Here is a 65,824-nt window from a genome sequence, read left to right as displayed (position 1 = left end):
TGAGTAGAACATATCACACCTTGTAGGACATATCACATTGTAGAACATATCACACTGTTAGAACATATGACGTTGGTAGAACATATCACACTGGTAGGACATATATCATTGGTAGAACATATCACACTAGTAGCTCATTTCACATTGCTAGAAGATATAACATTGGGAGAAGACATCACACTGGTAGAAGATATCACCCTGGTAGAACATATCACATTGGTAAGACATGTGTCATTTGTAGAAGATATCAGATGGGTGGAAGATATCACATTGGTGAAAGATATCACACAGATAGGACATTTTACATTGGTAGAACAATACCACACTTGTGGGATTTGTCACATTGGTAGAACATATTACACTGTAGAACATATTACATAGTAACACATATCATATTGTTAGAACATATCACACTGGTAGGACATATCACATTGGTAGAACATATCACGCTGGTAGGACATATTATATTGGTTGAACATATCACATTAGTCGGAGCATATAGTGGTAGGATATATCACACTGGTAGAACATGTCACATTGGTAGAACATGTCTCGCTGGTAGAACATATCACAGTGGTAAGACAGATCACATTGGTCGGAGGTATCACACTGGTAGAACATATCACATTGGTAGAACATATCACACTTTTGGGATTTATCACATTGGGTACAACATATCATACTTGGTAGTATATATTCACTTTTATAACATATCACATTGGTAGAACATATCACATTAGTCGAACATGTACTGGTAGGACATAATACACTTGTAGGTCATATAACATTGGTAGAACATGTCACGCAGGTAGAAACATATCACATTGGTATGACATATCACACTGGTAGAACATATCGCATTGGTAGAACATATCACACTTGTAGGAATATCACATTTGTAGGACATATCACATATCACATTGGTGGAACATATCACATTGATAGGACATATCACATTGGACAGGACATATGACAATGGTAGAACATAATACAGTGATAGGACATGTCCACATTGGTAGAACATATCACACTTGTAGGACATATCATATTGGTAGGGACATATCACATTGGTTGAACATATCACATTGATAGAACAATTCAGATTGGTAGAATATATTACACTGGTAGGAGATATCACATTTATAAAACATATCAGATTGGTAGAACATATCACATTGGTAGGACATATCACATTGGTTGAATATATTACCTTGCTAGAACATATCAGATTGGTAGAACATATCATATTGGTAGGACATATCACATAGGTTGAACATATCACATGGATAGAACATATCAGATTGGTAGAACATATCATATTGGTAGGACATACCACATTGGTAGAACATAGGTTGAACATATAACGTTTATAGAACATATCAGATTGGTAGAACATATATATTGGTAGGACATATCACATTGGTAGAACATATCACATTGGTAGGACATATCACATTGTAGAACATATCATATTGGTAGGACATATCACGTAGGCGTAATATATATTAGATTGGTAGAACACATCACATTGGTAGGACATATCACATTGGTTGAACATATCACATTGGTAGAACATATCACACTTGTAGGACATATCACATTGGTAGGACATATCACACATCACATTGGTAGAACATATTACATTGATAGAACATATTACACTGGTAGGAGATATCACATTGGTAGAACATTGGTAGAACATATCACATTGGCAGGACATATATTACATTGGTAGAACATATATTGGTAGGACATATCCCATTGGTAGAACATATCACATTGGTTAAACATATCACATTAATAGAGCATATCAGATTGGTTAAACATATTTTATTGGTAGGACATATAACATTGGTAGAACATATATTGGTAGGACATATCACATTGGTTAAACATATCACATTGATAGAACATATCAGATTGGTAGAACATATTACACTGGTAGGACTTATCACATTGGTAGAACCTATCACACTGGTAGAACATATCATATTGGTAGAACATATCACACTGTTAGGACATATCACATTGGTAGGACATATCACATATCACATTGGTAGAACATATCAGATTGATAAAACATATCAGATTGGTAGAACATATTACATTGGTAGAAAGTATTACCCTGGTAGCACATATCACATTTGTAGAACATTGGTAGAACATATTACATTGGCAGGACATATCACATTGGTAGAACATTGGTAGAACACACTGGTGAGACATATCGCATTGGTAGGACATGTCACATTGGTAGAACATATCACATTGGTAATACATATCACATTAGTATAACATATTACATTGGCATGACATATCACATTGGTAGAACAATGGTAGAACATATCATATTGGTAGGACATATCACATTGGCAGGACATATCACATTGGTAGGACATATCACATTGGTAGAGCAAATCACATTGGTAGGACATATCACATTGGTAGAGTATATTACATTGGTAGAGCATATCACAGTGTTAGGACATATCACATTGGTAGAACATATCACACTTGTAAAAGATATCACACTGGTAGAACATATCACATTTCTGGGATTGAGCGTCCCCATTCCCAGCTTAGCTTCCACATTAACCGCTCTGAATAGTTACATTCACAAACTTGGTTCTCGGCCCTGTTGGCCCTTGCTCTCAAAGTGTGAAAGCTGTACAGAAAGAAAACTGTGATTTTAAATTTCTGAATTGATATCACTTTTTTAAGTGGTAACAATAACGACCATAACGTCGTAATTACCAGAAATATAACTGTTGCACCCACTCCGACATCTACCGAAATTTGAAAAAGCCATTTTCAAATGACTCCGTCGCTAGCAAGGGTATAGGGTAGACTCGATAGGTTCCTCCGATCATTGAGATCATCTTCTTCTTTATCATAGTGGGTTATTGCTCCTTTTGATCACTATTTAACAAAAATTTAACAAAAAAAGTCACCAAAACAAGTTGTCAGTCGCCTTTTTAATGCTGTAATGCTTTTTGTTTTATTTGAAATATTCCTCGAGTTTATGTTTTCTCTGACGATGCCGACTGTGGCCTTTTCGTTGTAAAAAATGGCGGTTAGCAATGTTTGACTTGCTTTCGAAGCGACAGTTCATGTGTGTTTACTGTATTCTGTATTTTTTGAAAGCTAAGCATCGATCAGCTCAAATCCGACTGAAATTTTTGCTATTATGGTAGGATCAACCAAATAATTACTTATCACAAAATATCGATCTCGGTTGTGCACGTGTTAGCTGTTTTATTTGATTAGCCAGTATGGCTTTTTTGTCCCAGATCCACAGCATAGCCTGTTTAAAGTTACTTGATTGCTTAAATTTAATTAATCTATTAAACCCCAACCCAGTACAAGTGGTTTACGAAATTTTCCATTCTCCTTTGCGGTGACGAAATGTAAAGCATATGTTGTATAATGGTATGTTCAAACACCGATCTGGTTGGTATTAAAATATTATCTCTGCTGTATAAATTTAAACTCTCTTTATATAGCACAGATTCCACTACTAAACTTGGCTGATATAAAATCGGGTTTTGGAATCAGCCAGCACAGATTCAGACACCTAATGGCTAGCAATACATGCCAACCGTCTAGACCATTCAACCAACAGGCCCCCTCCAAAAAATCCGACTCTTTGACGTCATTTCAATAGCTCCACAACGAAACGGCTCACAGAACAGGTCGATTTTCAACATCGGAATCTGTGCTTAGTCCAGAAAGTACAATTTTAATTATGATTATAATACTATTTCTTGAAAATCACTTTCTAAATGACACCAGCCAATGTAATGTGAAAACTGTAGTTTGACACATGTGCAATGCCTCAAGCCACACAGTGCTGTGAAATTACTATACTTGATATGCTGTAGCCTAGAACGGCTATTCTTGTCCAAAGATGGATCAGCTCCTAACAAACACAACCGAATTTTTGCTGCTATTTTAGAATAGCCCCAATAATTGTCTTTCACAAAATATCTGTCTTGTCTGTCAACTAGTCCAGTGAATATAAGAAGAAAATTGGTTTAGCAAAACAAATTGCAACACAATTCATTTTGTAAGATGAATTTTCCAGAATGACTTGCTCAAAGTCTGCCAAAATCTAAGAAGTGTAGCTGAGCCTAATTTTCATAAATGCGACATTTGCCGCCTAGAAATCCCTAATATTTCAATTTCTAGCTGTATTGCAGTGTTATTATTAAATTATGGTCATTTTGCACGAACGTACTGATGTATAAAAATGTGAATTCGCACAAATGTATACCCCAAAAATATCAATGGAGGACACGCCAATTGAAACAAAAACCATTGCTTTCAAATCAAACAAACATTTCTTATTTTTAATAATGGTTATTCTGTTGACACATTTGCACATCTTGCGATAGAACAAAATGGGTATATCCTGTTGTAAAACAAAGTTCGCCTGCACTAATCAGTGATCTGCCTCAAGGTTTCTGTAATTTCGACGATTGTATGTATTTGTCTTTTTCTGGGTCTATACTCATGCATCGGCTTTCTCAGAAAACTAAGGTAATATGTCTCTACGTAAACATAAGAAGTCAAATTACTCCTATAATTCATAAGATTTTCCGAGATTAAAGCTAACTATCAGGATTATAAATGTATATATACTAGTGGGTGGAAAGAAGGAGTTTGTGTCTTCAGCTGTTTTTTGCGCAGTAAGTCCGTTGTCTTCATCTTCCATACCCATCTTTACTTTTCTGCCGAGGCTAAGGCTCTTCTCAATTTATCAAACAAAGGATAAAATTCTATATTTCAAAAGTTAAAATTCATTATACAGACTTTTAATCAAAGAGTATTCGGCGTTTTTTGTGAGGGTGATTGGGACCTTTAAGTGTTCAATGTGTGGGGTACAAGAAACAAAACGACCAAACAGATTCAGCAAATGGTATTTGACATCCTCATTTAACAGACGATTTTATTTTCGGTTTGCTATTGCTCCCGGTGTGTGTTACATGACATCAGACATAACCTGGTTGACTGTATTGTCTGTGCTATGGCTGACTCTGTATATTAGTTATCTGACAACTCTGTAATTATGTAAACCCTGCCAATTCTGTAATTATGTTTGAAAAGTCATTGGCCCATTTCATTAGGAATAGATACTTGATCCCCCTATGTTAAAATGTTGGTTGTTTATTTTGAATTTTAAAACCGTGCGAATATTTGGATATGAATGTTTTCATATTTACGTCGAAAGTCGGTCATAACTGTTTCATGGCCTTATTTTATATTCTCGTCACGATATGGCAAAAATATTGCCAGGGTGTCATCAGTTCTCATTCATTCATCATTTTATTCAAATTGAACCACGTATGGCGTTTAGGGCACAACAACTTTGTGCTTCAAAACTGTGTCTCATGAAGAACACTCACTACCTAACGACCACCTGTCGGGTACACACTCTCCGTGGGTGAGTTATCTACCGCTGTAGTGATGACTGTTCTGATGGAGTCATTAGGTGTGTGTACATATACTGTGTCTTTTTGTGGAGTCCAAGCGGCCAAATGAGTCCCTCCAATGGACACCCCAACCATTATACTGTTGAAGGTGCGGAGCTTTAAATAGCTAAGAAAGGTGGGATTACAGTTTAGTGTATTAGCTTACTTGCAAAAGCAAAAAAACTCACACAGTAGTTATTTCTACCGGGACACGAGGTAAATGATGTTAAGGAATCGACACTTTAGCAATGCTGTATACGTCAGGGTGGTTATCGTGGGCAACAAGGTGAACCATAAATCTGGATCTGCTTCACCAGCACGGTCGTTCATCTAATACGTGACATTCTCGTCGCTGACAAACAGTGGTATACGGCTGTTTGGAAGGCCACGAATGCACAGGTGTTACCCTGAGTATGACGTCGAGTGTCGCCTTAATAGACCGGGCTGCAGGTCGCCTCTGTTGGTAATACAAATGCCTCCATCACGATATTTTAACTTCTTAGGGTTAGGACATGGAAGTAATATAACATTTTCGTATTGTAAGTAACAAATATATGTCGATTTTTTCTTTAGATGTAGACGAATGTAATGGTGATAACCTCTGTTCTGCTAATGCTGACTGTGACAATACTGTTGGGAGTTACATCTGTACCTGTAAAGACGGTTACCATGGGAACGGAAGCCAATGTGAAGGTAAATGTAAAACTTAGCCTGATATTATCGGGGTTTCATGTTTGCTTTACATATAGATGTAGGTATGTGGGCATTGCCATAACAGAATCATCTGCACAAAGATGGGATTGATTTCTATCCAAACGAAATAACCACACCCTGCATTGAAATAGAGTTAATGTCTTTACGACGTAATGCTCTTTACTTTATTAAGTGGAGTGCTTCTGTTAGATGATTATGATGCGGTATTACAAGGCAAAAGATGAATACACTCACAGCTGCAAACTACAGCGATGATCACTGAAAGATTTATATTGCCCCGGGAGACCTTGGTGTGGCCACCGACAACATAAAGGGGGATTCGCACAATGACAAATGCCACATGCTGCTGTACAACGACCTGCTGCCCATGTTGTGAAGAAGTGCTGATATCGAAACGACCCGTCTATCACAATCTGATACTGCACAGTTGATTGAATGGATGGATGAATGAATGAATGAATGAATGAATGAGTTCTTGGTGTGGGTGCCGACAACATCAATGTGATTCCCACAATGTCAAAGTGCTGATATCAAAACGATCTGTCTACCACAATCTGATACTGCCCAGTTGATTGGATGCATGGATGGATGGATGGATGGATGGATGGATTGGATGGATGGATGGATGGATGGATGATGTGGGTTCCGACAACACAAATGTGATTCGGACAATGGCAAAGTGCTGATATTAAAACGACACGCCTACCACAATCTGATACTGCCCAGTTGATTGAATGGATGGATGAATGAATGATTGATTTGCGAACAACACTAGAAATTTTCAACACGAAACAGTTTAGGTATTAGAGGCGGTCTTTGAATGTAACGTGTGAAACATTTTCTACCATATAATATCTTGTCTGTATATTTTGTGATATCTCAGACTGATCATAACATTTTCGTGAGTCTGTGTGTAGGCCTATCGCCTATTTTTGTAACTAAAAGTAAATGTACTCATGACGGAGATTATGTCTTATTTACAAAGCCACTATGGATACAAGCATTCCCTTTCACAATATCTTTGTGCAAATTTATCACAAAATTGTAAATTGTCTGCATGTGGTATTGTTACGGTCAGAGATCTGATTTACCCATAGAATAATGGGCTAGATATAGAGAATGCTACAGTGACTTTGTAAGTTGTATGATATAGTACAATGAATGTATTGTATGTTTCATCGCTTCAGATATAAACGAGTGCGATGAGGCTCCGTGTGGGTTAAGGGTGTGTCAGAATTCCGTGGGATTATACACATGTCTGAACCAGTGTGTCAATGGATACCGATTGAACTTTCCTTTCGGAGGGTGTTTGGGTGAGTTGGCTAAATTTCTGCACTTATGTAGATGTAGTTGACTCCGACATGAAAATGGTTCTCCTGCACAGAAATGGTTGACTACGACACAGAAATGGTTGACTCCGACACAGAAATGGTTGACTCTGACATGAAAATGGTTGACTCCGACATAGAAATGGTTGACTTCAACATTTTCCTTACACTGTTACATGGACGCACGCGCAAGAAAGTTCCCACCAGTGTAATTATTCAGTAGCAGGAATTTATAACTAGGTGTTATTTCGTGAAAAAACATGAAAATGTACTCCTAAAATAACACTTTGAAGGCTACCAATTCATACCACTTAAAAAGCAGAAAAAACGAAGAATGTACCCCAAGGGAGCAAAAGAAAATATATCTATATATACCAGGCTTCCTGACTGGGAAGCATTAATTGTGGACTGTAGCCAGCTCTGCTCGGGAAGTTGTTATGTTTGGTCGCTAGCAGCTTACTGGACTACCCGCTGGGAGGCCTAAACGGTATAACTTTAACGTTAGAATGCTAGGGAGTTTCCGAGACTTCTCCTCAAGCTGAACATATCACATTGGTAGAAGATATCACAAAGGTAAAACACACCACACTGGTAGAACATATCACATTGGCTGAACATATCACATCGGTAGAACATATCACACTGGTAGAACATATCACATTGGCTGAACATATCACATTGGTAGCACATATCACATTGGTAAAACATATTACATTTGTAGAATATATCACATTGGTAGAACATATCACATTGGTAGAACATATCACATTGGTAGGACATATTACATTGGTATAACATATCACACTTGTAAAAGATATCACACTGGTAGAACATATCACGCCAGTAAAAGATATCACACTGGTAGAACATATCACATTTCTGGGATTGGACGTCCACATTTTCAGCTTAGCCTCCACATTAACCGTTCTGAATAGTTACATTCACAAATTTGGTACTCGGCCCTGTTGGCCCTTGCTTTCAAAGTGTGAAAGCTGTACAGAACGCAAACTGTGATTTTAAAGCACTTCTGATTTGATATCACCTTTTTATGCGGTAACAATAAAGACCATAAGGTCGTAAATGACAGAAATATAACTGTCGCACCAACTCGGACAGCAACCGAACTTCGAAACACACCATTTTTAAATGACTCCGTCGCTAGCAAGGGTATAGGGTAGACTCGATAGGTTCTTCCGATAATTCAGATCATCTTCTTCTTTATCATAGTGGATTATTGTTCCTTTTGATCACTATTTAACAAAAATTATTATTAAGTCACCCAAACAAGTTGTCAGTCGCCTTTTTAATGCTGTATTGCTCTTTGTTTTATTCGAAATATTCCTCGAGTTTATCTTTTCCTTGACAATGCCGATTGTGGCCGGTTCGCAGAAAAAAATGGCGGTTAGCAATGTTTGACTTGCTTTCGATGCGACAGTGCATGTGTGTTTACTGTAACATTATGGTTTCATTATCCACTAATAACTAGGTGATATTCAGTCAGGACTGTAGGATTAAAGGAAACACGTTTTTGTAGCGTGCATCTTTGACATGTTGAGAACAACAAACTCGCAAAGATCGAGTTCCAGGTTAGTGAATGGTAGGGTACGGGTCTGTATTTTTGAAAGCTAAGCATCGATCAGCTCAAATCCGACTGAAATTTTTGCTATTATTGTAGGATCAACCAAATAATTACTTATCACAAAATATCAATCTCGGTTGTGCACGTGTTAGCTGTTTTATCTGATCAGCCAGTATGGTTTTTTTGTCCCAGATCCACAGCATAGCCTGTTTAAAGTTACTTGATTGCTTAAATTTAATTAATCTATTAAACCCCAACCCAGTACAAGTGGTTTACGAAATTTTCCAATCTCCTTTGCGATGACGAAATGCAAAGCATATGTTGTATAATGGTATGTTCAAACACCAATCTGGTTGGTATTAAAATATTATCTCTGCTATATAAATTTAAACTCTCTTTATATAGCACAGATTCCACTACTAAACTTGGCTGATACAAAATCGGGTTTTGGAATTAGCCAGCACAGAATCAGACACCTAATGGCTAGCAATACATGCCAACCGTGTAGACCATTCAACCAACAGGCCCCCTCCAAAAGAACTGACTGTTTGACGTCCGCTCAATAGCTCCACAACAAAACAGCTCTCAGAACAGGTCGATTTTCAACATCGGAATCTGTGCTTAGTCCAGAAAGCACATTTTTAATTATGATTATAATACTATTTCTTGAAAATCACTTTCTAAATGACAACAGCCAATGTAATGTGAAAACTGTACGTTGACACACGTGCAATACCTCAAGCCACACAGTGCTGTGAAATACTATACTTGATATGCTGTAGCCTAGAACGGCTATTCTTGTCCAAAGATCGATCAGCTCCTAACAAACACAACCGAATTTTTGCTGCTATTTTAGAATAGCCCAAATAATTGTCTTTCACAAAATATCTGTCTTGTTTCTCAACTAGTCCAGTGAATATAAGAAGAAAATTGGTTTAGCAAAACAAATTGCAAAACGATTTATTTTGGTGGTATATCTGTCAGATGAATTTTCCAGAATGACTTGCTCAAAGTCTGCCAAAATCTAAGAAGTGTAGCTGAGCCTAATTTTCATAAATGCGACATTTGCCGCCTAGAAATCCCTAATATTTCAATTTCTAGCTGTATTGCAGTGTTATTATTAAATTATGGTCATTTTGCACGAACGTACTGATGTATAAAAATGTGAATTCGCACAAATGTATACCCCAAAAGTATCAATGGAGGACACGCCAATTGAAACATAAACCATTGCTTTCAAATCAAACAAACATTTCTTATTTTTAACAATGGTTATTCTGTTGACACATTTGCACATCTTGCGATAGAACAAAATGGGTATATCCTGTTGTAAAACAAAGTTCGCCTGCACTAATCAGTGATCTGCCTCAAGGTTTCTGTAATTTCGACGATTGTATGTATTTGTCTTTTTCTGGGTCTATACTCATGCATCGGCTTTCTCAGAAAACTAAGGTAATATGTCTCTACGTAAACATAAGAAGTCAAATTACTCCTATAATTCATAAGATTTTCCGAGATTAAAGCTAACTATCAGGATTATAAATGTATATATACTAGTGGGTGGAAAGAAGGAGTTTGTGTCTTCAGCTGTTTTTTGCGCAGTAAGTCCGTTGTCTTCATCTTCCATACCCATCTTTACTTTTCTGCCGAGGCTAAGGCTCTTCTCAATTTATCAAACAAAGGATAAAATTCTATATTTCAAAAGTTAAAATTCATTATACAGACTTTTAATCAAAGAGTATTCGGCGTTTTTTGTGAGGGTGATTGGGACCTTCAAGTGTTCAGTGTGTGGGGTACAAGAAACAAAACGACCAAACAAATTCAGCAAATGGTATTTGACATCCTCATTTAACAGACGATTTTATTTTCGGTTTGCTATTGCTCCCGGTGTGTGTTACATGACATCAGACATAACCTGGTTGACTGTATTGTCTGTGCTATGGCTGACTCTGTATATTAGTTATCTGCCAATTCTGTAATTATGTAAACCCTGCCAATTCTGTAATTATGTTTGAAAAGTCATTGGCCCATTTCATTAGGAATAGATACTTGATCCCCCTATGTTAAAATGTTGGTTGTTTATTTTGAATTTTAAAACCGTGCGAATATTTGGATATGAATGTTTTCATATTTACGTCGAAAGTCGGTCATAACTGTTTCATGGTCTTATTTTTTTCTCGTCATGATATGGCAAAAATATTGCCAGGGTGTCATCAGTTCTCATTCATTCATCATTTTATTCAAATTGAACCACGTATGGCGTTTAGGGCACAACAACTTTGTGCTTCAAAACTGTGTCTCATAAAGAACACTCACTACCTAACGACCACCTGTCGGGTACACACTCTCCGTGGGTGAGTTATCTACCGCTGTAGTGATGACTGTTCTGATGGAGTCATTAGGTGTGTGTACATATACTGTGTCTTTTTGTGGAGTCCAAGCGGCCAAATGAGTCCCTCCAATGGACACCCCAACCATTATACTGTTGAAGGTGTGGAGCTTTAAATAGCTAAGAAAGGTGGGATTACAGTTTAGTGTATTAGCTTAGTTGCAAAAGCAAAAAAACTCACACAGTAGTTATTTCTACCCGGGACACGAGGTAAATGATGTTAAGGAATCGACACTGTAGCAATGCTGTATACGTCAGGGTGGTTATCGTGGACAACAAGGTGAACCATAAATCTGGATCTGCTTCACCAGCACAGTCGTTCATCTAATACGTGACATTCTCGTCGCTGACAAACAGTGGTATACGGCTATTTGGAAGGCCACGAATGCACAGGTGTTACCCTGAGTATGACGTTGAGTGTCGCCTTAATAGACCGGGCTGCAGGTCGCCTCTGTTGGTAAAACAAATGCCTCCATCACGATATTTTAACTTCTTCGGGTTAGGACATGGAAGTAATATACCATTTTCGTATTGTAAGTAACAAATATATGTCGATTTTTTCTTTAGATGTAGACGAATGTAATGGTGATAACCTCTGTTCTGCTAATGCTGACTGTGACAATATTGTTGGGAGTTACACCTGTACGTGTAAGGACGGTTACCATGGGAACGGAAGCCAATGTGAAGGTAACTGTAAAACTTAGCCTGATATTATCGGGGTTTCATGTTTGCTTTACATATAGATGTAGGTATGTGGGCATGGCCATGACAGAATCATCTGCACAAAGATGGGATTGATTTCTATCCAAACGAAATAACCACACCCTGCATTGAAATAGAGTTAATGTCTTTACGACGTAATGCTCTTTACTTTATCAAGTGGAGTGCTTCTGTTAGATGAGTATGATGCGGTATTACAAGGCGAAAGATGAATACACTGACAGCTGCAAACTACAGCGATGATCACTGAAAGATTTATATTGCCCCGGGAGACCTTGGTGTGGCCACCGACAACATAAAGGTGATTCGCACAATGACAAATGCCACATGCTGCTGTACAACAACCAGCTGTCCATGTTGTGAAGAAGTGCTGATATCGAAACGACCCGTCTATCACAATCTGATACTGCACAGTTGATTGAATGGATGAATGAATAAATGAATGAATAAATGAATGAGATCTTGGTGTAAGTGCCGACAACATCAATGTGATTCCCACAATGTCAAAGTGCTGATATCAAAACGATCTGTCTACCACAATCTGATACTGCACAGTTGATTGAATGGATAAATAAATGAATGAATGAATGAATGAATGAATGAATGAATGAATGAATGAATGAATGAATGAAGGAGATCTTGGTGTTGGTTTCGACAACACAAAAGTGATTCGAACAGTGGCAAAGTGCTGATATCAAAACGATCTGTCTACCACAATCTGATACTGCACAGTTGATTAAATGAATAAATAAATGAATGAATGAATGAATGAATGAGATCTTGGTGTGGGTGCCGACAACACAAAGGTGATTCGGACAATGGCAAAGTAAGTGCTGGTATCAAGACGATCTGTCTAACACAATCTGATAATGCACAGTTGATTGAATGGATGAATAAATGAATGAATGAATAAATTTTTTTTTTTTTTTGATTGGTGTTTTACGCCGTACTCAAGAATATTACACTTATACGACGGCGGCCAGCATTATGGTGGGTGGAAACCGGGCAGAGCCCGGGGGAAACCCACGACCATACGCAGGTTGCTGGCAGACCTTCTCACGTTCGGCCGCCACCATGAGCTGGACTTGAACTCACAGCGACCGCATTGGTGAGAGACTCCTGGGTCATTACGCTGCGCTAGCGCTTTAACCGACTGAGCCACGGAGGCCCCGAATGAATAAATGAATGAATGAATGAATGAATGAGATCTTGGTGTGGGTGCCAACAACACAAAAGTGATTCGGACAATGGCAAAGTGCTGATATCAAAACGATCAGTCTACCACAATATGATACTGCACTGTTGATTGAATGGATGAATGAATGAATGAATGAATGAATGAATGAATGAATGAATGAATGAATGAATGAATGAATGAATGAATGAATGAATGAATGAATGAAAGAATGAATGAGATCTTGGTGTGCGTGCCGACAACACAAAGGTGATTCGGACAATGGCAAAGTGCTGATATCAAAACGATCTGTCTACCACAATCTGATACTGCACAGGTGATTGAATGGATGAATAAATGAATGAATAAATGAATAAATGAATGAGATCTTGGTGTGGGTGCCGACAACACTAAAGTGATTCGGACAATGGCAAAGTGCTGATATCAAAACGATCTGTCTAATACAATCTGATACTGCACTGTTGATTGAATGGATGAATAAATGAATGAATAAATGAATAAATGAATGAGATCTTGGTGTGGGTGCCGACAACACAAAAGTGATTCCCACAATGGCAAAGTGCTGATATCAAAACGATCTGTCTAATACAATCTGATACTGCACTATTGATTGAATGGATGGATGAATGAATGAATGAATGAATGAATGAGATTATGGTGTGGGTGCCGACAACACAAATGTGATTCGGACAATGGCAAAGTGCTGATATCAAAACGATCTGTCTAATACAATCTGATACTGCACTATTGATTGAATGGATGAATAAATGAATAAATGAATGAATGAATGAGATTATGGTGTGGGTGCCGACAACATAAAAGTGATTCGGACAATGGCAAAGTGCTGATATCAAAACGATCTGTCTAATACAATCTGATACTGCACTATTGATTGAATGGATGAATAAATGAATAAATGAATGAATGAATGAGATCTTGGTGTGGGTGCCGACAACATAAAAGTGATTCGGACAATGGCAAAGTGCTGATATCAAAACGATCTGTCTAATACAATCTGATACTGCACAGTTGATTGAATGGATGAATAAATGAATGAATAAATAAATAAATGAATGAGATCTTGGTGTGGGTGCCGACAACACAAAAGTGATTCGGACAATGGCAAAGTGCTGATATCAAAACGATCTGTCTAAAACTATCTGATACTGCACAGTTGATTGAATGGATGAATAAATGAATGAATAAATAAATAAATGAATGAGATCTTGGTGTGGGTGCCGACAACACAAAAGTGATTCGGACAATGGCAAAGTGCTGATATCAAAACGATCAGCCTACCACAATCTGATACTGCACTGTTGATTGAATGGATGGATGAATGAATGAATGAATGAATGAATGAATGAATGAATGAATGAATGAATGAGATCTTGGTGTGCGTGCCGACAACACAAAGGTGACCCGGACAATGGCAAAGTGCTGATATCAAAACGATGTGTCTACCACAATCTGATACTGCACAGTTGATTGAATGGATGAATAAATGAATGAATGAATGAAGGAAGGAGATCTTGGTGTGGGTGCCGACAACACAAAAGTGATTCGGACAATGGCAAAGTGCTGATATCAAAACGATGTGTCTACCACAATCTGATACTGCACAGTTGATTGAATGGATGAATAAATGAATGAATGAATGAATGAATGAGATCTTGGTGTGGGTGCCGACAACACAAAGGTGATTCGGACAATGGCAAAGTGCTGATATCAAAACGATGTGTCTACCACAATCTGATACTGCACAGTTGATTGAATGGATGAATAAATGAATGAATAAATGAATAAATGAATGAGATCTTGGTGTGGGTGCCGACAACACAAAAGTGATTCGGACAATGGCAAAGTGCTGATATCAAAACGATCTGTCTAATACAATCTGATACTGCACTATTGATTGAATGGATGAATAAATGAATGAATAAATGAATAAATGAATGAGATCTTGGTGTGGGTGCCGACAACACAAATGTGATTCGGACAATGGCAAAGTGCTGATATCAAAACGATCTGTCTAATACAATCTGATACTGCACTATTGATTGAATGGATGAATAAATGAATAAATGAATGAATGAATGAGATCTTGGTGTGGGTGCCGACAACACAAAAGTGATTCGGACAATGGCAAAGTGCTGATATCAAAACGATCAGCCTACCACAATCTGATACTGCACTGTTGATTGAATGGATGGATGAATGAATGAATGAATGAATGAATGAATGAATGAATGAATGAATGAATGAATGAATGAATGAGATCTTGGTGTGCGTGCCGACAACACAAAGGTGACTGGGACAATGGCAAAGTGCTGATATCAAAACGATGTGTCTACCACAATCTGATACTGCACAGTTGATTGAATGGATGAATAAATGAATGAATGAATGAAGGAAGGAGATCTTGGTGTGGGTGCCGACAACACAAAAGTGATTCGGACAATGGCAAAGTGCTGATATCAAAACGATGTGTCTACCACAATCTGATACTGCACAGTTGTTTGAATGGATGAATAAATGAATGAATGAATGAATGAGATCTTGGTGTGGGTGCCGACAACACAAAGGTGATTCGGACAATGGCAAAGTGCTGATATCAAAACGATGTGTCTACCACAATCTGATACTGCACAGTTGATTGAATGGATGAATAAATGAATGAATAAATAAATAAATGAATGAGATCTTGGTGTGGGTGCCGACAACACAAAAGTGATTCGGACAATGGCAAAGTGCTGATATCAAAACGATCTGTCTAATACAATCTGATACTGCACTATTGATTGAATGGATGAATAAATGAATGAATAAATGAATAAATGAATGAGATCTTGGTGTGGGTGCCGACAACACAAAAGTGATTCGGACAATGGCAAAGTGCTGATATCAAAACGATCTGTCTAATACAATCTGATACTGCATTATTGATTGAATGGATGAATAAATGAATAAATGAATGAATGAATGAGATTATGGTGTGGGTGCCGACAACATAAAAGTGATTCGGACAATGGCAAAGTGCTGATATCAAAACGATCTGTCTAATACAATCTGATACTGCACAGTTGATTGAATGGATGAATAAATGAATGAATAAATAAATAAATGAATGAGATCTTGGTGTGGGTGCCGACAACACAAAAGTGATTCGGACAATGGCAAAGTGCTGATATCAAAACGATCAGCCTACCACAATCTGATACTGCACAGTTGATTGAATGGATGGATGAATGAATGAATGAATGAATGAATGAATGAATGAATGAATGAATGAATGAATGAGATCTTGGTGTGGGTGCCGACAACACAAAGGTGACTCGGACAATGGCAAAGTGCTGATATCAAAACGATGTGTCTACCACAATCTGATACTGCACAGTTGATTGAATGGATGAATAAATGAATGAATGAAGGAAGGAAGGAGATCATGGTGTGGGTGCCGACAACACAAAAGTGTTTCGGACAATGGCAAAGTGCTGATATCAAAACGATGTGTCTACCACAATCTGATACTGCACAGTTGTTTGAATGGATGAATAAATGAATGAATGAATGAATGAGATCTTGGTGTGGGTGCCGACAACACAAAGGTGATTCGGACAATGGCAAAGTGCTGATATCAAAACGATGTGTCTACCACACTCTGATACTGCACAATTGATTGAATGGATGAATAAATGAATGAATAAATGAATAAATGAATGAGATCTTGGTGTGGGTGCCGACAACACAAAAGTGATTCCCACAATGGCAAAGTGCTGATACCAAAACGATCCGTCCATCACAACCTGATACTGCACAGTTGATTGAATGGATGATCGAATGAATGAGACCTTGGTGTGGGTGCCGACAACACAAAGGTGATTCACAAAATGGCAAAGTGCTGATATTAAAACGACACGCCTACCACAATCTGATACCGCACAGCTGATTGAATGTATGAATGAATGAATGATTGATTTGTGAACAACACTAGAAATTTTCAACCAGTTTTTTCGAAACAGTTTAGGTATTAGAGAGGGTCTTTGAATGTAACGTGTGAAACATTTTCTGAAATATAATATCTTGTCTTTATATTTCGTGATATCTCAGACTGATCATAACATTTTCGTGAGTCTGTGTGTAGGCCTATCGCCTATTTTTGTAAGTAAAAGTAAATGTACTCATGACGGAGATTATGTCTTATTTACAAAGCCACTGTGGATACAAACATTCAAGTTCACAATATCTTTGTGCAAATTTATCACAAAATTGTGAATTGTTCTGCAAGTGGTATTGTTACGGTCAGAGATCTGATTTACCCATAGAATAATGGGCTAGATATAGAGAATGCTACAGTGACTTGTATGATATAGTACAATGAATGTATTGTATGTTTCATCGCTTCAGATATAAACGAGTGCGATGAGGATCCGTGTGGGTTAAGGGTGTGTCAGAATTCCGTGGGATCATACACATGTCTGAACCAGTGTGTCAGTGGATTCCGATTGAAAGATCTTTTCGTAGGGTGTTTGGGTGAGTTGGCTAAATTTCTGCACTTATGTAGATATAGCTGACTCCGACATGAAAATGGTTCTCCTGCATAGAAATGGTTGACTACGACACAGAAATGGTTGACTCCGACACAGAAATGGTTGACTCTGGCATGAAAATGGTTGACTCCGACATAGAAATGATTGACTTCAACATTTTCCTTACACTGTTACATGGACGCACGCGCAAGAAAGTTTCCACCAGTGTAATTATTCAGTAGCAGGAATTTATAACTAGGTGTTATTTCGTGAAAAAAACATGAAAATGTACTCCTAGAATAACACTTTGAAGGCTGCCCTACCAATTCATACCACTTAAAAAGCAGAAAAAACGAAGAATGTACCCCAAAGGAGCAAAAGAAAATATATCTATATCTATATCTATCTACCAGGCTTCCTGACTGGGAAGCATTTATTGTGGACTGTAGCCAGCTCTGCTCGGGAAGTTGTTATGTTTCGTCGCTAGCAGTTTACTGGACTACCCGTTGGGAGGCCTAAACGGTATAACTTTAACGTTAGATTGCTAGGGAGTTTCCGAGACTCCTCCTCAAGCTGAACATATCACATTGGTAGAAGATATCACAAAGGTAAAACATATCACACTGGCTGAACATATCACATTGGTAGAAGATATCACATTGGTAGAACATATCACATTGGTAGAACATTGGTAGAACATTGGTAGAAGATATCACATCGGTAGGACATATCACCTTGGTAGAACATATCACACTGGTAGGACATATCACATTGGTAGAACATATCACATTGGTAGGACATATCACATTGGTAGAACATATCACATTGGTAGAACATATCACATTGGTAGGACATATCACATTGGTAGGACATAATATATTGGTAGGACATATCACATTTGTGGAACATATCACATTGGTAGGACATATCACATTGGTAGAACATATCACATTGGTAGAACATATCACATTGGTAGAACATAATATATTGGTAGGACATATCACATTTGTGGAACATATCACATTGGTAGGACATATTACATTGGTAGAACATATCACATTGGTAGGACATATCACATTGGTAGAACATATCACATTGGTAGAACATATCACATTGGTAGGACATATCACATTGGTAGAACATATCACATTGGTAGGACATATCACATTTGTGGAACATATCACATTGGTAGAACATATCACATTGGTAGAACATATCACATTGGTAGAACATATCACCTTGGTAGAACATATCACATTGGTAGGACATATCACATCGGTAGGACATATCACATCGGTAGAACATATCACACTGGTAAAACATATCACATTTGTAGAACATATCACATTTGTAGAACATATCACATTGGCAGGCGATATCACACTGGTAGGACATATCACATTGGTAGGACATATCACATATCACATTGGTAGAACATATCACATTGGAAAAACATATCACATTGGTAGGACATATTACATTGATATAACATATTACACTTGTAAAAGATATCACACTGGTAGAACATATCACGCTGGTAAAAGATATCACACTGGTAGAACATATCATATTTCTGGGACTGGACGTCCGCATTTCCAGATTAGCCTCCACATTAACCGCTCTGAATATTTACATTCACAAATTTTGTACTCGGCCCTGTTGGCCCTTGTTCTCAAAGTGTGAAAGCTGTACAGAACGCAAACTGTGATTTTAAAGCATTTCTGATTTGATATCACCTTTTTATGCGGTAACAATAAAGACCATAAGGTCGTAAATGACAGAAATATAACTGTCGCACCAACTCGGACAGCATCCGAACTTCGAAAAACGCCATTTTCAAATGACAAGGTTGCTAGTAAGGGTATAGGGTAGACTCGATAGGTTCTTCCGATAATTCAGATCATCTTCTTCTTTATCTTAGTGGCTTATTGTTCCTTTTGATCACTATTTAACAAAAATTATTATTAAGTCACCCAAACAAGTTGTCAGTCGCCTTTTTAATGCTGTATTGCTCTTTGTTTTATTCGAAATATTCCTCGAGTTTATCTTTTCCTTGACAATGCCGACTGTGGCCGATTCGCAGAAAAAAATGGCGGTTAGCAATGTTTGACTTGCTTTCGAAGCGACAGTGCATGTGTGTTTACTGTAACATTATGGTTTCATTATCCACTAATAACTAGGTGATATTCAGTCAGGACTGTAGGATTAAAGGAAACACGTTTTTGTAGCGTGCATCTTTGACACGTTCAGAACAACAAACTCGCAAAGATCAAGTTCCAGGTTAGTGAATGGAAGAGTACGGGTCTGTATTTTTGAAAGCTAAGCATCGATCAGCTCAAATCCGACTGAAATTTTTGCTATTATTGTAGGATCAACCAAATAATTACTTATCACAAAATATCGATCTTGGTTGTGCACGTGTTAGCTGTTTTATTTGATTAGCCAGTATGGCTTTTTTGTCCCAGATCCACAGCATAGCCTGTTTAAAGTTACTTGATTGCTTAAATTTAATTAATCTATTAAACCTCAACCCAGTACAAATGGTTTACGAAATTTTCCATTCTCCTTTGCGGTGACGAAATGTAAAGCATATGTTGTAGAATGGTATGTTCAAACACCGATCTGGTTGGTATTAAAATATTATCTCTGCTGTATAAATTTAAACTCTCTTTATATAGCACAGATTCCACTACTAAACCTGGCTGATACAAAATCGGGTTTTGGAATCAGCCAGCACAGATTCAGACACCTAATGGCTAGCAATACATGCCAACCGTCTAGACCATTCAACCAACAGGCCCCCTCCAATAGAACTGACTCTTTGACGTCCGTTCAATAGCTCCACAACGAAACGGCTCCCAGAACAGGTCGATTTTCAACATCGGAATCTGTGCTTACTCCAGAAAGTACATTTTTAATTATGATTATAATACTATTTCTTGAAAATCACTTTCTAAATGGCACCAGCCAAAGTAATGTGAAAACTGTAGCTTGACACATGTGCAATGCCTCAAGCCACACAGTGCTGTGAAATACTATACTTGATATGCTGTAGCCTATAGCGGCTATTCTCGTCCAAAGATCGATCAGCTCCTAACAAACACAACCAAATTTTTGCTGCTATTTTAGAATAGCCCAAATAATTATCTTTCACAAAATATCTGTTTTGTTTCTCAGCTAGTCCAGTGAATATAAGAAGAAAATTGGTTCAGCAAAACAAATTGCAACACAATTCATTTTGTCAGATGAATTTTCCAGAATGACTTGCTGAAAGTCCACCAAAATCTAAGAAGTGTAGCTGAGCCTAATTTTCATAAATGCCACATTTGCCGCCTAGAAATCCCTAATATTTCAATTTCTAGCTGTATTGCAGTGTTATTATTAAATTATGGTCATTTTGCACGAACGTACTGATGTATAAGAATGTGAATTTGCACAAATGTATACCCCAAAAGTATCAATGGAGGACACGCCAATTGAAACATAAACCATTGCTTTCAAATCAAACAAACATTTCTTATTTTTAATAATGGTTATTCTGTTGACACATTTGCACATCTTGAGATAGAACAAAATGGGTATATCCTGTTGTAAAACAAAGTTCGCCTGCACTAATCAGTGATCTGCCTCAAGGTTTCTGTAATTTCGACGATTGTATGTATTTGTCTTTTTCTGGGTCTATACTCATGCATCGGTTTTCTCAGAAAACTAAGGTAATATGTCTCTACGTAAACATAAGAAGTCAAATTACTCCTATAATTCATAAGATTTTCCGAGTTTAAAGCTAACTATCAGGATTATAAATGTATATATACTAGTGGGTGGAAAGAAGGAGTTTGTGTCTTCAGCTGTTTTTGCGCAGTAAGTCTGTTGTCTTCATCTTCCATACCCATCTTTACTTTTCTGCCGAGGCTAAGGCTCTTCTCAATTTATCAAACAAAGGATAAAATTCTATATTTCAAAAGTTAAAATTCATTATACAGACTTTTAATCAAAGAGTATTCGGCGTTTTTTGTGAGGGTGATTGGGACCTTCAAGTGTTCAGTGTGTGGGGTACAAGAAACAAAACGACCAAACAGATTCAGCAAATGGTATTTGACATCCTCATTTAACAGACGATTTTATTTTCGGTTTGCTATTGCTCCCGGTGTGTGTTACATGGCACCAGACATAACCTGGTTGACTGTATTGTCTGTGCTATGGCTGACTCTGTATATTAGTTATCTGACAATTCTGTAATTAAGTAAATCCTGCCAATTCTGTAATTATGTTTGAAAAGTCATTGGCCCATTTCATTAGGAATAGATACTTGATCCCCCTATGTTAAAATGTTGGTTGTTTATTTTGAATTTTAAAAGCGTGCGAATATTTGGATATGAATGTTTTCATATTTACGTCGAAAGTCGGTCATAACTGTTTCATGGCCTTATTTTATATTCTCGTCACGATATGGCAAAAATATTGCCAGGGTGTCATCAGTTCTCATTCATTCATCATTTCATTGAAAATGAACCACGTATGGCGTTTAGGGCACAACAACTTTGTGCTTTAAAACTGTGTCTCATGAAGAACACTCACTACCTAACGACCACCTGGCGGGTACACACTCTCCGTGGGTGAGTTATCTACCGCTGTAGTGATGACTGTTCTGATGGAATCATTAGGTGTGTGTACATATACTGTGTCTTTTTGTGGAGTCCAAGCGGCCAAATGAGTCCCTCCAATGGACACCCCAACCATTATACTGTTGAAGGTGCGGAGCTTTAAATAGCTAAGAAAGGTGGGATTACAGTTTAGTGTATTAGCTTAGTTGCAAAAGCAAAAAAACTCACACAGTAGTTATTTCTACCCGGGACACGAGGTAAATGATGTTAAGGAATCGACACTGTAGCAATGCTGTATACGTCAGGGTGGTTATCGTGGACAACAAGGTGAACCATAAATCTGGATCTGCTTCACCAGCACAGTCGTTCATCTAATACGTGACATTCTCGTCGCTGACAAACAGTGGTATACGTCTATTTGGAAGGCCACGAATGCACAGGTGTTACCCTGAGTATGACGTCGAGTGTCGCCTTAATAGACCGGGCTGCAGGTCGCCTCTGTTGGTAATACAAATGCCTCCATCACGATATTTTAACTTCTTAGGGTTAAGACATGGACGTAATATACCATTTTCGTATTATAAGTAACAAATGTATGTCAATTTTTCTTTAGATGTAGACGAATGTAATGGTGATAACCTCTGTTCTGCTAATGCTGACTGTGACAATACTGTTGGGAGTTACATCTGTACGTGTAAGGACGGTTACCATGGGAACGGAAGCCAATGTGAAGGTAAATGTAAAATTTAGCCTGATATTATCGGGGTTTCATGTTTACTTTACATATAGATGTAGGTATGTGGGCATGGCCATGACAGAATCATCTGCACAAAGATGGGATTGATTTCTATCCAAACGAAATAACCACACCCTGCATTGAAATAGAGTTAATGTCTTTACGACGTAATGCTCTTTACTTTATCAAGTGGAGTGCTTCTGTTAGATGAGTATGATGCGGTATTACAAGGCGAAAGATGAATACACTGACAGCTGCAAACTACAGCGATGATCACTGAAAGATTTATATTGCCCCGGGAGGCCTTGGTGTGGCCACCGACAACATAAAGGTGATTGGCACAATGACAAATGCCACATGCTGCTGCACAACGACCTGCTGCCCATGTTGTGAAGAAGTGCTGATATCGAAACGACCCGTCTACCACAATCTGATACTGCACAGTTGATTGAATGGATGAATGAATGAATGGATGATGTGGGTTCCGAAAACACAAAAGTGATTCGCACAATGGCAAAGTGCTGATATCAAAACGACACCCCTTCCACAATCTGATACTGCACAGCTGATTGAATGGATGGATGAATGAATGATTGATTTGCGAACAACACTAGAAATTTTCAACACGAAACAGTTTAGGTATTAGAGGCGGTCTTTGAATGTAAAGTGTGAAACATTTTCTGAAATATAATATCTTGTCTGTATATTTTGTGATATCTCAGACTGATCATAACATTTTCGTGAGTCTGTGTGTAGGCCTATCGCCTATTTTTGTAAGTAAAAGTAAATGTACTCATGACGGAGATTATGTCTTATTTACAAAGCCACTATGGATACAAGCATTCCTTTTCACAATATCTTTGTGCATATTTATTACAAAAGTGTAAATTGTCCACATTTGGTATTGTTACGGTCAGAGATCTGATTTACCCATGGAATAATGGGCTAGATATAGAGAATGCTACAGTGACTTTGTAAGTTGTATGATATAGTACAATGAATGTATTGTATGTTTCATCGCTTCAGATATAAACGAGTGCGATGAGGCTCCGTGTGGGTTAAGGGTGTGTCAGAATTCGGTCACGGTCGCTAGCAAGGGTATAGGGTAGACTCAATAGGTTCTTCCGATAATTGAGATCATCTTCTTCTTTATCATAGTGGCTTATTGTTCCTTTTGATCACTATTTAACAAAAATTATTATTAAGTCACCCAAACAAGTTTTCAGTCGCCTTTTTAATGCTGTATTGCTCTTTGTTTTATTCGAAATATTCCTCGAGTTTATCTTTTCCTTGACAATGCCGACTGTGGCCTGATCGAGGAAAAAAATGGCAGTTAGCAATGTTTGACTTGCTTTCGATGCGACAGTTCATGTGTGTTTACTGTAACATTATGGTTTCATTATCCACTAATAACTAGGTGATATTCAGTCAGGACTGTAGGATTAAAGGAAACACGTTTTTGTAGCGTGCATCTTTGACATGTTGAGAACAACAAACACGCAAAGATCGAGTTCCAGGTTAGTGAATGGAAGAGTACGGATCTGTATTTTTGAAAGCTAAGCATCGATCAGCACAAATCCTATTGAAATTTTTGCTATTATTGTAGGATCAACCAAATAATTACTTATCACAAAATATCCATCTCGGTTGTGCACGTGTTAGCTGTTTTATCTGATCAGCCAGTATGGCTTTTTTGTCCCAGATCCACAGCATAGCCTGTTTAAAGTTACTTGATTGCTTAAATTTAATTAATCTATTAAACCCCAACCCAGTACAAGTGGTTTACGAAATTTTCCAATCTCTTTTGCGATGACGAAATGTAAAGCATATGTTGTAGAATGGTATGTTCAAACACCAATCTGGTTAGTATTAAAATATTATCTCTGCTGTATAAATTTAAACTCTCTTTATATAGCACAGATTCCACTACTAAACTTGGCTGATACAAAATCGGGATTTGGAATCAGCCAGCACAGATTCAGACACCTAATGGCTAGCAATACATGCCAACCGTCTAGACCATTCAACCAACAGGCCCCCTCCAAAAGAACTGACTGTTTGACGTCCTTTCAATAGCTCCACAACGAAAGGGCTCCCAGAACAGGTCGATTTTCAACATCGGAATCTGTGCTTAGTCCAGAAAGTACAATTTTAATTATGATTATAATACTATTTCTTGAAAATCACTTTCTAAGTGACACCAGCCAATGTAATGTGAAAACTGTAGCTTGACACATGTGCAAAGCCCCAGGCCACACAGTGCTGTGAAATACTATACTTGATATGCTGTAGCCTAGAACGGCTATTCTTGTCCAAAGATGGATCAGCTCCTAACAAACACAACCGAATTTTTGCTGCTATTTTACAATAGCCCAAATAATTATCTTTCACAAAAGATCTGTCTTGTCTGTCAACTAGTCCAGAGAATATAAGAAGAAAATTGGTTTAGCAAAACAAATTGCAACACAATTCATTTTGTCAGATGAATTTTCCAGAATGACTTGCTCAAAGTCTGCCAAAATCTAAGAAGTGTAGCTGAGCCTAATTTTCATAAATGCGACATTTGCCGCCTAGAAATCCCTAATATTTCAATTTCTAGCTGTATTGCGGTGTTATTATTAAATTATGGTCATTTTGCACGAACGTACTGATGTATAAGAATGTGAATTCGCACAAATGTATACCCCAAAAATATCAATGGAGGACACGCCAATTGAAACATAAACCATTGCTTTCAAATCAAACAAACATTTCTTATTTTTAATAATGGTTATTCTGTTGACACATTTGCACATCTTGAGATAGAACAAAATGGGTATATCCTGTTGTAAAACAAAGTTCGCCTGCACTAATCAGTGATCTGCCTCAAGGTTTCTGTAATTTCGACGATTGTATGTATTTGTCTTTTTCTGGGTCTATACTCATGCATCGGTTTTCTCAGAAAACTAAGGTAATATGTCTCTACGTAAACATAAGAAGTCAAATTACTCCTATAATTCATAAGATTTTCCGAGTTTAAAGCTAACTATCAATATTATAAATGTATATATACTAGTGGGTGGAAAGAAGGAGTTTGTGTCTTCAGCTGTTTTTTGCGCAGTAAGTCTGTTGTCTTCATCTTCCATACCCATCTTTACTTTTCTGCCGAGGCTAAGGCTCTTCTCAATTTATCAAACAAAGGATAAAATTCTATATTTCAAAAGTTAAAATTCATTATACAGACTTTTAATCAAAGAGTATTCGGCGTTTTTTGTGAGGGTGATTGGGACCTTCAAGTGTTCAGTGTGTGGGGTACAAGAAACAAAACGACCAAACAGATTCAGCAAATGGTATTTGACATCCTCATTTAACAGACGATTTTATTTTCGGTTTGCTATTGCTCCCGGTGTGTGTTACATGGCATCAGACATAACCTGGTTGACTGTATTGTCTGTGCTATGGCTGACTCTGTATATTAGTTATCTGACAATTCTGTAATTAAGTAAATCCTGCCAATTCTGTAATTATGTTTGAAAAGTCATTGGCCCATTTCATTAGGAATAGATACTTGATCCCCCTATGTTAAAATGTTGGTTGTTTATTTTGAATTTTAAAAGCGTGCGAATATTTGGATATGAATGTTTTCATATTTACGTCGAAAGTCGGTCATAACTGTTTCATGGCCTTATTTTATATTCTCGTCACGATATGGCAAAAATATTGCCAGGGTGTCATCAGTTCTCATTCATTCATCATTTCATTGAAAATGAACCACGTATGGCGTTTAGGGCACAACAACTTTGTGCTTTAAAACTGTGTCTCATGAAGAACACTCACTACCTAACGACCACCTGGCGGGTACACACTCTCCGTGGGTGAGTTATCTACCGCTGTAGTGATGACTGTTCTGATGGAATCATTAGGTGTGTGTACATATACTGTGTCTTTTTGTGGAGTCCAAGCGGCCAAATGAGTCCCGCCAATGGACACCCCAACCATTATACTGTTGAAGGTGCGGAGCTTTAAATAGCTAAGAAAGGTGGGATTACAGTTTAGTGTATTAGCTTAGTTGCAAAAGCAAATAAACTCACACAGTAGTTATTTCTACCCGGGACACGAGGTAAATGATGTTAAGGAATCGACACTGTAGCAATGCTGTATACGTCAGGGTGGTTATCGTGGACAACAAGGTGAACCATAAATCTGGATCTGCTTCACCAGCACAGTCGTTCATCTAATACGTGACATTCTCGTCGCTGACAAACAGTGGTATACGTCTATTTGGAAGGCCACGAATGCACAGGTGTTACCCTGAGTATGACGTCGAGTGTCGCCTTAATAGACCGGGCTGCAGGTCGCCTCTGTTGGTAATACAAATGCCTCCATCACGATATTTTAACTTCTTAGGGTTAGGACATGGACGTAATATACCATTTTCGTATTATAAGTAACAAATGTATGTCAATTTTTCTTTAGATGTAGACGAATGTAATGGTGATAACCTCTGTTCTGCTAATGCTGACTGTGACAATACTGTTGGGAGTTACATCTGTACGTGTAAGGATGGTTACCATGGGAACGGAAGCCAATGTGAAGGTAAATGTAAAACTTAGCCTGATATTATCGGGGTTTCATGTTTACTTTACATATAGATGTAGGTATGTGGGCATGGCCATGACAGAATCATCTGCACAAAGATGGGATTGATTTCTATCCAAACGAAATAACCACACCCTGCATTGAAATAGAGTTAATGTCTTTACGACGTAATGCTCTTTAATTTATCAAGTGGAGTGCTTCTGTTAGATGAGTATGATGCGGTATTACAAGGCGAAAGATGAATACACTGACAGCTGCAAACTACAGCGATGATCACTGAAAGATTTATATTGCCCCGGGAGGCCTTGGTGTGGCCACCGACAACATAAAGGTGATTGGCACAATGACAAATGCCACATGCTGCTGCACAACGACCTGCTGCCCATGTTGTGAAGAAGTGTTGATATCGAAACGACCCGTCTATCACAATCTGATACTGCACAGTTGATTGAATGGATGGATGAATGAATGAATGAATAAATGAATGAGACCTTGGTGTGGGTGCCGACAACATCAATATGATTCCCACAATGTCAAAGTGCTGATATCAAAACGATCTGTCTACCACAATCTGATACTGCCCAGTTGATTGGATGCATGGATGGATGGATGGATGGATGGATGGATGGATGGATTGGATGGATGGATGGATGGATGGATGATGTGGGTTCCGAAAACACAAAAGTGATTCGGACAATGTCAAAGTGCTGATATCAAAACGATCTGTCTACCACAATCTGATACTGCACAGTTGATTGAATGGATGGATGAATGAATGATTGATTTGCGAACAACACTAGAAATTTTCAACACGAAACAGTTTAGGTATTAGAGGCGGTCTTTGAATGTAAAGTGTGAAACATTTTCTAAAATATAATATCTTGTCTGTATATTTCGTGATATCTCAGACTGATCATAACATTTTCGTGAGTCTGTGTGTAGGCCTATCGCCTATTTTTGTAACTAAAAGTAAATGTACTCATGGCGGAGATTATGTCTTATTTACAAAGCCACTATGGATACAAACATTCCAGTTCACAATATCTTTGTGGAAATTTATCACAAAATTGTAAATTGTCTGCATGTGGTATTGTTACGGTCAGAGATCTGATTTACCCATAGAATAATGGGCTAGATATAGAGAATGCTACAGTGACTTTGAATAGTACAATGAATGTATTGTATGTTTCATCGCTTCAGATATAAACGAGTGCGATGAGGCTCCGTGTGGGTTAAGGGTGTGTCAGAATTCCGTGGGATCATACACATGTCCGTACCAGTGTGTCAATGGATACCGATTCGACTTTCCTTTCGGAGAGTGTTTGGGTGAGTTGGCTAAATTTCTGCATTTATGTAGATGTAGTTGACTCCGACATGAAAATGGTTCTCCTGCATAGAAATGGTTGACTACGACACAGAAATGGTTGACTCCGACACAGAAATGGTTGACTCTGACATGAAAATGGTTGACTCCGACATAGAAATGGTTGACTTCAACATTTTCCTTACACTGTTACATGGACGCACGCGCAAGAAAGTTTCCACCAGTGTAATTATTCAGTAGCAGGAATTTATAACTAGGTGTTATTTCGTGAAAAAACATGAAAATGTACTCCTAGAATAACACTTTGAAGGCTGCCCTACCAATTCATACCACTTAAAAAGCAGAAAAAAACGAAGAATGTACCCCAAAGGAGCAAAAGAAAATATATACCAGGCTTCCTGACTCGGAAGCATTAATTGTGGACTGTAGCCAGCTCTGCTCGGGAAGTTTTTATGTTTGGTCGCTAACAGCTTACCGGACTACCCGCTGGGAGGCCTAAACGGTATAACTTTAACGTTAGATTGCTAGGGAGTTTCCGAGACTCCTCCTCAAGCTGAACATATCACATTGGTAGAAGATATCACAAAGTTAAACATATCACACTGGCTGAACATATCACATTGGTAAAACATATCACATTGGTAGAAGATGTCACATTGGTAGGACATATCACATTGGTAGAACATTGGTAGAAGATATCACATCGGTAGGACATATCACCTTGGTAGAACATATCACACTGGTAGGACATATCACATTGGTAGAAGATATCACATTGGTAGAAGATATCACATTGGTAGGACATATCACATTGGTAGTACATAATATATTGGTAGGACATATCATATTTGTGGAACATATCACATTGGTAGAACATATCACATTGGTAGAACATATCACATTGGTAGAAGATATCACATTGGTAGGACATATCACATTGGTAGGACATATCACATTGGTAGTACATAATATATTGGTAGGACATATCATATTTGTGGAACATATCACATTGGTAGAACATATCACATTGGTAGAACATATCACATTGGTAGAACATAATATATTGGTAGGACATATCACATTTGTGGAACATATCACATTGGTAGGACATATCACATTGGTAGAACATATCACATTGGTAGAAGATATCACATTGGTAGGACATATCACATTGGTAGGACATATCACATTGGTAGTACATAATATATTGGTAGGACATATCATATTTGTGGAACATATCACATTGGTAGAACATATCACATTGGTAGAACATATCACATTGGTAGAACATATCATATTGGTAGGACATATCACATTTGTGGAACATATCACATTGGTAGGACATATCACATTGGTAGAACATATCACATTGGTAGGACATATCACAATGGTAGAACATATCACATTGGTAGAAGATATCACATTGGTAGAACATATCACCTTGGTAGAACATATCACATTGGTAGGACATATCACATTGGTAGAAGATATCACATTGGTAGAACATATCACCTTGGTAGAACATATCATATTGGTAGGACATATCACATCGGTAGAACATATCACATTGGTAGAACATATCACATTGGTAGAACATATCACATTTGTAGAACATATCACATTGGCAGGAGATATCACACTGGTAGGACATATCACATTGGTAAGACATATCACATATCACCTTGGCAGGACATATCACATTGGAAAAACATATCACATTGGTAGGACATATTACACTTGTAAAAGATATCACACTGGTAGAACATATCACGCTGGTAAAAGATATCACACTGGTAGAACATATCACGCTGGTAAAAGATATCACACTGGTAGAACATATCACATTTCTGGGACTAGACGTCCGCATTTCCAGATTAGCCTCCACATTAACCGCTCTGAATAGTTACATTCACAAATTTTGTACTCGGCCCTGTTGGCCCTTCCTCTCAAAGTGTGAAAGCTGTACAGAACGCAAACTGTGTTTTTAAATTTCTGAATTGATATCACTTTATTATGTGGTAACAATAACGACCATAACGTCGTAATTAACAGAGATATAACTGTTGCACCCACTCCGACATCTACCGAAATTTGAAAAAGCCATTTTCAAATGACTCCGTCGCTAGCAAGGGTATAGGGTAGACTCGATAGGTTCCTCCGATCATTGAGATCATCTTCTTCTTTATCATAGTGGCTTATTGTTCCTTTTGATCACTATTTAACAAAAATTTAACAAAAAAAGTCACCCAAACAAGTTGTCAGTCGCCTTTTTAATGCTGTAATGCTTTTTGTTTTATTTGAAATATTCCTCGAGTTTATGTTTTCTCTGACGATGCCGACTGTGGCCGATTCGTTGTAAAAAATGGCGGTTAGCAATGTTTGACTTGCTTTCGATGCGACAGTTCATGTGTGTTTACTGTATTCTGTATTTTTGAAAGCTAAGCATCGATCAGCTCAAATCCTATTGAAATTTTTGCTATTATGGTAGGATCAACCAAATAATTACTTATCACAAAATATCCATCTCGGTTGTGCACGTGTTAGCTGTTTTATTTGATTAGCCAGTATGGCTTTTTTGTCCCAGATCCACAGCATAGCCTGTTTAAAGTTACTTGATTGCTTAAATTTAATTAATCTATTAAACCCCAACCCAGTACAAGTGGTTTACGAAATTTTCCAATCTCCTTTGCGGTGACGAAATGTAAAGCATATGTTGTAGAATGGTATGTTCAAACACCAATCTGGTTGGTATTAAAATATTATCTCTGCTGTATAAATTTAAACTCTCTTTATATAGCACAGATTCCACTACTAAACTTGGCTGATACAAAATCGGGATTTGGAATCAGCCAGCACAGATTCAGACACCTAATGGCTAGCAATTCATGCCAACCGTCTAGACCATTCAACCAACAGGCCCCCTCCAAAAAAACTGACTGTTTGACGTCATTTCAATAGCTCCACAACGAAACGGCTCCCAGAACAGGTCGATTTTCAACATCGGAATCTGTGCTTAGTCCAGAAAGTACAATTTTAATTATGATTATAATACTATTTCTTGAAAATCACTTTCTAAATGACACCAGCCAATGTAATGTGAAAAATTGTAGCTTGACACATGTGCAATGCCTCAAGCCACACAGTGCTGTGAAATACTATACTTGATATGCTGTAGCCTATAATATAGCCTATGCTATAGCCTATGTCCAAAGATCGATCAGCTCCTAACAAACACAACCGAATTTTTGCTGCTATTTTCGAATAGCCCAAATAATTATCTTTCACAAAATATTTGTTTTGTCTGTCAACTAGTCCAGTGAATATAAGAAGAAAATTGGTTTAGCAAAACAAATTGCAACACAATTCATTTTGTCAGATGAATTTTCCAGAGTGACTTGATGACAGTCCACCAAAATCTTAGAAGTGTAGCTGAGCCTAATTTTCATAAATGCGACATTTGCCGCCTAGAAATCCCTAATATTTCAATTTCTAGCTGTATTGCGGTGTTATTATTAAATTATGGTCATTTTGCACGAACGTACTGATGTATAAGAATGTGAATTCGCACAAATGTATACCCCAAAAATATCAATGGAGGACACGCCAATTGAAACAAAAACCATTGCTTTCAAATCAAACAAACATTTCTTATTTTTAACAATGTTAATTCTGTTGACACATTTGCACATCTTGAGATAGAACAAAATGGGTATATCCTGTTGTAAAACAAAGTTCGCCTGCACTAATCAGTGATCTGCCTCAAGGTTTCTGTAATTTCGACGATTGTATGTATTTGTCTTTTTCTGGGTCTATACTCATGCATCGGCTTTCTCAGAAAACTAAGGTAATATGTCTCTACGTAAACATAAGAAGTCAAATTACTCCTATAATTCATAAGATTTTCCGAGATTAAAGCTTACTATCAGGGTTATAAATGTATATATACTAGTGGGTGGAAAGAAGGAGTTTGTGTCTTCAGCTGTTTTTTGCGCAATAAGTCTGTTGTCTTCATCTTCCATACCCATCTTTACTTTTCTGCCGAGGCTAAGGCTCTTCTCAATTTATCAAACAAAGGATAAAATTCTATATTTCAAAAGTTAAAATTCATTATACAGACTTTTAATCAAAGAGTATTCGGCGTTTTTTGTGAGGGTGATTGGGACCTTCAAGTGTTCAGTGTGTGAGGTACAAGAAACAACACGACCAAACAGATTCAGCAAATGGTATTTGACATCCTCATTTAACAGATGATTTTATTTTCGGTTTGCTATTGCTCCCGGTGTGTGTTACATGGCATCAGACATAACCTGGTTGACTGTATTGTCTGTGCTATGGCTGACTCTGTATATTAGTTATCTGACAATTCTGTAATTAAGTAAATCCTGCCAATTCTGTAATTATGTTTGAAAAGTCATTGGCCCATTTCATGAGGAATAGATACTTGATCCCCCTATGTTAAAATGTTGGTTGTTTATTTTGAATTTTAAAACCGTGCGAATATTTGGATATGAATGTTTTCATATTTACGTCGAAAGTCGGTCATAACTGTTTCATGGTCATATTTTATTCTCGTCACGATGGCAAAAATATTGCCAGGGTGTCATCAGTTCTCATTCATTCATCATTTCATTCAAATTGAACCACGTATGGCGTTTAGGGCACAACAACTTTGTGCTTTAAAACTGTGTCTCATGAAGAACACTCACTACCTAACGACCACCTGGCGGGTACACACTCTCCGTGGGTGAGTTATCTACCGCTGTAGTGATGACTGTTCTGATGGAGTCATTAGGTGTGTGTACATATACTGTGTCTTTTTGTGGAGTCCAAGCGGCCAAATGAGTCCCTCCAATGGACACCCCAACCATTATACTGTTGAAGGTGCGGAGCTTTAAATAGCTAAGAAAGGTGGGATTACAGTTTAGTGTATTAGCTTAATTGCAAAAGCAAAAAAACTCACACAGTAGTTATTTCTACCCGGGACACGAGGTAAATGATGTTAAGGAATCGACACTGTAGCAATGCTGTATACGTCAGGGTGGTTATCGTGGACAACAAGGTGAACCATAAATCTGGATCTGCTTCACCAGCACAGTCGTTCATCTAATACGTGACATTCTCGTCGCTGACAAACAGTGGTATACGTCTATTTGGAAGGCCACGAATGCACAGGTGTTACCCTGAGTATGACGTCGAGTGTCGCCCTAATAGACCGGGCTGCAGGTCGCCTCTGTTGGTAATACAAATGCCTCCATCACGATATTTTAACTTCTTAGGGTTAGGACATGGAAGTAATATACCCTTTTCGTATTGTAAGTAACAAATATATGTCGATTTTTCCTTTAGATGTAGACGAATGTACATCTGATAACCTCTGTCCTGCTAATGCTGACTGTGACAATACTGTTGGGAGTTACATCTGTACGTGTAAGGATGGTTACCATGGGGACGGAGGCCAATGTGAAGGTAACTGTAAAATTTAGCCTGATATTATCGGGGTTTCATGTTTGCTTTACATATAGATGTAGGTATGTGGGCATGGCCATGACAGAATCATCTGCACAAAGATGGGATTGATTTCTATCCAAACGAAATAACCACACCCTGTATTGAAATAGAGTTAATGTCTTTACGACGTAATGCTCTTTACTTTATCAAGTGGAGTGCTTCTGTTAGATGAGTATGATGCGGTATTACAAGGCGAAAGATGAATACACTGACAGCTGCAAACTACAGCGATGATCACTGAAAGATTTATATTGCCCCGAGAGACCTTGGTGTGGCCACCGACAACATAAAGGTGATTGGCACAATGACAAATGCCACATGCTGCTGCACAACGACCTGCTGCCCATGTTGTGAAGAAGTGCTGATATCGAAACGACCCGTCTATCATAATCTGATACTGCATAGTTGATTGAATGGATGAATGAATAAATGAATGAATAAATGAATGAGACCTTGGTGTGGGTGCCGACAACATCAATGTGATTCCCACAATGTCAAAGTGCTGATATCAAAACGATCTGTCTACCACAATCTGATACTGCCCAGTTGATTGGATGCATGGATGGATGGATGGATGGATGGATGATGTGGGTGCCGACAACACAACAGTGATTCGGACAATGGCAAAGTGCTGATATCAAAACGATGTGTCTACCACAATCTGATACTGCACAGGTGATTGAATGGATGAATAAATGAATGAATGAAGGAAGGAAGGAGATCTTGGTGTGGGTGCCGACAACGCAAAAGTGATTCGGACAATGACAAAGTGCTGATATCAAAACGATCTGTCTACCACAATCTGATACTGCACAGTTGATTGAATGGATAAATAAATGAATGAATGAATGAGATCTTGGTGTGGGTGCCGACAACACAAAGGTGATTCGGACAATGGCAAAGTGCTGATATCAAAACGATCTGTCTACCACAATATTGATACTGCACAGTTAATTAAATGGATGAATAAATGAATGAATGAATGAAAGAACGAATGAGATGTTGGTGTGGGTGCCGACAACACAAAAGTGATTCGGACAATGGCAAAGTGCTGATATCAAAACGATCTGTCTACCACAATCTGATACTGCACAGGTGATTGAATGAATGAATGAATGAATGAATGAATGAATGAATGAGATCTTGGTGTGGGTGCCGACAACACAAATGTGATTCGGACAATGTCAAAGTGCTGATATTAAAACGATCTGTCTACCACAATCTGATACTGCACGGGTGATTAAATGGATGAATAAATGAATGATTGAATGAATGAATGAATGAATGAATGAAGGAGATCTTGGTGTTGGTGCCGACAACACAAAAGTGATTCGGACAATGGCAAAGTGCTGATATCAAAACGATCTGTCTACCACAATCTGATACTGCACAGCTGATTAAATGGATGAATAAATGAATGAATGAATGAATGAATCAGATCTTGGTGTGGGTGCCGACAACACAAAAGTGATTCGGACAATGGCAAAGTGCTGATATCAAAACGATCTGTCTACCACAATCTGACACTGCACAATTGTTTGAATGGATGACTAAATGAATGAATGAATGAATGAATGAGATCTTGGTGTGGGTGCCGACAACACAAAGGTGATTCGGACAATGACAAAGTGCTGATATCAAAACGATCTGTCTACCACAATCTGATACTGCACAATTGATTGAATGGATGAATAAATGAATGAATAAATGAATAAATGAATGAGATCTTGGTGTGGGTGCCGACAACACAAAGGTGATTCGGACAATGACAAAGTGCTGATATCAAAACGATCTGTCTACCACAATCTGATACTGCACAGTTGATTGAATGGATGAATAAATGAATGAATGAATGAATGAATGAATGAATGAATGAATGAATGAATGAGATCTTGGTGTGGGTGCCGACAACACAAAAGTGATTCGGACAATGGCAAAGTGCTGATATCAAAACGATCAGTGTACCACAATATGATACTGCACTGTTGATTGAATGGATGGATGAATGAATGAATGAATGAATGAATGAATGAATGATTGAGATCTTGGTGTGCGTGCCGACAACACAAATGTGATTCGGACAATGGCAAAGTGCTGATATCAAAACGCTGTGTCTACCACATTCTGATACTGCACAGTTGATTGAATGGATGAATAAATGAATGAATAAATGAATGATATCTTGGTGTGGGTGCCGACAACACAAAAGTGATTCGGACAATGGCAAAGTGCTGATATCAAAACGATCTGTCTAATACAATCTGATACTGCACTATTGATTGAATGGATGAATAAATGAATAATAAATGAATAAATGAATGAGATCTTGGTGTGGGTGCCGACAACACTAAAGTGATTCGGACAATGGCAAAGTGCTGATATCAAAACGATCTGTCTAATACAATCTGATACTGCACTATTGATTGAATGGATGAATAAATGAATGAATAAATGAATAAATGAATGAGATCTTGGTGTGGGTGCCGACAACACAAAAGTGATTCGGACAATGGCAAAGTGCTGATATCAAAACGATCTGTCTAATACAATCTAATACTGCACAGTTGATTGAATGGATGAATAAATGAATGAATGAATGAGATTATGGTGTGGGTGCCGATAACATAAAAGTGATTCGGACAATGGCAAAGTGCTGATATCAAAAACGATCTGTCTACCACAATCTGATACTGCACAGTTGATTGAATGGATGAATAAATGAATGATAAATAAATAAATACCACAATCTGATACTGCACAGTTGATTGACTGAATGAATGAATGAGACCTAGGTGCAGGCGCCGACAACTTAAAGGTGATTCGGACAATGGCAAAGTGCTGATATCAAAACGACCCGTTTAACACAATCTGATACTGCACAGTTGATGGAATGAATGAATAAATGAATGTGCGATTATAACGCTACTTCAGCAATATCTCAGCCACAGCCTGTCTGGCGAGAAGTTCTTTAAACCAAGAGGCGATTTGAGATAATGAAAACATTCGAAATCAAATAAATTTGACGGACATGTTGTACAGATGAAGAATCGTCCCCCGTTCTGCTTTTAAAACGTCTGTTGTGTTTGGAATACACTTATCGTGTTAACTTGGCAGCCATCTCCGTTATGGTGATTTATGCAAGCCCTGTTTTAGTAAAAGCTTTGGATGAGCCTCGCAGGATTAACTGTTTCTGTCTGTCAGTTGAGCTTCTCATAATGTCAATAAACTGTTTAATCTAGAATCTGATGATACCTTTTGTATGAAATTGATTGACTGCAAGTTAACTGGATAGTTGTGAAATCCACACTTCCTAATCGTGGTTCCTTCTCTGCGATATAGTACTATAGTTTATGTCCGCCCTGGGTGTTGCCCTTTGACTTCCTTCCTTTTGTCGGTGGTAAATTTTCAAAAGAAAGCTTTCAAGCGTTTAATTTCCTTTACATTCGGATTAACCTGCCAGTTCACTGGATGTGGTAGCTTTTGACGACTACTTTGAACTAAGTAGGCTTGTTGCCCCGTCAAAATTTAGCAGGCTAGATTTAAAAAGATGATAGGACAATGATTCCTAATCTTGTCAAAAACTGCTTGAATTACGTTGTTGATCAGACTTTTTAAGTCATAACCTTCATGCCTAGAACATGTTTAAACCAGCAGGCGATTTGACATAATGAGAACATTCAAAATCAAATAAATTTGACGGACATGCGGTACAGATGAAGAAGCGTCTCCGTTCTGCTTTCAACACGTGTATGGTGTTTAGAATACACTTATCGTGTTAACTTGGCAGCCAACCCCAATCCGTTAAGGTGATTTATACCAGTCCTTATAGGATGGGCCTCTGGCCAATGATGATTCTCTTTACCATCACGGCCCTAGAATAAATGGATTTCTTACCACAAAGTGAAACGAAATTTTTAAGGTTCATTTACTATTCTCTACGCAGGCATATGAAAGAATAACTGTACGTTAACGTAAAATGTAAAGATATCTCAAACATATTATCTCTTGGGGAAAATGCTGATGCGTGGCATTGTTTATTTGTATTAACCCTTTTCCTGTCAAAGTAGTTTTATGTCTTTCACCGGGGTTCTATGGTTTATTCATCATACACAGGTATCCTTCAATCCTTCTGCTGATTGTCTGTTTGTCTGACCTTTAGGCAATGCGACTTCCACGATTGGAATTTGGCATACGTAAATTCATTTCCAAATCAATTCGGTGGATAATTGACGTCCGTTTATGTCTTACTTACGAAATGTAAATGGCACGATTAAATAGATTAACGCGATGTTGTCATGTCCTCATAAATATGAAAATTTCCTCATAGTGCTGACGCGTGAAATTTCCTATTTGTATTTCTTTTTATTTTGACATGAACGTTGCCTTGCCCTTCCTCTGGGAATGGTGGCGGTAAGTCACCCTTATTGACAAAACCGATTATTATTATTATTTTTAGGTGATTTTCCGACATTTTAAAATGTATTTGACTTAAACGACAGAAGGCCAGTCAGGTTTGTAGGTGGAAGTAATAAGCAGAGCACACATAAACCCACCCACCTGGCCAAGTACATGCCAATCGTCCTGAAACAAAGCCATCTCTAAGTTAACAGTTACTGGGTTTGTACCCGCAGCATAACAGGTAATTCTAGCTTGTTTGTTTGGTTTCGCGGTAAAAGCCGCCTTTGGAAGAGTGAGTGAGTGATTGAGTGGTAGGGGTTTAACGTCGTACTTAACAATTTTTCAATCATATGACGACGACGAAGAATAATTAGTGTACATGTAATGTGCCTCCTTGTTGCAGGACGGATTTCCACCGCTCTTTATCTAGTGCTGCTTCACTGAGACGACTTACCGAAGGTAAGTAAGCCGCCCCGCCCGAGCCATTATACTGATACTGGTCAACCAGTCGTTGCACTATCCCCTTCACTTCCTCCTTTAAGGTCTTAGGTGTGCATCGACCCAGGACTGACCCTGGATCTACTGCTCCCGAGCCTTTGAAAGAGTATATATCCTCTGATGCCATACAGTCGCTTGGTCACACGTGACGTTTGTTCATCATCATTGTTAGACGGCGAATTTTAAATTACACTGCTTCCACTAGTCTCAAGGTTGCCGAGGGTACCATCACTTCACCAGTATGACAAATGGTAAAGTTAGCTTAACAGCACATAGTGAGGCTCAACGTTATTTGGTTGGTGCTTATCGCCTTAATTTTCCAGAAGGTGACATTTGTAGTGCAGTGATCTTTATTCAATCTTCTCTGTGTAATACAAAAAAGTACATTAAGTTTTATTGGAGATTGGTTGACCTATACATTGCTAACACGCATATAGACTCGCTTCAATGCGTTTTTACGATATATACATGTAGGTCGCACTCTTGCCCTACAACAGAAAAAGAGGAGCAAAACAGAGGTGAGAAAAGAAGTGGTCGTACGAAGGTGTCAGCATCTGTCAGCCACTGCTATAGTCTGTGTTGTTTCTCGAGGAACACAGTTTCTTGCACTGGAACTGATTTCACGCCTTACCATACCAGGTCTTTTTGTGGTTGGACGTTAACATTTTAGCCTACAACCGATCATATCAGCTTTAATGGTAAGGTCGACCGGACATCGACTTAATTCACCGCGTATCATGTAGTAAAGAATTCCATTTGCTTATAACGTTTGGAAGGGTTTCATGAATTCCATCACAGCAGGAATAGTAGGCCTACAACTGACGTTACCTACACTTACCTATGATACCATCTTAGTTTATCTCAAAATGTCAAAGGTTTAAAGCAGATTCAGGCGCAGTATACGCTACCGTACTTTTGGGTCCCGTTTCAGAGAACTTCTGTGGGCGTTTAAGGCGCGTTAGGCTACCAAAGGTCACTTAGCTGACTACCGTAAGCAGACAACCAAACAAACTGACTACGCCTTTCCAGAAACGTAAACGGTCTAAAGCTTAGCCGGATTACCATAGCGGGCTATGTGGCCGCTCTTCAGCAATCCGATTGATTAAATCTATGATGATAATTCTTAAACTGGCTTCCAAATGTAAATAATTGAAGTTGCTATGCATAAATAATGCAACAAGATGATAAATTTTTCTCCATGTTCGTTTTTGACAAAGTTTGCAAGCTGAGGGCGGTAAGTCCCACGCAGTCGACAGTCGACGCAAAACAGCAACAACGCATGGTGTCTGGTGGTTTGTGAGCTTTAAACGGCCCTTTCAGTTGCAGATTTAGTCCTTTCATTGAGTAAATAAACTATTAAAAATGGGACTTATAACATTTTGAATAACACGCTGAATTTATCTCTGTCGTGACTAAAGATTTTGATAAATTTTCAAGAATCTATGGCAAAAAGCTTTAAATATTTTCTTCGTGAAAGGGGCTGAGCAAACTTTCTAGTCGGCTAACTAAGCTTAGCCTTTAGCCTTTTTGTAAAAAAAGGACGCAGGGCTGAGTGTCCCATTATCCGTTGGGCAACAAATTAAACCAGCTGAAGCTAAAAATTATCCTCAAGCACTGGTGTCCTTGAAGTTTTGTCCACAATATTTAAAAGGCTTTTCGTCTTAAGGAGGTGAATCGGCCCCTGTACATATAAGCAGCTGAGCTGCGACTTTGACATCTAGATTTGACACTCCTGAAAGGCCACATCTCAAACTTGTGAGGCAAGGATATACCTGGTTTAGCGCTACAAACAACTGGTAAAACCGATCAACTTTTGGATATCCCAGTAACACTGAAATATTTTCTGTCTGTGCTAAGAGTGCGAAGAATAACTGTATGTCACGTGTACCTGTCAGCTGTATAGTTCCGCTGCGTGTTCTATATAGCATGACAAGTTATACTTTAACTTCAATGAACTTCCGGTCGGAAAAAGAAAGCCTTGAATTTGGATTCTCTTTAAAAGAGCTACCCGATTTCCACAGTGTCTTCGTTCTTCTAATTTCAAAAATATATGTATTCACCAGAATTCCGGACTGAGCTGCGAAGAACAACCGTGTCATAGATATGGATTTTATGGATGCAGAAAAAAAGAAATAATACAACCAGAGTTAATTAGCAAGAATATCTGAAACAGGCCTAAAGCATTTTTTCTAATTTTTTTTTTAATTAAAACTTTTAATCATTAATTTCTATGACGCCATGGGAGGCGCCATGCTAGAACAGCTTGAAACACGATTTGTTTCACTGACTGGTTTATAGAAATAACTCCCGTCTTATTGGTTAAAATTGATATACGACGGTGCTTTCGATTTTCTCAAGGTACGCAATTTACATGTACTTTGAACGTCGACATGTCGATGTACAAAAAATGAAAAGGTATGCTTTTTCAACTTCACGTGGGATAGTTCATCGATGCCGATAAGCAATTAATCTAGTACTGTTTTCTAAAGAAAACCAAATTTTAGCAACGCGAAACCAGTTCCTTATTTCACCATGTATCCGTAGAGAGACTCGTGACTAGATGTGGACTGAAATGATTGTTAGTATTACACGGTGTAGCAGCAACAGATGGACAATACTACCGAAATAGGCCATGTAATTGAGCAGCAACAGATGGACAATACTACTGAAATAGGCCATGTAATTGAGCAGCAACAGATGGACAATACTACTGAAATAGGCCATGTAATTGAGCAGCAACAGATGGACAATACTACTGAAATAGGCCATGTAATTGAGCAGCAACAGATGGACAATACTACTGAAATAGGCCATGTAATTGAGCAGCAACAGATGGACAATACTACTGAAATAGGCCATGTAATTGTTGCCATGTATGTGCGTTTTCAGCTTTCTGGATACCTATCGTTGCCGCGGTGGGAGGAATTGCTGTGGGTGTGGTCATCACGACAGGTTTTCTCTGGAGGAGGTAGGTATCGCACTGAAATGTACCCTTGCGGTATAAATGTTAAATCACCGGAGACTATTTTGTTTCCAATACGTCTAATTTAACACATCATTGAGAAGTGAACTTGTTCAGTGTTGGCCCTTAACGTCTAGCCATACACCAGGGTTACTTCACCGCTTACGTAGCACTATTTGCCAAATATCATACTATCGTCCCTGCTGTGGTTTTACTCTCTTTGCTGTTTTCTTTTATCATGTTTTCTTGTATAAAGCAGGATTCAGCTGGTGGACTAAGCATCCACGAGGTCAGATAGCCTTTCATTGGTTTAATGTTATTTGCTTATTAAATGTAGTAAGTACACAGCATTTGAGTAATTCTAGAGCTGTGTGTAAACTACTGCTAGCCTCTTTGCATTGTTTTTACCTAATTCTTTATGGAACATGGTATGTGCTATGCTTCGCTGGAGAGTGTTTTTGGAACATGGTGTGTGATATGCTTCGTAGGAGAGGGTTTTGGAACATGGTGTGTGATATGCTTTGCAGGAGATGGTTTTTGGAACATTTTGTGTGATATGCTTCGTAGGAGAGGGTTTTTGGGACGTGGTGTGTGATATGCTTCGTAGGAGAGTGTTTTTGGAACGTGGTGTGTGATACGCTTTGTAGGAGAGGGTTTTTGGAACATGGTGTGTGATATGCTTCGTAGGAGAGGGTTTTGGAACATCTTGTGTGATATGCTTCGTAGGAGAGGGTTCGTGGAACATGGTGTGTGATATGCTTTGTAGGAGAGGGTTTTTGGAACATGGTGTGTGATTAGCTTCGTAGGAGAGGGTTTTTGGAACATCTTGTGTGATATGCTTCGTAGGAGAGGGTTTTGGGAACATGGTGTGTGATATGCTTCGTAGGAGGTTGTTTTTGGAACATGGTGTGTGATTAGCTTCGTATGAGAGGGTTTTTGGAACGTGGTGTGTGATATGCTTTGTAGGAGAGGGTTTTTGGAACATGGTGTGTGATATGCTTCGTAGGAGGTTGTTTTTGGAACATGGTGTGTGATTAGGTTCATAGGAGAGGGTTTTTGGAACATGGTGTGTGATATGCTTCGTAGGAGAGGGTTTGGGAACATGGTGTGATATGCTTCGTAGGAGAGGGTTTTTGGAACATGGTGTGTGATTAGCTTCGTAGGAGAGGGTTTTTGGAACGTGGTATGTGATACGCTTTGTAGGAGAGCATTTTGGGAACATGGCACATATGACATAGCACATATGGCATGGTGAATGGAAAAAGGTGAATGGCTATTTGGCGGGCTTCATGTTGCAGAGCGTACAAGTCAGGTTTTATGTGGTAGGGCGTATTGGACAGTGTTTATGTGGCAGAGCGTATTGAACATGGTTTATGGTGCAGAACGAATAGGCAGGGCGTCTGTTGCAAATCGTCATGCACAACATTTAAGGTGCACAACATATTGGACAAGGTTTATGTGTCGGGTCGTATTAGACAGGGTTTATGTGGCAGAGCATATTGGACAAGGTTTATGTTACAGAACGTAATGAAGGGTTCATGCGTCGGAGCGTAGTAAACAAAGTTTATATGGCAGAGCGGATTGGGCAGGGTTTTGGTGGCAGGGCGTATTGGACCGGGTTTTGGTGGCAGAACGTATAGGGCAGGACTTATGCGACATTTTGTAAGGGACATGGTTTTATATTAAAATAGATGAATTATGATATGGTGTGCTAACACCACAATGTATTCATTATGCTATACATTACTGTGAGTAACTGTCTACATGTATAATTTTAAATTGTTTGATGTTTTCGTTGACACCTCTTTCTTGCCTGATAACTTAGCCCTTGAGATGAAAATTCATCAGTGATATTTAGAACTTTTTATGTGACCGCACGTTACAAATTCTGCACTAGAAAGCTTCAGTCAATGCATAAATCGGTTTGTTTTCCCACAGAATAGACAAGCACATTGTTAGGGGTAGTCATCTTAGAATAATCGAGGGGAACGTTGATTCATGCTCTCTGTTTGGTCAATATCTGACAAAACAGTGGGGGAATCAGTTCAGGGTGAGACTTATATTTATTTAGTAAACATTTCTTTTTTGCAAATGCACTAACATGTTGCAAATGATCGAACATAACCAGTAGGCCTACAGCCCCAAATTCTGATTTACTTTTAATACACGTGTGTTCATAATTGTTCCATTCACAGTCAAGACTATGTTTTTTTCTAAATTATGTTATTTAAATTCTAGGAGGCAGATAAATCGTACCTTCTAATCTTATATAGGGCGTTGATTAGATCGCGTCTAGACTATTGTGAAACTTTTGACTCCGCTTGCTTTTCGCTTAAGTGTAAATTGGATGCTGTTCAATGTGTTGCTCTCAGGGATTGTACACGGACGCTCAAGACCACCCCTCTTAACGTTTTACAAGTGATATGTAGTGGGTAGTCGTTTGATCTTAAGAGATACATGCGCACCCTGAAATATTTTTTTTTGTATTGACGGCATCTCTTAATAACTCAGCATCATCTGTTTTTAACTCTTCTCAATATGACAGCATTTTAAATGTTCATAAGGAATATAAGCCATTTAATCTTACAGCACTTGATACAATTGAACGTTCGAGCTGTTTTAAGTTGCCTTAAAAAATCTCTGTCCCTAACTTTCCACCTTGGCAGTTGGTACCCCCCACCCCCACCCCCCACATCTCATTGGATCTTTAAAGTGTAATTACGGAATCTGATCCTGTAAATGTCATGAAATCCTTTGCAATGAGTTGCGGTCTGGGAAAATTTCTGGGAAAACTGTCTGAATATTTTCATTGATGCATCCAAATGTCCAGAGAGTGGGAAAGTGGGGGCAGCATTTCGTGTTTCAGAACTTAAGGATAATAAATGGTTCAGTTCAGTGTTGGCTGCCGAACTTATGGCTATTTTAACATCCCTGTGTTTTGTGCTTGACTTTAATCCGAATAATGTTGATATTTTTGCGGATTCTTGAAGTGCTTTGCAAGCCAGTAGAAACTTCAGCTGGAATGTATCCTCATCCATGGTTTTAGAGGTTTTACACGTGTACAGTGCTACATTTTAAAGGAATTAACATCAGTCTTGGTTCCCAGGGCATACAGGTATAGCTGGAAATGAAATGGCATATTTCCTAGCAAAACAAACTCTTGTTTACACCAGTGTCACCCGAAATATTAGTTTTACACCTTCAGACATTATTAGCAACATGCAGTCATATTTTAATGGTCTGTAGCAGAGTCAATGGGAAGCCTCCCGGAAAAGAAAGGTTCTTTTTTAAATTCCATTCCAGAGTTTCCTCTCATTTGTTAACCTTCCCATCACGTAGAGCCGAAGTTATGATTTACAGATTATAAACAGGCCATATCCCATTAAATTCATATCTTCACAGGTTTAAATTACGTGATTTTACTTTACGGAAATGGTTTTGCACGGATTGAGCCGACTTTGTCCTCAGGTTGATCTTAGGATAAAGGATCCATGTTTGTTTGGATGCGATCCAGATCGGGATTCACGACGGTATAAAACGATTCTTCACGACGGCATGAAACGATTCTTCACAATTTCGAGATAGAACAGAAATGCAGAATATAGTCTCGCTGGTTGTACATGTGGCTGGTGCGAATGTAATATTAGAGAGGTTAAGATACTCGCGAACGGCCTTCGAGTAACGACTGAAGACATCGTTATTTGTGAATGATGCCACGCTTGGATTATCTCGGTTGCACACTCTGCTCGTTTTTTTTTGTTTTTTTTTTTGATCTGGGTGGGTTATACTCGTAATACATTTCCAAGTCTATTTTAGTCTGTTTAGTTTGTTGGGATGTGAAATAAAATGGAAAACGACCTCCTTGTGAAGCGTTGGTCTATCGTAAGTACCGGTATCGTAGAGCATCCGCTTCGGGAGCGGTAGATCCAGCATCAATCCTGGGTCGAGTCACACCTAAGCCCTTATAAGAGGAAGTTGTAACTTCCTCGCTTGGCATTCATCATGCAGGGGATAGTGTAACAACTGGTTGACCCGTATCAGTATGATTGCTCGGGCTGGGCGGGTTACTGGCCTTCGGTAAGTCGTCTCAGTGAAGCGGCACTAGATAAAAGAGCGGTGGAAATCCTTCCTGCAACCAGGAGGCACATTACATGAACTCCAAAGATTCCTTCGTCGTTATATGACTGAAAAATTGTTAAGTACAACGTTAAACCCCAAGTACTCACTCACTGACTCTATCGTAAGTATCGAGTTTTATTTGACAAGTTTAAAAATTTACGCCGAGAAAACGTAATTCGTCAAGTGCATGTATTTTATGCATATGGCACTGTGCGTATGTGCCGCAGTTTTCAAGCTCACTCCGTGCTGTTAACATGTAAATAGCGTCCTGTTATGCGTTAGTCTTGGTATATAATCATCGGTGACTTCATGAAAATACAGCATTGGTCTTATTTATTTGGTGGGCCCAACTCATGTAGTTCGAGGTGCTTAACAGTTTTCCATCGCAAAGACACGAGTCCGCCTGGCTCGCGCGCACATGTCGTACTACTATGTCGATGACGGGTGTCTTAACCTCTCTATTGGACCCAGCAGCGACGGAAACCAGCTATCTGAACGAAAAATCGTGCAAAGAAGTAAATAGTTACACCAAACAACAATATTAACACGGAGTATTACTTTTGTTCCATTACAGAAAAAGATCAACTCCAGGTAATGAGATAGTGCGTGATGTGATTGCTACTGAACCGCCAAGGGAAGGGTTGCCTGCGTTGAGTATCAATGAAGAAAGTGGCTCATCCGACCCCAACAGATCATCGCAAACCGCCATTCACCAGTATGAACTGATCGAAAACGCACGTCCTCATCATTTGTATGTGGACCTTGAAGAAAACAGCACTATGTATTCGAGTCCCACGGCTGATGATGCATGTTCAACCACCTATTTCACACTGAACCGACCTTACGGCAATGTGAGGCCCAGTTCTGATGGATGCCCAAACAGAAGGAATACGTATTTGACGCCCATCCACTCTGATCCCTCTGATCTCCGCTCAGCCGAGACAACTCACCAGTGACACTGAGGGTACAGCTCGGATAAGAATTTGGCAAAACAATCAGACTGACATCTACCTTGTTTTGAAGCGTAATACACGGGGATCCGAGGATGTTGATAAACATGCATAAACATCCCGTTTTTTTGTAAAACTTTCCGAATTTAGCTGAAGGGGATAGACTTTTCACACTTTTATCGTGCATACGTTAAATTTATTAGGGGCCTACCTTTCCCGCAGTTTAATCCGCAATGCTCTAAACGTAAAACTAATCAATGTGACTAATATCGAAACTCATATGAACACTAATGAAGGAATTAACAACTCAGGTATTAACAATGCTACTGGCACAAGATAAACCATTCATCCATATTATTAATACTGTTAACTACATGTAATACAAAGTAATATACATAAATAGTAATAGTCTAGAAAGTTACCTTTAGACAATGCCGTTCACAGTGTATGGCGCATGATTCATATAAAATGATATGGGTCAACATTATGCCCAAGATAAGAACTTTTGGTATAATAAGTCTACGGCGTCCAAATAAAATTATTGAAAAACAATAAAAGTTACAATTAACTCTCTATACATCGCTTAAGTGTATGATTAGAAGAACGTCTTGTCTTTAGAACCTCCCCATAAATGTCCCTTATTACACCAAATTACAAACGATTTACTCTAAATGAGAACTACTGGAGAGTTATCCACTCGGTGCCTTGCAAAGGTCCAGTTTACGTGACTAACAGTTCAGTTTTGATTAATATAACGTTAACATGGCGTTTGCGTGGCTTACCACTTGATCCAGATATCCTTCACATTGCTATGTTGCGAACATCAGTCAGTTTCTGGTGCACACCGCTGATTTACGCACCAAAATGTACTATTTAACAAAATATTATATTGTTTTAATTCTGTGAGGCCGTTTGACCAGTTTGGAAGATCTGCAGCCACAATCTGACGGAGGTAGAGTTGTGCGATTTGCAGAGTTGTTTTTTCCTGGTCTCGCTCTTGAACGGCGAGAATACCAGATTTTGTGCCAAACCTTTAAAAGATCTAGTCAAGAACCGATAATTGGTCTGTTTGTCGACGTGCATGCAGACCGAGTTGCAATAAATTTGAGAGAACCATTGACTGTAAAAACTGGGAGTTGAATATACGACGTCACGACTTGAATGTTTTTGTATTTGAATTTTGATACAACCGACGCATTTCTGTGTATTTTGGGTTGATTTTGGAATCGGCCGTTGTTTTTTACCAGACTTAAAATTATTTTAAAATATCAAGTAATTGAAAACCGTCATAAACAGGCTTCAATCTCACCTACTCTGGGCTATGTGAGAACTGTATTTCTCTTGAATAACATGCTTATTGACATGAAAACATATACAACTGTCTTGCCGATATAGCTATACTCCTCGAATTGGTGCTGGGTGCATGTCTGTCATTAGTGGCCTACCTTCCAGCGTTTTGTTAGGGCAATGTTATTGAGTTTCAGAGAAAGCTATTTTGCCACTAACCTTTTCAATTTGTCTAGCAATGGTTTGAATATTATCAAGAGTAATTCATTGTTATTAATAGCAATTATTGTAATTATATTATTCTGCATGTATATCTTAAAAATGTACCATGCATTTTAAACAGACTGTGTTCATTTTTCAGTTTTTACGTAAGGTGCTCTTCACATTATAAACTATAGTATAGTCCTGATCGAGACAAAGCAATCTGTGAACTGTAACTCATATGCAGAGCATTGTGACTGATACAGAACATTGTAACTGATACAGAACATTGTAACTGATGCAGAACATCCTAACTGATGCAGAACATTGTAATCATATGCAGTACATTGTGACTGATATATAACATTGTAACTGATGCAGAACATCGTAACTAATACAGAACTTCGTAACTGATGCAGAACATTGTAACTGATACAGAACATAGTAACTGATGCAGAACGTTGTAAATGGTGCAGAACATTGTAACTGATACAGAACATTGTAACTGACAAAGTTATAATCTAAGTGTACTCATAGGCTTTTGCGAAGTCAGAGCGTAACTTAAAGAGATACTTTTTTCATACTCTTTCTTGCTCCACAACAGAATATTGTATACAATAGCAATATGGTTACAATGTTTAGCAGAAAGTGTTATGGTCAACATTTCACAAATGTATGTCTTTTCGACATCGTTGAAAACGGGTGACTTCTTCTACTTTCCTCTACTTTAAGATAACCATATTTCATTCAAGTTATATAAATAAGTGTATTTTTTCTAACAGAAACCTGGTACAGTGCCATTTGTCAACGTCACCGTGTTTCTAGTCGTCACCACTGGAATCTAAACCAATGGGGAGCAGTGTTAAAGGTGAAGGCGCCATTAAAACGATGTAAACTTCACAAAAAGGAATGAGAAGTGTTGCTTGTAAATATGGTCTTCTGTATTATTGCTTTGATGTTTCTTTCAGGAGGAAAGGGCATTTTAAAGTAACTATTGTATGGTGGGTATCTGACCACCTCTTGGTAAATCACCTTTGCATAATAATGTTCTAAATCATATTTATAATTTCATTTATCTGAATTATGATAACACGATGAATGTAAACTCCTAGGTTTGGATATAAACAAATTCATACTCAAATATTTTTTGAGACACGCATAATATCCCCTTCTCAAAACATTATTCTTTTTCTCCTCAAAGAAAAATCGAGAAAAAAAGAAGAAAAAAAAAAGACGAAAGTGCATTATATATGTAATTAAGCTTATTGGCATTTACCAAGGTGAGGGCTAAAGGCATTTCAACGCACGCCACCAGCAATACACTGCACTAACTGTACACAAACAGACACATTTTTGGCCTAATACTGAACAGAATCAGGTATCCATTTCAGTGAGAATCAAGCTGACTCATTAACTTCACATTAATTTCAGGTACAGCTGTTTTATTTACTCCTGTAGGATTATTTGGTAGAAGAAAGCTTAAATCAGTCTTTATTGTTTCCAAGGAGATATGTCTACCAACGATTGTTGAATATAGTTGAGAGCAAGTTTAAAAGTACAAGAAAATATCCAGAAAGCTTTGTCGTCACAAACAACTATTTGTACTTCTGGCTTTACTGTTCGCCACAATCGGGAGATTTTTTTCATCTGATATGATACTTTCCTCTGGGGTCACCAACCACACAGGAATACTCTCTAGGCTACCTGTGCTACCAGGCGTACATCTCTTAAGCAAGAAATTCCGTATACAGGCAAACTGACTACCACAAATTCCAGTTTCACGTATATTTAATACTGATCGACGCTCGACAAACCATAACACAGGCCTTTTTACCTCAAGTATAATTACATTAAGTATGTTTTATGTCAATCTCAAAACATTATATAAAACATCGTCTTGGGGACGGTAGATCTTTTATCATAGCTTGGTAGCCGGAGTTTTTGAATTTATCAGGTGATTTAGAAAGGCAAGCAAACAATCTGAGATTTTTTCTTTGGATTATGAACATAGCTTTTTTAAATTCCACACAAAGCTGCAAAAATTGTGACAGAAACCACAGACAATTACTTCTTTGTGAGGAGCAAAAGCGACAGAAACAAGCAAAATGATCCCAGGCTAGTCGTTTGATTATGTCCACGCCACAAGCAAAGAGAATAAAGGACAGGAACTACAAACAAGCACTCGTCAAAGTATTGCTCAATAAGGTAAGAATATAATAAGACGTATAGCATAGAAGGTAAAATTAGAGTGCGATAGCTGGGAAATGTCACGCGTAACCGCTGAAATACGGCCTCTTGTCAATGTACCTCCCGTCAAACCAATTATAATATACTCTCCTCTCACCACTATACTGCTGCATAGACAATACAAGTTTCGTTCCCGTCAAACCACTTATAATATACTCTCCTCTCACCACTGTACTGCTGCATAGACAAAACAAGTTTCGTTCCCGTCAAACCAGTTATAATATACTCTCCTCTCACCACTGTACTGCTGCATAGACAAAACAAGTTTCGTTCCCGTCAAACCAGTTATAATATACTCTCCTCTCACCACTATACTGCTGCATAGACAATACAAGTTTCGTTCCCGTCAAACCAGTTATAATATACTCTCCTCTCACCACTATACTGCTGCATAGACAAAACAAGTTTCGTTCCCGTCAAACCAGTTATAATATACTCTCCTCTCACCACTATACTGCTGCATAGACAATACAAGTTTCGTTCCCGTCAAACCAGTTATAATATACTCTCCTCTCACCACTATACTGCTGCATAGACAATACAAGTTTCGTTCCCGTCAAACCAGTTATAATATCCTCTCCTCTCACCACTATACTGCTGCATAGACAATACAAGTTTCGTTCCCGTCAAACCACTTATAATATACCCTCCTCTCACCACTATACTGCTGCATAGACAATACAAGTTTCGTTCCCGTCAAACCAGTTATAATATCCTCTCCTCTCACCACTATACTGCTGCATAGACAATACAAGTTTCGTTCCCGTCAAACCAGTTATAATATCCTCTCCTCTCACCACTATACTGCTGCATAGACAATACAAGTTTCGTTCCCGTCAAACCAGTTATAATATCCTCTCCTCTCACCACTATACTGCTGCATAGACAATACAAGTTTCGTTCCCGTCAAACCAGTTATAATATACTCTCCTCTCACCACTATACTGCTGCATAGACAATACAAGTTTTGTTCCCGTCAAACCAGTTATAATATACTCTCCTCTCACCACTATACTGCTGCATAGACAATACAAGTTTCGTTCCCGTCAAACCAGTTATAATATACTCTCCTCTCACCACTATACTGCTGCATAGACAATACAAGTTTCGTTCCCGTCAAACCACTTATAATATACTCTCCTCTCACCACTATACTGCTGCATAGACAATACAAGTTTCGTTCCCGTCAAACCAGTTATAATATACTCTCCTCTCACCAACTATACTGCTGCGTGAATGAAAAACGAAGGTGTTAAACTTTATTCTACCTTCCAGATGAAAAAAGTGAAAAAAAAAAAAAGAACCACCACAGTTTTCCTCAGGCCCCAGTGGTCAATCCGGAAAGCATTGGTTTACTAAAGCCTCAGTGGCGAGTCTGGAAAACCGTAGTTTTCCTAAGGCCCAAGGAGTCAGTCCGGACCACCACAGTTTTCCTAAGGTTCCAGTGGGTAGTCCGGAAAGCTACATTTTCCCTAAGGTCTCAATGGTAGGTCCGGAAAACCACACTTTCCCTAAGGCCCAAGCTGTCAGTCCGGAACACCACACTTTCCCTAAGGCCCAAGTTGTCAGTCCGGAACACCACAGTTTTCCTAAGGCTCCAGTGGTCAGTCCGGAACACCACAGTTTTCCTAAGGTTCAATAGGTAAGTCCGGAACACTACAGTTTTCCGTAGGTTCCAGTGGCCAGTCCAGAACACCACTGTTTTCCTAAGGCCCCAGCGGTCAGTCCGGAACACCACAGTTTTTCTGAGACCCCAGGGGTCAGTCCTGAACACCACAGTTTTCCTAAGGTGCCAGTGGTCAGTCCGGAACACCACAGTTTTCCTAGGGTTCCAGGGGTCAGTCCGGAACACCACAGTTTTCCTTAGGTTCCAGGGGTCAGTCCCGAACACCACAGTTTTCATAAGGTGCCAGTGGTCAGTCCGGAACACCACAGTTTTCCTTAGGTTCCAGGGGTCAGTCCCGAACACCACAGTTTTCCTAAGGTTCCAGTGGTCAGTCCGGAACACCACAGTTTTCCTAAGGTTCCAGTGGTCAGTCCGGAACACCACAGTTTTCCTAAGGTGCCAGTGGTCAGTCCGGAACACCACAGTTTTCATAAGGTGCCAGTGGTCAGTCCGGAACACCACAGTTTTCCTGAGACTCCAGGGGTCAGTCCGGAACACCACAGTTTTCCTAAGGTTCCAGGGGTCAGTCCGGAACACCACAGTTTTCCTTAGGTTCCAGGGGTCAGTCCGGAACACCACAGTTTTCATAAGGTGCCAGTGGTCAGTCCGGAACACCACAGTTTTCCTGAGACTCCAGGGGTCAGTCCAGAACACCACAGTTTTCCTAAGGTTCCAGTGGTCAGTCCGGAACACTACAGTTTTCCTAAGGTTCCAGGGGTCAGTGCGAAATACGATAGTTTTACTATGGTCCCACTAGTCAGTTCAACACCACAGATTTTCTAAGCCCCATTGGTCAGTTGATTGGGTTTACGGCCCTCTCATATATTGAACGATTATCTATTAACACCCGAACTGCATGTCTAGTATGATTAATGTCGACTGTTTGATGATTGCCACCAGAGCTCCATTGACAGTGCGGGAAGAAAGTAATAACGCATATGCTCTGCCCGATCCTCGGGTTGAACCTAGGCCTTGTGTGTCATATCTAGTGGAAAGTCAAGAATCTGAAGGTAAATGTCCATGGCTTCCGTGTGGCTCGTTCATGCACGCCTGGAAAAAAGGTTGGGTTACGGCACATTTTAGGGTCACGGAGAATATACATAGTTTTAACTGACTAGCTGGTAATTTAACTGACTAGCTGGTAATTTAACTGACTAGCTGGTAATTTAACTGACTAGCTGGTACAAGCATGTCCAACGTCGTACCCGGTATAACAAAAACCAAAATCCCCTATACAAGAAACTGTATAACTGTGTAATTTTTACCTGAAATAATTCGTTTCAAGGTCAAATTAGCGAATGCATTCATGGATCTATAAGTATATGCGTTTCGAATGATGAAATGCAGAAATCTAATGTGAGTTGGGTGGAAAAAGCCTTCTGTGACGTCACCGGTTCCACTGTGAAAAGAGGAAAGACCACCCTGGAATAAACGATTCAAATACATTTTGCTAAACAAATTGTGGGAAAAAAAACACACACACACATAAATTCAGTTATTTTCCAGGATAGTTCTTAACGGTCTTTCATCTGATACATAATTCGTTTTAGTGTTTTCTTTGCCTTATAATCACACTTTCTAAAATAAGAGTCCTAGATTTTTGTATCAAATTATTACCATTTTATGGCTGTTTCGATAGAAGGCGACTGTCGGGTATAGATAGATCGATTAAAGACAGTGTGGATATCCAGATGCTGTATTCCACACTCAAAAAATTATCAGGAAATCTGTTGTCTGAGTGATGATAGTATGTATTGTTATTCCACCATAGTATTGTGTCACGTTCAACATAATATCCTGTTAGTCTAATAAAATCTTTATGTTGACTTAATATAAATATGTGTGTTATATTTAACGGAATACTCTGTTGCAAAAGCGGAATACATTCTAGCATCACTCAGGCAACAGAGTGTCTGTTAAAGTCAACACATTAATTTTTTGACTTTAAGGGCATATTGTTAGTTATGCTATTTTCAAACAGATTAACGCACTGAAACATTTGTCAATTTTCGCAGGTGTCATGGTAACCAGATACATGTATCCATTTCTTTTCATTTATTCTGTATAAATAGCTATAATTTCGTTTCCAGTATACAACTCCAACTGTTTTATACGCAGAGTTTTAAATTTTTTGTGTGGATACATTGATACGCAGATGACAAAGTGTCACGACTCACATTTGTCCATTTCTGCGGTTGTCGTGGTAACCATATAGTCATTTTCCTTATATATACTATATAAATAGAAATGATTTCGTGTCCGGGCTACAACTCCAACTGTTTTCCACATGAAATTTTCGTTTTAGGTGGAGACACTTGTCCACTTGGGCGGTTGTCATGGTAACAACATAAGTATCACAACATCGATGCCGATTCATCTCAGGGGTCATAGACCTAAATTATGCTTTTTTTCTTTTATACATTTAAAACAAATGCATTTGCTGGGGCATACGTTGTGTGCACCTGAACTCTTAGTCAGTCACCGGCCCGGTTCGCACACTTGGTAGATCGTCCTCTTCGGGAGCGGTATATCCAGGATCAATCCTGGGTCTAGTCACACCTAAGACTTTAAAAGAGGAAGTTGTAACTTTTTCGCTTGGCATTCATCATGAAGGGGATAGTGCAACGACTGGTTGACCCGTATCAGTATAATGGCTCGGGCGGGACGGCTTACTTGCCTTCGGTAAGGCGCCTCAGGCACTAGAGTGCTGCAGGTGAAAACAATCCGAATTTTCGCCAGGCGAGATCGATAGGCCTTGAATAAGATTTTTCACAAATAATGAAAAATACAGATTTAGGTAAGAACTTTTTTCTGGAAAAATAATCAGAATGTGCCTAACCTTCAAATATGATGGTTTTCTTGTCTTGTACTTTAAACTAATCGGCAAAAACCAGCATTTCACATATTTTGCTCCATATGCTATTTATTACCCCCTGGTTCTTGCGAGGAACCAATGCGGTCGCGGTGAGTTCAAGTCCAGCTCATGCTGGCTTCCTCTCCGGCCGTAAGTGGGAAGGTCTGCCAGCAACCTGCGGATGGTCGTGGGTTTCCCCCGGGCTCTGCCCGATTTCCTCCCACCATAATGCTGTCCGCCGTCGCATAAGTGAAATATTCTTGAGTACGGCGTAAAACGCAATCAAATAAATAAATAAATAAATTCTTGCGAGGAACCCAGATGCTCAAAGTTATATGAATGCATAGCTAAACGGCAGAGTGAGACCACGCACGCCACCAAAGTCTTGCCTCCACTGAAGTTGTATAGGCCTACCCCATCATGCTGAAGATAACAGACATGCCACCCCACCCGGCCCTCGCTGGTCAACCACTCCTAGTGCTGAGCGCCAGGCAAGGCAGCAACAAACTTACCATTTTACCAAGTCTTTGGTATGACCCGGCCTGGGTTTGATCACGGATCACCCGACTTCGAGGCTGACGCCCTAACCATATGCCTATCAGCCTGAAGAGCACTGGTCATAGGTTTGTTAATTTGATCATGATTTGACATTTATACCTATCGCCACAAACGTCTCAAACCTGTAAAGAAAACAATTAATTCATAAATGAAGGTGGTAAGTCGATTTTTATTATGATTTTTTTTTCTAACTGAAAGCTGAGCGCCAGTTATGAGCACAATGCGGAACTAGTGGCACGCTTAATCCCATTATATTGTGCGTTAACTGTGAGCGCTTTGGCTTTTCTAAGGGAAGTAACTCGAGGAGTGCTGACCAACGCCTAGCTGCAGCGGCCGAGCTTGTATCTTCGCTAGCGTGTGTTGTTGTCATATTTCGCACTAAGTCATCGCAGACAAGTAAGTGCAAATGGATTCTGTTATTTTGCATGTAATGGCTAATTGCTTTAACAAACTGATGAAAGGATTTTGGGTCGTGCTTTTGTTCACATTACACTCGTAGATCTCTACAGTTTAACCATGTTTTCTTGATTGATGCGCCAGTTTTCGCTGCCCCAAAAGACAAAGGCGTGTTTCAACACTCACACAGCATGTCTGCATGCCCCTATCTGGGCGTTTGGGGGATTTTGAAGTCGAGGTTGCTGTCTCCGACCACGTGATACAGTGAGGTCAATTCACTGAAGAACCGGCTTTTCACAACGAACATCTGAGAAGAGATTCATTGACTAACTAACTGGGCCCAGTTGTTCGAAAGTGTATTAGCTAAAACTGCATTTAAGTCAATTTTATGATTTTTTAGACAAATTCAGCAACTAATACAGCTGACCAAAGTCCAAAGTATGATAGCTGCAGGCTTAGTTCATATTTAATGTACTGTTATGCAATGATGTTTGGGCTAAGTACAAAATTGAGGACTTGGTTTAAAGTTAAATCTGGTATTAAGTCTCCAAACAGTTTTGACCAACCAGGACCAGGGTCGACCTAGTGTTGACAACTGCCCCCTAGTCCATGTCACCCGATACTGTCATCCATGAGTGTTCAGCGATTACCTGTTTGTGGCCCTTATAAACCTCAGTGTATTGCCTGTTCAGTTGGTTTGAAAAACTCTGGATTCGAACTTCCAATAGACATCATGTTGGGTCTATAGCTCGTCTTTCAGACAACCAGACCATTTTAGTTGCTGTGACAGAGTGTGTTTCTTAGACGTGACAGATTAACATGGTAATGGTTGAGTGCGCATGTGCGTTTGTCACATGCTTTTGTCACATGGACTCTATCTGAAAAGGATCTCCTTCGTATTTGGCTAGACTTGTTCAGGGAAATATGAATGAATTGACGCAAGTAGTGATGAAGAAAACTAGACATAAACACAGTAACCTAGTTTTTACAACCATTGAGCCCTGCGCCAGATCCAAGCCAAACTTTGCAAAATGTTCAGCAATGTGGCACATTTCTTCAAAACACAATGAAATGAAAGTGAGACTCCCCAGTGCTATTCTCCACGATGTGCATGTGGTGCGCAAATCCTAGGTGGTGGAGACTTCTTCAGGCTTGTGAACTGGAGGAATGTCAGTGTAAAATTTTAGCTGCAACAACACGTGGAGCCCAGCTCTGCACAGATAAAAATACAAAGAAACAGCCTTTTTTTGAGTTTTTTTTTGAAACAACTAACAATAGCAGCTGAAACTTATCGCAGGGTTTTGCCAATATCGTTGAATTGAGCGAATTGAGGGCTGAAAAGCTGTGGTGTAGACAAGAACCATGTGGGCAGGATTTTTATCTGCAGGTGGAGTAACTTCCACCTGTCTAGGGAAGTAGCAGGAGTGTGCACCAGATGAGTTGTTATCTCTAGGATGAGCTGACTCGGCATTTTGGACGTCTTACAGGTTCACGCAGGTTTGGATGAGAGAAGGTGGGGGTTCTTGCATACTGACATGGCTTAAAGGTGCGATTTTATGGTAGCTGCTGGTTAGAGTACACATCTTGCATAGTTGGGTCTGTTGGCTCCTGAGACCATGTCTTTGAGCGACTTTAGTTTGCAAAAGCCCTCACCTTGTCGTGTCCAAAAACCTGTGAACTTGCAAGATTCTTGAAATGCAAATCGGCTTATGGCCAAAGTGATATTAAGCCTTACTCGTTCAATCCGTCATTCATTGATTCAGTCAAGGGCACAGAGTTTACCCTGGCTATAAAATTTGTGAGATAGTAGGCTTGTACTATACATTCCAGGCACCTGACGGGACAGTTTTCTCCTGTAGAGAGATCAAGCTGCTGAAACAATTCAATGGGTGAGGTAAAACAGGTCCTGAACACCTGGTGTAGCCAGCGGAAAGTCTGCCCAGAGTACGAGTTTGCGACTTCAGGACCAAAACACCGACCCAGATTCAAGTGTGAGGTGAGAAAGAGGCTGCGCTTGCTGGAAGACCCCAGACTCATTTGTTTTGGAATTCTGATGACTTGGGCTGTCTTGTAGAGAAATGTTTCTGTCACATAACTCAATCCTATCATGAAGATTAAAGTAGGGCTTTATTTCTTTTACTTAAATCACACAGGTGATGAAAATAATATGTATGCTTGGGATTTTGTGGAGAAAAGCTCAGTAAAAACTTTTGATGTGATTTATTTATTTGATTGGTGTTTTTCGTCATACTCAAGAATATTTCACTTATACAACGGCTGTCAGCATTATGGTAGGTGGAAACCAAGCACAGCTTAGGGTAAATCCACAACCATCTGCAGGTTGCTGGGAGACCTTGCCACGTACGTCTGGAGAGGAAGCCAGCCACGAGCTGGATTTGAACTCACAATGGCCTCATTGGTTAGAGTCTTCTGGGTCATTACGCTGCGCTAGTGCGCTTACCAACTCAGTCATGAAGGCCCTCCCCCCCGCATTCCCGCCCAAAAGCTTTTGAGTAGGGATTCAAATATTTTCAAAGACAGTGTCTAGTGGGCCATCCCCAAAAAAGAAATTCTTCCTTGCCAATTGTTGCTTTAGGCTGGGATGGAGGGGACGGATTTTAAAGAAAATATGAATGAAAGAAACGACATAAAAGCTTTAGAGGAGCAAGGCATGAAATATTGCATGCAGGTCATGTGTACATTCGCAAGTAAAAGGAGCCAGTGAGCCAAACTTTTCATGCACCTAATTATTCTGTGGTGGAAAGCAGGAAATATTTATTGAATTTACAGTATTTTCTTCTTAACATCATCCACAGCAAGAAAATCTTTCTTTCAAACCCCCTTCTTATTTAAAAAGAAGTGAGAAATTCTCCGTAACTGTAAACACCAGCCAGGTAAATAATTAAAAGAAACAAGCCTGATCTGATGTACATGTACGCAGTGATCTGAAACCTGTCACCCCCTCCTACCCTCTCATGCTTTCTTGACAGGTTCGTTGATGTACGTGATGATGTGAAACCTGTCACCCCTCCTACCCTCTCATGCTTTCTTGACAGGTTCGTTGATGTATGTAATGATGTGAAACCTGTCACCTCTCCTACCCTCTCATGCTTTCTTGACAGGTTCGTTGATGTACGTAATAATGTGAAACCTGTCACCCCTCCTACCCTGTCATGCTTTCTTGACAGGTTCGTTGATGTATGTAATGATGTGAAACCTGTCACCCCTCCTACCCTGTCATGCTTTCTTGACAGGTTTCTTGATGTACGTAATGATGTGAAACCTGTCACCCCTCCTACCCCCTCATGCTTTCTTGACAGGTTCATTGATGTACATAATGATGTGAAACCTGTCACCCCTCCTACACTCTCATGCTTTCTTGACAGGTTTGTTGATGTATGTAATGATGTGAAACCTGTCACGCCTCCTACCCTCTCATGCTTTCTTGACAGGTTCGTTGATGTATGTAATGATGTGAAACCTGTCACCCCTCCTACCCTGTCATGCTTTCTTGACAGGTTCGTTGATGTACGTAATGATGTGAAACCTGTCACCCCTCCTACCCTCTCATGCTTTCTTGACAGGTTCGTTGATGTATGTAATGATGTGAAACCTGTCACCCCTCCTACCCTGTCATGCTTTCTTGACAGGTTCGTTGATGTACATAATGATGTGAAACCTGTCACCCCTCCTACCCTGTCATGCTTTCTTGAGAGGTTTGTTGATGTATGTAATGATGTGTGAAACCTGTCACCCCTCCTACCCTCTCATGCTTTCTTGACAGGTTCGTTGATGTATGTAATGATGTGAAACCTGTCACCCCTCCTACCCTCTCATGCTTTCTTGACAGGTTCGTTGATGTATGTAATGATGTGAAACCTGTCACCCCTCCTACCCTGTCATGCTTTCTTGACAGGTTCATTGATGTACGTAATAATGTGAAACCTGTCACCCTTCCTACCCTCTCATGCTTTCTTGACAGGTTCATTGATGTATGTAATGATGTGAAACCTGTCACCCCTCCTACCCCCTCATGCTTTCTTGACAGGTTCATTGATGTACGTAATGATGTGAAACCTGTCACCCCTCCTACCCTCTCATGCTTTCTTGACAGGTTCCTTGATGTATGTAATGATGTGAAACCTGTCACCCCTCCTACCCTGTCATGCTTTCTTGACAGGTTCGTTGATGTACGTAATGATGTGAAACCTGTCACCCCTCCTACCCTCTCATGCTTTCTTGACAGGTTCGTTGATGTACGTAATAATGTGAAACCTGTCACCCTTCCTACCCTCTCATGCTTTCTTGACAGGTTCATTGATGTATGTAATGATGTGAAACCTGTCACCCCTCCTACCCCCTCATGCTTTCTTGACAGGTTCAGTGATGTACGTAATGATGTGAAACCTGTCACCCCTCCTACCCTCTCATGCTTTCTTGACAGGTTCGTTGATGTATGTAATGATGTGAAACCTGTCACCCCTCCTACCCTGTCATGCTTTCTTGACAGGTTCATTGATGTACGTAATGATGTGAAACCTGTCACCCCTCCTACCCTGTCATGCTTTCTTGACAGGTTTGTTGATGTATGTAATGATGTGAAACCTGTCACCCCTCCTACCCTGTCATGCTTTCTTGACAGGTTCGTTGATGTATGTAATGATGTGAAACCTGTCACCCCTCCTACCCTCTCATGCTTTCTTGACAGGTTCGTTGATGTAGGTAATGATGTGAAACCTGTCACCCCTCCTACCCTCTCATGCTTTCTTGACAGGTTCGTTGATGTACGTAATGATGTGAAACCTGTCACCCTTCCTACCCTCTCATGCTTTCTTGACAGGTTCGTTGATGTACGTAATGATGTGAAACCTGTCACCCCTCCTACCCCCTCATGCTTTCTTGACAGGTTCGTTGATATACGTAATGATGTGAAACCTGTCACGCCTCCTACCCTCTCATGCTTTCTTGACAGGTTCGTTGATGTATGTAATGATGTGAAACCTGTCACCCCTCCTACCCTCTCATGCTTTCTTGACAGGTTCGTTGATGTACGTAATGATGTGAAACCTGTCACCCCTCCTACCCTGTCATGCTTTCTTGACAGGTTCGTTGATGTATGTAATGATGTGAAACCTGTCACCCCTCCTACCCTCTCATGCTTTCTTGACAGGTTCGTTGATGTACGTAATGATGTGAAACCTGTCACCCCTCCTACCCTGTCATGCTTTCTTGACAGGTTCGTTGATATACGTAATGATGTGAAACCTGTCACCCCTCCTACCCTGTCATGCTTTCTTGACAGGTTCGTTGATGTATGTAATGATGTGAAACCTGTCACCCCTCCTACCCTCTCATGCTTTCTTGACAGGTTCGTTGATGTAGGTAATGATGTGAAACCTGTCACTCCTCCTACCCTCTCATGCTTTCTTGACAGGTTCGTTGATGTATGTAATGATGTGAAACCTGTCACCCCTCCTACCCTCTCATGCTTTCTTGACAGGTTCGTTGATGTATGTAATGATGTGAAACCTGTCACCCCTCCTACCCTGTCATGCTTTCTTGACAGGTTCGTTGATGTACATAATGATGTGAAACCTGTCACCCCTCCTACCCTCTCATGCTTTCTTGACAGGTTTCTTGATGTACGTAATGATGTGAAACCTGTCACCCCTCCTACCCTGTCATGCTTTCTTGACAGGTTCGTTGATATACGTAATGATGTGAAACCTGTCACCCCTCCTACCCTCTCATGCTTTCCTGTCATGCTTTCTTGACAGGCTCGTTGATATACGTAATGATGTGAAACCTGTCACCCCTCCTACCCTGTCATGCTTTCTTGACAGGTTCGTTGATGTATGTAATGATGTGAAACCTGTCACCCCTCCTACCCTGTCATGCTTTTGACAGGTTCGTTGATGTAGGTAATGATGTGAAACCTGTCACCCCTCCTACCCTGTCATGCTTTCTTGAGAGGTTCGTTGACGTATGTAATGATGTGAAACCTGTCATCCCTCCTATCGTCTCATGTTTTCTTGACAGGTTCATTGATGTATGTAATGATGTGAAACCTGTCACCCCTCCTACCCTCTCATGCTTTCTTGACAGGTTCGTTGATATACGTAATGATATGAAACCTGTCACCCCTCCTACCCTCTCATGCTTTCTTGACAGGTTCGTTGATGTACGTAATGGTGTGAAACCTGTCACCCCTCCTACCCTGTCATGCTTTCTTGACAAGTTCGTTGATGGACGTAATGATGTGAAACCTGTCACCCCTCCTACCCTCTTATGCTTTCTTGACAGGTTCGATGATGTACGTAATGATGTGAAACCTGTCACCCTTCCTATCCTCTCATGCTTTCTTGACAGGTTCGTTGATATACGTAATGATGTGAAACCTGTCACCCCTCCTACCCTGTCATGCTTTCTTGACAGGTTCGTTGATGTATGTAATGATGTGAAACCTGTCACCCCTCCTACCCTCTCATGCTTTCTTGACAGGTTCGTTGATGTAGGTAATGATGTGAAACCTGTCACTCCTCCTACCCTCTCATGCTTTCTTGACAGGTTCGTTGATGTATGTAATGATGTGAAACCTGTCACCCCTCCTACCCTCTCATGCTTTCTTGACAGGTTCGTTGATGTATGTAATGATGTGAAACCTGTCACCCCTCCTACCCTGTCATGCTTTCTTGACAGGTTCGTTGATGTACATAATGATGTGAAACCTGTCACCCCTCCTACCCTCTCATGCTTTCTTGACAGGTTTCTTGATGTACGTAATGATGTGAAACCTGTCCACCCCTCCTACCCTGTCATGCTTTCTTGACAGGTTCGTTGATATACGTAATGATGTGAAACCTGTCACCCCTCCTACCCTCTCATGCTTTCCTGTCATGCTTTCTTGACAGGTTCGTTGATATACGTAATGATGTGAAACCTGTCACCCCTCCTACCCTGTCATGCTTTCTTGACAGGTTCGTTGATGTATGTAATGATGTGAAACCTGTCACCCCTCCTACCCTGTCATGCTTTTGACAGGTTCGTTGATGTAGGTAATGATGTGAAACCTGTCACCCCTCCTACCCTGTCATGCTTTCTTGAGAGGTTCGTTGACGTATGTAATGATGTGAAACCAGTCATCCCTCCTATCGTCTCATGTTTTCTTGACAGGTTGATTGATGTATGTAATGATGTGAAACCTGTCACCCCTCCTACCCTCTCATGCTTTCTTGACAGGTTCGTTGATATACGTAATGATATGAAACCTGTCACCCCTCCTACCCTCTCATGCTTTCTTGACAGGTTCGTTGATGTACGTAATGATGTGAAACCTGTCACCCCTCCTACCCTGTCATGCTTTCTTGACAAGTTCGTTGATGGACGTAATGATGTGAAACCTGTCACCCCTCCTACCCTCTTATGCTTTCTTGACAGGTTCGATGATGTACGTAATGATGTGAAACCTGTCACCCTTCCTACCCTCTCATGCTTTCTTGACAGGTTCGTTGATGTACGTAATGATGTGAAACCTGTCACCCCTCCTACCCTGTCATGCTTTCTTGACAGGTTCGTTGATGTATGTAATGATGTGAAACCTGTCACCTCTCCTACCCTCTCATGCTTTCTTGACAGGTTCGTTGATGTAGGTAATGATGTGAAACCTGTCACCCCTCCTACCCTGTCATGCTTTCTTGACAAGTTCGTTGATGGACGTAATGATGTGAAACCTGTCACCCCTCCTACCCTCTTATGCTTTCTTGACAGGTTCGATGATGTACGTAATGATGTGAAACCTGTCCACCCTTCCTACCCTGTCATGCTTTCTTGACAGGTTCGTTGATGTACGTAATGATGTGAAACCTGTCACCCCCTCCTACCCTGTCATGCTTTCTTGACAGGTTCGTTGATGTATGTAATGATGTGAAACCTGTCACCTCTCCTACCCTCTCATGCTTTCTTGACAGGTTCGTTGATGTACGTAATGATGTGAAACCTGTCACCCCTCCTACCCTGTCATGCTTTCTTGACAGGTTCGTTGATATACGTAATGATGTGAAACCTGTCACCCCTCCTACCCTCTCATGCTTTCTTGACAGGTTCGTTGATGTACGTAATGATGTGAAACCTGTCACCCCTCCTACCCTCTCATGCTTTCTTGACAGGTTTCTTGATGTACGTAATGATGTGAAACCTGTCACCCCTCCTAACCCTGTCATGCTTTCTTGACAGGTTTGTTGATGTATGTAATGATGTGAAACCTGTCACCTCTCCTACCCTCTCATGCTTTCTTGACAGGTTCGTTGATGTACGTAATGATGTGAAACCTGTCACCCCTCCTACCCTCTCATGCTTCTTGGACAGGTTCGTTGATATACGTAATGATGTGAAACCTGTCACCCCTCCTACCCTCTCATGCTTTCTTGACAGGTTCGTTGACGTACGTAATGATGTGAAACCTGTCACCCTTCCTACCCTCTCATGCTTTCTTGACAGGTTCGTTGACGTATGTAATGATGTGAAACCTGTCACCCCTCCTACCCTGTCATGCTTTCTTGACAGGTTCGTTGACGTATGTAATGATGTGAAACCTGTCATCCATCCTATCCTCTCATATTTCTTGACAGGTTCGTGTGGAAGGATTTAACTATGTCGGTGTTGGAAACTCCACCACCAGAAGGATGCCCAGACAAAACTGCGCCCGAGACTTCATACAGTTCCTCGTCAGACCAAGGCTTGATGAAGGCAGCCGATGTTCCAGCTGTCAGTGTAAGCACACCTACTGTGTTTCACCGAAAATTTGGTGTGTAAAGTGCACTTTCAGAAACATGCAAAGGCCCTAAAATGATACTCTTACGTTTTTCTGATAAGACGTTCATCAAACTTCACAAAAAAACTTACGTGGCCCAATAAAATGGATGAAAAGAATCAGAATCCAGCAAAATGGGCCACTTTAAGAGTTTACATTGGGTGAAATACCAGATTGCCATTAATTTTGTGAAGTATTATTTAT

General features: G+C 39.5%; 2 protein-coding genes across 2 annotated transcripts in view; both read left to right on the top strand.

The window, feature by feature from the left end:
- The first annotated feature begins 5,466 nt into the window (after positions 1–5,466).
- On the top strand, positions 5,467–50,011 carry LOC135481045 (latent-transforming growth factor beta-binding protein 4-like). The gene is made up of 11 exons (XM_064760975.1): positions 5,467–5,491; positions 6,045–6,164; positions 7,373–7,498; positions 12,049–12,168; positions 17,804–17,929; positions 23,143–23,262; positions 27,721–27,840; positions 29,044–29,169; positions 34,514–34,633; positions 42,461–42,539; positions 47,227–50,011. Exons 1-11 carry the CDS (start codon positions 5,467–5,469, stop codon positions 47,606–47,608), a joined length of 1,464 nt encoding a protein of 487 aa, XP_064617045.1. The 3' UTR covers positions 47,609–50,011.
- A 6,702-nt stretch (positions 50,012–56,713) lies between these two features.
- The window catches only part of LOC135481043 (ATP-dependent RNA helicase A-like), a 65,631-nt gene continuing 56,520 nt past the window's right edge, over positions 56,714–65,824 (top strand). The window contains 4 exon segments of the mRNA XM_064760974.1: positions 56,714–56,811; positions 58,642–58,807; positions 65,439–65,540; positions 65,542–65,580. Of these exon segments, the coding sequence (XP_064617044.1) occupies positions 58,697–58,807; positions 65,439–65,540; positions 65,542–65,580 (252 nt within the window). The 5' untranslated portion in view covers positions 56,714–56,811; positions 58,642–58,696.

This window comes from Liolophura sinensis, chromosome 13 (assembly GCF_032854445.1).
Source record: "Liolophura sinensis isolate JHLJ2023 chromosome 13, CUHK_Ljap_v2, whole genome shotgun sequence".
Taxonomy (NCBI): Eukaryota; Metazoa; Mollusca; class Polyplacophora; order Chitonida; family Chitonidae; genus Liolophura; species Liolophura sinensis.
This window is presented reverse-complemented; position numbering and strand designations above follow the sequence as displayed.

Coding starts and splice junctions, on each gene's coding strand:
- LOC135481045 (XM_064760975.1), top strand. CDS start 5,467: ATGACTGTTCTGATGGAGTCATTAG. Junction 6,165..7,372: donor GAACGGAAGCCAATGTGAAG/GTAAATGTAAAA, acceptor TCATCGCTTCAG/ATATAAACGAGTGCGATGAG. Junction 27,841..29,043: donor GAACGGAAGCCAATGTGAAG/GTAAATGTAAAA, acceptor TCATCGCTTCAG/ATATAAACGAGTGCGATGAG.